This window comes from Aegilops tauschii, chromosome 2 (assembly GCF_002575655.3).
Source record: "Aegilops tauschii subsp. strangulata cultivar AL8/78 chromosome 2, Aet v6.0, whole genome shotgun sequence".
Classification (NCBI taxonomy): domain Eukaryota; kingdom Viridiplantae; phylum Streptophyta; class Magnoliopsida; order Poales; family Poaceae; genus Aegilops; species Aegilops tauschii.
Window position 1 is genome coordinate 575,863,586 of NC_053036.3, and position 72,089 is coordinate 575,935,674.

A 72,089-nucleotide genomic window follows, 5' to 3' on the forward strand; every position below is an offset into this window, starting at 1 on the left:
AAGAAAGTTATCGAGAGAAAGGTGAGGATGGGCAACAAGAAGCTCCAAGCGGGTAGGCAACCGTCTGTTGCCTGAAACAGAGGGTGAAAGGGGTTCAAAGAAACGGGGATAAGTATTGCGTCTGATACCAGAATAGAGCACTAGGAAGGTGGCCCGTGAATTAAATATGAAGCCAAGCGCGAGGACTAAGTTTGGAAACAGGGGGTATAGGAGAGTCAGGTTTTGATCCTATGGAACTGTGGGTTATGGGCCCACCATGTGGTTTTTTTATAGGAGCGGTGACATCTTGCACGGTCATGATAGCAAGGCATGTCAGAGAGTACCCTGTCAGTTATGTCGGCAACACGTTGGTACCAAGGGCGAGGGACGAAGAGAACCATTTTCCTGCTCGTTGAAACGAGGCGGACCAATAGGCAAAGTTCTCGTCCATCGGGGGTTACCGAAAATGTCACCAACAATATTAACAGGGTCTTACTGACAGAGTTGTACACCGAGGTGTTTACATAAGCAGGAGGATATTACTGCTTAGATCATATAGATCACCAGAAAGGTTAAACCAAACAATGGAAAGGAAAATATGATTATCAGATTAAACAGAAGAATGGAAAGGAAAATGTGTTAAAACACATATTTCAAGGGTATATTCTTCCCAAGGGTAAGCAGAGCATGATATCCATGACGGGATATAACGTAGAAAACTCTTTAGGTAAGGGGAAGGAAATTTCATGACATTACCCATACAACGGTGTTTGGATAATTGAGCAGGAAACAATTAGCTTTGGGCTTCAAATGTTCCTGTTGAAAACCAGAGTACCATAGACATGCTTCGAGATAGCATTGACATGGTCAATAGGTAAGATCAGGCCATGGATTCACAAAGGTTCCATCAGGAACAACTTATGGAATAAGTCTTACAATTTCCTCATGGAAGAATGGCTAACCTTGGTAAGGAGGATACTATATCAATAGGTCATCCGGCCATGTGTGCTAGGCATGACATCATCTTACCGGGTTATAAAAAAGACTAATGTTATAACTCTTGGAATTACGTTCCAACCATCATTTCTGACCAAGATTCAGATCAGATTGGTGTCAGGTTACCTCAGACTTAGGACGTCTGAGTAGAAAGGTGCATACAAATTGATGGGATGACATTGTAAGATTCTCGGGAAATGAACCATGAAAGCAAGTTCCAAAACAAGAGTTCATCATTAAACCAATGAGAGGTGAGGAGGTGATTGATTGACTCAGCGACAATCCATTGAGACTTCCAAAAGATGGATTTCCAAAACTATGTGAACAAGGAGATAACATTAGCTAGATCGAATGACTTAATGAAGTATGCTCGAGGAAAACATACTCAGTTAAACATTGGCTGAAATGTGCACCCGAAATATGGGCTAGGTAGCACGATCAATGTTCGAATGATGATTCATTAAGCCATAGACGTAGAATGGAACTATAGACCAATAACTTCAAAGCAATAGGGTTGCTAGAAGTTTAGAATTTACACATCACAGACCATTTGTCGGTATTTCGTTTAGAAACAACACGGGGACCAAGAAAGAATGGTGATGGTGAGAAGTATCACTGGACCAAGAATTCTTAAAAGGTGGAGTAATGCTCACGACATTCTTGACATCAAAGATGGTAATACTCCACGGTAGAACGTAACATAGGTTGGATAGCAGGGAAATCAAGATACAACACAAAATATGAACAAGTTTGTGTTGGGGGGAGGCAAGAATGTTGTCGATGATAACACAATTCATCGAGGGGCAAGGATGGTATTTCTCATCCTGAATTTCGATAGATATCTTGGAAGAGCTCAGAATGTAGATGATGATCACGACACATTTGTCGAGAGATTTCATGAAGATGTAATCGATCAACGATGACATCAAGCTAAAAGGTATGATGAAGCAAAAGGTTATTCGAACCACGGGTACGACACAAACTTGAAATCAAGCTTGTTGTTCAAGGAAGAATGATATGACGAGGAAGATCGACGTAAGCTTAGCTCATCGTCGTAAATTGTGCTCCGAGAAGGACCATGTAGCACAGTAAAAAGTTTGCACGATAAGGATATAGCCGATCAGGCTAGGAATGGCTTGAAGGATTATTAAATTCATAAGCAACGAAAATTACTTAGAGTTATTGAATCGAAGTGTGGAATCGATTCACTCATCGGTGTTCTCGAGTGAAATAACTCAGAACCCAGGGGAATTCTGAAATCGGTGAGAAGCAATACTAGATGAAGACTCATAGGAAGCAACACAATTCTTTGATATTCTCGAGGTACTGGAGGGTATTACTCGAAGGAAGATCGACGTAGAGGTTGCGAAGATGTATTGATCTGGAGAAGACAAGTGTTTTCACTTGCTTGAGAAATGGAATTCAAGGAGAAATTATGGTCGGAACCACGATTGCAAAGGATCAATTCATAGATACGAGATGATATTACATCAACGAAACAGTTAATATTACAAGAAGCTTCTACGGTAGGATCTACATCGTGTCCATGGGCATGAACACAAAGTTCAAGGTCGACTCCCACTTCTTCAATGTATAACCTTCCATTCACTTCTCATTTTCGAAGAAGTTGTAGTGCTGAAATTTTATCTGGCAAAATAGCAGAAGAGTATGACTCGTGCAAACTTTCAAGTTCACACATATCAAGGAAGGCATAGGTTCAACCCATCGGGGTATTGTAGGGCCATATAACACAACCTTCAGGAGTAATAAACACAGGCTCGAAATTAGAGCATGGTTGAAAAAGCAGAGGATACAATTTACCAAAGGCATTATATATCTGTGGAAAGGCTCACAAGGATATTGAATATGAAGGACATTGTCGGATAAAATCCAACAAAGGATCTGGTAGTCCATAAAGGATCTGATGTGAGTATCGGCACAAAACCAGAGCAAGAAACAATGCAAAGACATTGAATTATAGAAACAAGTGACTAACTCAAAGCTCAATTGCAAAAGAATTATGATTTCCAAATCAAGGGATCACAAGCAAACGCTCTGATTAAGGATGGATAAGTTGAATAGCCTTAGGGGTACAATCGACGGCAATTTGATTGGTCGAGAACCAACTCATGTTTAATATGACATCTGAGCCGGAAGGATGAATTCTAGGCTCTGATTGAGGATTGCGAGCATTCGCAACAAACTGAATCAACGGACTCAAAATGATAATGACAAGAGATGCCAATAAGATTACGAGACTTAAGATTAATCATAATGCAAGTAAGCAAGAATTTCAAGAGCAAAAAGGCTCCTGAGGATTTTCGGAAGATCGAATGGTATTTTGAACACTTTTGTGAAATACTTGAATCAACTGGGGATGAGCGGATACTCGGTAAGTGCGAGAATTATCCGTAAGGGTATTCAGGTGACAAAGAACAGCAAGGTAGTAAGCTCAAAGGATTCTCGGAACAACAAAGAGAATTTCGGGGTATCTTGTAATAACAAGATCAACTGGGAAACATTGTATGAATGGCGAGTATACGTGGTTATCCATAGGAGTTTATCGATGAAAGGGAATTGCAAAAGCGATGAACACAAGTTCTCGGGTTATCAACGGAGAGTATCTTCAGGGTCTTCACGTGCAGCAGACGATCATCAGTAATAAGGGGCTCTCTGGGTGAAAGTGATAACGAGATCCTAATGTTAGATTTAGCAAAATTCACTTAACCCGAATAGAAGAGAGATCAGAGTCCCAGAGTATAGATAAGGAGTAAAATATCCTAATACCACCCAATGGCGACGTGGGCCCGTAAGACACACAGCCATGTTAGTAAAAGTTTTTGCAATGTCTAGACTCGACTTCGGCCAAGGAGTTGGAAAGGGGGATTCCTACAGGCAGTTGGCTCTGATACCAACTTGTGACGCCCCCGATTTGACCGTACCCTAATCATGCACGCAAATGTGTACGATCAAGATCAGGGACTCACGGGAAGATATCACAACACAACTCTACAACATAAATAAGTCATACAAGCATCATAATACAAGCCAGGGGCCTCGAGGGCTCGAATACAATTGCTCGATCATAGACGAGTCAGCGGAAGTAACAATATCTGAGTACAGACATAAGTTAAACAAGTTTGCCTTAAGAAGGCTAGCACAAAAGTAGCAACGATCGAAAAGGCAAGGCCTCCTGCCTGGGACCTCCTAACTACTCCTCGAAGCCGAACTCCATGTAGAATCATCCTCGGGATCTCTAGCTCCTGGACTCCAGCATCTGGTTGCGACAATCCGGTATAGAAAAAGGGAAAAGAGGGAGAAAAGCAACCGTGAGTACTCATCCAAAGTACTCGCAAGCAAGGAGCTACACTACATATGCATGGGTATATGTGTAAAGGGCCATATCAGTGGATTGAACTGCAGAATGCTAGAATAAAAGGGGGATAGCTAGTCCTGTCGAAGACTACGCTTCTGGACATCTCCATCTTGCAGCATGTAGAAGAGAGTAGATTGAAGTCCTCCAAGTAGCATCGCATAGCATAATCCTACCCGGCGATCCCCTCCTCGTCGCCCTGTTAGAGAGCGATCACCGGGTTGTATCTGGCACTTGGAAGGGTGTATTTTATTCAGTATCCAGTTCTAGTTGTCATAAGGTCAAGGTACAACTCCGTGTCGTCCTTTTACCGAGGGACACGGCTATTCGAATAGATAAACTTCCCTGCAGGGGTGCACCACATAACCCAACACGCTCGATCCCATTTGGCCGGACACACTTTTCTGGGTCATGCCCGGCCTCGTAAGATCAACACGTCGCAGCCCCACCTAGGCTCAACAGAGAGGTCAGCACGCCGGTCTAAACCTATGCGCGCAGGGGTCTGGGCCCATCGCCCTACGCACACCTGCACGTTGCGTACGCGGCCGGAAGCAGACCTAGCCCCCTTAATACAAGCGCGAGCTTACGGTCCAATGCGGCGCGCGCCACTCAGTTGCTGACGTCAAAAGAGCTTCGGCTGATACCACGACGTCGGGATACCCATAACTACTCCCACGTAGATGGTTAGTGCGTATAGACCAAATGGCCAGACTCAGATCAAATACCAAGATCTCGTTAAGCGTGTTAAGTATCCGCGAACGCCGACCAGGGCCAGGCCCATCTCTCTCCTAGGTGGTCTCAACCTGCCCTGTCGCTCCGCCACAAAGTAACAGTCGGGGGCCGTCAGGAACCCAGGCCCACCTCTACCGGGGTGGAGCCACCTGTCCTTTCAGCCCCCTCATCAGAATCACTTGCGGGTACTCCTCGAGCCGACCCGACTTTAGTCACCACATGTGTCATGTATATAATGTATATAGTATATACCCGTGATCACCTCCCAAAGTGATCACGGCCCAGTAGTATAGCATGGCAGACGGACAAGAGTGTAGGGCCACTGATGGAACACTAGCATCCTATACTAAGCATTAGGATATCAGGTAAGGGTAACAACTGTAGCAACAATGACAGGCTATGCAGCAGAATAGGATTAACCGAAACCAGTAACATGCTACACTACTCTAATGCAAGTAGTAGAGAGAAGGAATAGGCGATATCTGGTGATCGGGGGGGGGGGGCTTGCCTGGTTGCTCTGGCAAGTAGGAGGGGTCGTCGACTCCGTAGTCGAACTGGGCAGCAGCAGTGTCGGTCTCGTAGTCTACCGGAGAGAAGAGGGGGAAGAAACAGTAAATACAATGCAAACATAAACATGACGATGCGTGACATGCAAATGAGCAGTGCTAGGTGTGTCCTAACGCGACAGTAGGTGGTACCAGCAAAGGGGGGGAACATCCGGGAAGTATTCCCGATGTTTCGCGTTTTTGGACAGACGGACCGGAGGGGGAAAGTTGCTAGTTCGATAGATTAGGGAGGTGTGGTGGACGAACGGACTGCGTATTCGGATTCGTCTCGTCGTTCTGAGCAACTTTCATGTAGAAAACATTTTCATCCGAATTACGGTTTATTTTCTATGAATTTTCAAAGTTTTAAAATATTTTCTGGATTTATTTCAATTAAATTAAATAGAAAGAAAAAAAGAAACAAAAGGGCTGGGTGCACCTGGTGCAGTGCACCCATCAGTGCACAGAGGCTGACCAGTGGGCTCCATTGACTGCCCACCCAGCAGTCAACGTTGACCCGTTGACTGGTCAACGGGGCCAGGAGGTCCCACACGTCAGTGTCTTAATAATTCTAATTTGATTTTCTTTAATCTAATCAATGGGAGGCCCCACATGTCATTTGCTGTAGACTAGTTTAGTACTAATCTAATCCTAGGCTAACCTAATACACACACGCACACACACAGACCGCACGCACACATAACGCACGCACACACACGCAGGGATCCGACGGCGCCATCGGCCAGGGCTGTGGCCAAGGCCAGCAGCCGCCAGAGGTGGGCGCTGCCAGGCGGCGGCGCGCGGGGCTGCAGGCGGGGCCAGGGAGCGGAGCTCCAGGCGCTGCGGCGCTGCGGACGGGAGCCGGCGAGCGGCGGGCGCAGCGGCGGCGATGGGCGCCGGCGACTGCAGCAGGGGCGGCGAGTAGTGCGGGGCTCGGCGAAGCGGGCAACAGCAGGCGGCAGGAAGAGGCGGCAGCAGCGGGGCGATGCGGGCGAGTAGTGGGCGCGGTGGTCGCGACCAGAGGCGTGCGCGTACGCGGTGAGCGCGGACTCCAAGAGCGGCGGCCTTGGCGAGTACTAGTGGCTACGGCAACGGATCGAGGCAATAAGCAAGGGGGATGGAGGAGGAGCTCACAACGATGTCGATGGCGAGGTTGGGGAGGCCGGGGCTGGACCGGAGCCGCGGCAAACGACGACGGACGACGAAGATGTACTCGGTGAAGATGGCGGCTATGGCGAGTGTTCTGGCCGTCCCGACTCGATTTGTTGCTCGGGGAAGATGAAGTCAAGGGTGGCGGTCCTCCGGACGTATCCACGGGCACTGGGGAGCATGTTCGCCGCGGCAACAGTGATGATGTGCGCGGTCACCATGCGAGATTCCGAGCTCGAATTTGGGTGGATGAGGAGGGGGGCGATGGGGGAAGGAAAAGGGAATCGAACGAGCGCGTGCTAGGGTTTCAATTGGACAAATTTATAGGCCGAGGGGGGCATGTGGAGGCCATCCATGGCCATGGCGGCTGGATGTTTGCCACGGCTCCCCTCTGCCTCCTGTAGCGGGAGGTGGATGAAAGGCCGTGGCCTGGTGGGTTGGGCTGCACTGTGGCAACTATGGCCCAGTGCAGCAGTATTAGTTTTCCTTCTTTCTTTTTGTTTTCAGTTTTTCATTTTGGCTCCGGTTTGTAAATTGCTTGACCACCAAATGACTTTTTTTTAAATTATGCAACTTGTCACATAATCATCATTGCATTATATAGCACTGCCACAAAAAGTTTAAGGTCTTTTGAAAAGGTTCAAACATTTTTAGAAATCGAAAAGGCCAAGTAATGTGCTGTTGGTCCACTATTTTAATTACTAGGGGCATTTTTGGAGTTTCGAAAGTGTTAGTTTTATTTTTATAACAGCTTTGGTAATTTTTGCAATATTATGAACATTTTAGTTTTACTGCCAAAAGAAATAATTTATTTGACTTGCAATTTCAATTTGAATTTGACTTTGAATTTATTGAGTGACAATTTGACTTAGTAAAGCTTGATGACATGGCACCATTAGGGGGAGATTACTGTAGCATGATTATCGGGGTGTTACACATGGGGACCCGGTTGCCGGGATCACCCCACCATCTTGCATGACACGCTCACGCCACGCTTCCTTTTGCACCGGTATCTCCATGAGCTACCGGAACCGATATGTTGCCGTGGCATCATTTTCGGATTCGTTGCCGTGGTACCCCTTTCTTCCACCACGGTGACAAATGCTTCATAACATGCTTATGTCAACATTTTCATAAATTGCATAAAACCTGTAAATGTCATCCGCATCATGATAACAACATTTAAAATGTTTATATTTGTTGTTTCCATTAAATTGCTAAATATGCATATGGGAATTTTTCGGAATTGTTGTTTGTTATTTCCGGCCTCATTTAAACTTGCCTAAATAGATAGTTTTATTATGCTTCACATCTTGCCATGCTTAACCACAGTTAATTTTATTGGGTACATAAACGGGAGAGAACTAAATAATTGATGTGGTGTTTTGTCAATATGCATATGCAACTCGTTGCATATTGAGCTCCACTTAATTTGTAGTATTGTTTGTTGCATTTTGCCATGCCATGCCTCATTTAAACCGGACATGCATCATACTTGATTGTGCATCATGCCATGTTTATGTGATGGTTGTTTACCATGTTGTTTTCCTTCTTTCCGGTTGCGCTTCTTCTCGATAGTTCCGGTAATTTTGCGATTGTGAGGATCCGTTCGACTACGTCCGTTTGTCTTCTTCATGGACTCGTTCTTCTTCCTTGCGGGATCTCAAGCAAGATGACCATACCCTCGAAATCACTTCTATCTTTGCTTGCTAGTTGTTCGCTCTATTGCTATGTCGCGCTACCTACCACTTGTCGTATCATGCCTCCCATTTTGCCATGTCAAGCCTCTAACCATCCTTTCCTAGCAAACCGCTGCTTGGCTAAGTTACCGCTTTTTCTCAGCCCCTCTTATAGCATTGTTAGTTGCAGGTGAAGATAAAGTTTGCTCCATGTTGGAACATGGACATGTTGGGATATCACAATATCTCTTATTTAATTAATGCATCTATATACTTGGTAAAGTGTGGAAGGCTCGGCCTTATGCCTGGTGTTTTGTTCCACTCTTGCCGCCCTAGTTTCCGTCATACCGGTGTTATATTCCTTGATTTTGCGTCCCTTACGCGGTTGGGTGATTTATGGGACCCCCTTGACAGTTCGCCTTGAATAAAACTCCTCCAGCAAGGCCCAGCATTTGGGGTTGTCTTCTTTTATTTCGGTTCCGTACTCGGGCCTTGATTGTACTTTGAATGATGTATGTTTAATTTATGTATTGTGTGAAGTGGCGATTGTAAGCCAACTCTTTATCCCATTGTTGTTCATTATATGGGATTGTGTGAAGATGACCCTTCTTGCGACAAAACCACCATGCGGTTATGCCTCCAAGTCGTGCCTCGACACATGGGAGATATAGCCGCATCGTGGGCGTTACAACTCGAGTGGGTTGGGATATGGCGGGGGGGGGGGTCGATCGCTCACGGTAAGGGAAATCGTGTGTGTTGGACTTACTCACTAACCACGATGACGGTGTCCTGGACTAGGGGGTCCCGGCCTAGCTGGTCTAGACCATGGCCGGACCGATGGCCCGTTGGTGTAAAGAGACTCCGGAGGCCTCGAACCCGTGGTGTGATCATATCGGACATCGCCGAAGACTTGACGTGTACTCCAAGGATATTCATTAGATTCAGCATGTAACCCCTAGAAGGCAACCAACCATGTGTAACCCTAGATACCCCTGGTGCCTATATAGGCCCGAGGGTTTAGCCTGTAGAGGGACATCTATTATCATCATCAGCCTTAGGGTCCGGTCCATAATTTACGATCTCGAGATAGATCAACTCTGTACTTTGATACACCCATAATATAAGCAAGAGCAGGACGTAGGGTCTTACCTCCTCAAAAGGGCCCGAACCTGGATAGAACACTGTGTCCCTTGTCTCTTGTTACCCATCGATCCGATCTCATAACTCGGGACCCCTGCCCGAGGTCTGTCGGTTTGACACCGACATTGATGCTTTCACTGAGAGCCCGCTATTTGATCGCCAAGGATCGATGACTCGCTTGCAGATTGATACATAGCAGTATCGGCTGCGGGGGCATCTTCGTCCCCGGCCAGCTTTTCGCCTTCGGCAACATCGTGCGACATGCCGATCCGACCAGCCACCTGGGCCCCATCGAGAACATCGCCCCAAACCAAGTCGTCATGTTCGGAAGCCTAGAGTACAGTTTAAATGAACGGCTGTAATGATTAATGGAGAGTACCCGTGGTATCAATCAGCGTAAAAGAGCTCTTTGAAAATACGTTAACACCATTGTTGTTGTTTTTGTTTTTGAATTGTTTGGATTGTTTACCACATGTGTTATGTGAACGTTAACACCATTGTTTTGGAAAAAAGTACATGAAAAATATTAGCTTGTTTTAACAAAAATACATTAAAGTTTTAAACAGAGAAAAGGAAACGAAAAACAGAAGTTTTGCCACTGTGCCCGGCCCATAAAAGCTAGACGTACAGGCTTTTACAGGCTCTTACAGGTTCCTTCCAAACTTTCTAAACAAACACCCCCTGATTTTCATGGGGATGGGCTCGTGCCTCTACTAATAACCAATTAAAAACTGCCACAACACCCTGTAATCCCCTCATCCATGTGAGCGCCCATGTCCACCCCGCTCGGACGCAGCGCCCGTATCCGTCCGTCAAACAAAAAAACAGCCCCGTGATCTTCTACCGTTCCGTTTTGATTCTTGTTCGGTATACCAGCAACTATCGGATTCCTTAGTTCGGGTACAACCGACGTGTGTATATAAAGACGGCAAGGCGTGCACACAATGTCCAAGTCTCACACATACGATACGATGCCAACAACCCTGAGTTCGATCGTAAGGCGTCGCCCTTGATTCTCCACCTTTGTCTCTGCGGGTTCCCTTGATTTGACGTCTAGTAGCTCGGCCTCGTCGGCTAACTACGATGAGTACCTAGTGGAGACGTCCTCGTCGAGATCCCTGGCAAGCACCGTCACCGTGGCGCACAACTTTGAGATCACCGGTTACTCGCTGCTCGACGGCCTTTGTCCCGGCGACTACATTTGCTCGAGAAGGTTCACCGCCGGTGGTTGAATGGTGTATCAGGTTCTACCCTAACGGACAGACAGAGGAGGATGCCTTCTACACCTCAGCCTTCTTGTGTCTATGTAGAGGAGATCCATGGCCGGGCGTGAGAGCCAAGTACACTTTTAGTTTATTGGATAGAGAGGGGAGAAGCGCCTTAAGGCATATCTTTGCGTCGTCGGGTTGTTATTATGGCTATACTAGGTTCTTCTCCAAGAAGCATATCGACGATGACTGCTTCACAATCAGGTGCGTCTTGACCGTCATCACGCAACACACGGAGGACCGAAGCGTCGTCGTCATCCCCCGGTCGGACCTCCACGACCACCTGGTAGACATGTTGGAGGGCGGGGAAGGCACGGACATGACGTTCAACGTGGACGACCAGTTGTTCCACGCTCATAGATGCATGCTGGCTGCACGATCACCGGTGTTCAAGGCGGAGCTCTTCAGCGGAATGGAGGAGAACGCTACTCGACACATCAAGGTCGATGACATGGAGCCTGCCATGTTCCAGGCCCTCCTCCACTTCATCTACACCGATACCTTCCCACATAACAATTGTGTAGACAAGAATGTGCCATTGCAACACTTGTTCGTTGCCGCGGATCGGTATGGGCTGGATAGGCTCGCGGCAATGTGTGAACAAAGGCTATGCGACAGCATCGATCTGCACACAGTTGCTACCACACTTGCCTTAGCGGAGCAGCACCAATGTGTGCAACTCAAGCAAGCATGCCTTGGATTCCTGTCCTCTCATGGTGTGCTCAGTGACATCCAGGAGACCGATGGATTCAAGCATCTCATATCCAGCTGCCCTTCGGTTGTAGGGGACATCATAAACAACATCGCCGCGCTAGTGGTGGTAGGGCTGCCAAAAAAGCTCGAGTCGAAGCCGCTCACAGCGACTCGTCTTCTAGCTACACCGGCGATTGACTCCAAAATAAATTAGTAGAACATGAGTCTTTAATTTGTAGCTCAGGTTGAAAATGAGCCGAGTTTGCACCAATGTTAGCTCTCGCTTGATTTTGGTCGACATAGCATAACTGAAGTAGCGGAACATATAAGAACTATGCTTTGCAATATACTGATTTTTCCATTGCGAATTGCAATATGTTGATGCAACTATCATTCCCATAATTTTAATTATTCTATCAAGCTTATATATGTCTATAACACAACACACACCCTATTCTGTTTACATAAATTATAGCCTTTTAACTTGAGCATGAGTAGGTCAAGCCATTTTCCAAAGTGAACATGCTATTTTTTATTGGCCCAAAATCCACTCACAACCATTACGGTTAAATGCGAGCCAACTCTAAAGCCCGACCTCTTATTCGAGTCAAACAGAACTTACTTGTTTGATAACACCAGCTTAGCCTAGATCGCCCGGACTTGACCGTTTTGCACCCCGAGGCCCTAACTGGTGTTTACACGTGACACCGGAAGCCCGAAGGCAGCACGTACGTACGTACGTAGCTTGCAGGACGATTCTCCTACTCCGACTTGGTATCCTAGTTCTCCTTGAGAAAATAGCTTACAAATATGGCGAGGTTTCTTTTCAAGATTTCAAGTATATACGTATACGTAAACGAGACCCGCTCACCCGTTGCCCTTGTCGTCCGCCGACTCTGCCATGGGAAACATCATCTCTTTCTGGGGAGAGGGGTGGTCGACGTGCCTGACGGAGGCCGCCACCGGTGCACACAATTTCAAGGTGATAAACTACTCGTAGCTCGACGGCATGGGCGCCCTCAACCATGTAAGCTCGAAGACGTTCAGCGTCGGCGGCTATAACTGGTGCATCGATTTCTACCCTGACACATACGCTGGCCACGCTTTTGCCCAACTGTCTCTCAAAGGAAGGGTGGAGCAACCGGGCGTCAAGGTGAAGTTCACGCTTAGTTTTCTGGGGAACGATGGCAAGGCGTACAAAGGCACGGAGCCTGTGGCGGCAACACGAGCTATTCTGTTCAAGGATGGTGCTGGGACTTTTCGTGGTTGGGAAGATCCGCTGACTATTGAGAAGTGCAAGTTGCAGGACGACGACTGCTTCACCATCAGGTGTGATCTGACCGTCCTGAAAAGCAGGGTTGCATAAATGATGTACCAAGCAGCAGACCGAGTCGATTGGAGTGATGGTCTAGTTAGATGCTTTCCAATTTGCTTGTGGAACATGGCTTTATGAACTTTTATAATCTTATGCATTCAATCTGTCTATGTTTCTCCGGATCGCTAGTTTAGGGCATCTTGACCTTTAAACTGCCCGCATCCGTCCGAAAAATGCGGTCCAGATGTGTTATGGCATCCAACGCAATACCCCATCCGTTCGCGGACCGGCCCGGACGTCAACAACCTGTTGGTCCCAACCAAAACCCTCTTCCTCACTCGTGTGCTTTCCCACGTGAAATGGTTGCCACGCATTCCTGCTGCTCGAGAGCACCATCGTCGCTATAGATTATGAGAATTGCACGATATATTGATTGGGGTGCTGGTGCACGCATATATAATAAGGGAAGGCATTTACGTCAACTATACAAGACTAGGAGGTGGGCCACAACTCCAATACACGTGCAGTACAAAATATATACTCAACAAACCCCCCCCCCCCCCCCCCCCAGTCGAAGCGTCACCGGAGACGCAGAGACTGGACCGAAACTCCTCGAAGACGGGAGTAGGCAATCCCTTAGTCATCACATCAGCAAACTGTTGCGTCGTCGGCACGTGGAGAACCCGAACACGGCCAAGGGCAACTTGCTCACGCACGAAGTGAATATCGAGCTCAATATGCTTCGTTCGTCGATGGTGCACCGGGTTGGCGGAGAGGTAGACCGCGCTGATGTTATCGCAGTAGACAAGAGTAGCCTTGTCAACATCACAAAGCAACTCCTGGAGCAGCTGACGTATCCAAGAGCACTCGGCCACGGCGTTGGCCACGGCGCGGTACTCTGCCTCGGCGCTGGAGCGGGAGACCGTGGGCTGCCGCTTCGATGACCAAGAGATCAACGAGGGCCCAAGGTAGAAGCAGTAGCCTGACGTAGAGCGTCGCGTGTCGGGGCAGCCAGCCCAGTCAGCATCCGAGTAGGCCACGAGGTCGGTGGAGGCGGAGGCCGTCAGGGTGAGTCCCAAGGACATGGTGCCGCGTATGTAACGGAGAATACGCTTCACCAGAGTCCAGTGAGAGTCACGCCGTGCGTGCATATGGAGGCACACCTGCTGAACAGCGTACTGCAGGTCGGGGCGAGTCAGCGTCAAGTACTGTAAAGCACCGACAATAGAGCGATAAAACGCTTCATCGGACGCGAGAGACCCCTCCAGAGCAGAGACCTTCGCCTTCGTGTCGACAGGGGTGGGCGCCGGCTTGCAGTTAAGCATACCGGCACGCTCAAGGAGCTCGTGGGCGTACTTCTGCTGATGCAGAAAGAAACCGTCAGCCCGGCGGATCACCTCGATGCCGAGAAAGTAGTGCAGGGGCCCCAAGTCCTTGAGGGCAAACTCATCACGAAGACGAGCAGTCAGCCGCTGAAGGAGATCGGGGCTGGACGCCGTGAGGATGATGTCGTTGACGTAGAGCAGCAGATATGCGGTGTCAGCTCCCTGATGATACACAAAGAGTGAGGCATCGGAGCGAGTGGACCGAAAGCCCAGAGACTGCAGGAAGGCTGCGATACGCTGGTACCAAGCCTGAGGCGCCTGCTTCAACCCGTACAGAGAGCGGGAGAGCAAGCACACGAAGTCGGGGTGCTCGGCGTCGACGAAACCAGTAGGCTGCTCACAGAACACCTGCTCGGCGAGATGACCGTGCAAGAAGGCGTTGGAAACGTCCAACTGATGCACAGGCCAGGCGCGCGAGACGGCCAGCTGAAGGACGGCGCAGATCGTGCCCGGTTTCACAACCGGGGCGAAGGTGTCGGTGAAGTCCACGCCCGCGCGCTGCCGAAAACCACGAACCACCCATCGAGCCTTGTAGCGCTCAAGAGAACCGTCCGGGCGAGTCTTGTGGCGAAACACCCACTTGCCAGAGATGATGTTGGCACGGAGGGGTCGCGGAACAAGTTGCCACGTGCGGTTGCGCTGTAAGGCGTCGAACTCCTCCTGCATCGCAGCTAGCTAGTGGGGATCCCGAAGGGCTGCGCGAGCGGAGGTGGGGACGGGTGATGGCGTCGACGTCGAGGCGGCGCACACATACTCGTTGGCGGAGCAGCGCGTGCTAGGCCGAAGCACACCTGCTCGCACGGGTAGTCACGCCAAGTGGCGAGGCAGTAGGGCCGGCGGGTGCCGCGGCGGCAGGGTCCGCGTCGATGGGGGACGCGACGGCCGAGCCGGCGGCGAAAGAGGCGACGGGCGAGGGTGACGTCGAGCCCGTCGCAAGGTGGGCGGACGGGGTGCCGGGCTCAACCTCGTATGAGGGAGACGGGGACCCGGGGGCCCGCTCGGACTCGACCTCGGGGGAGGGAGTCACGAAGCCAGGTGGTGGCGACAGAGGGCGTCGTGCCGGGGTGGGCGCCGGGGGCTGCCGCCGCGCATCGCTCCACGAAGGGGGCGCGGGGGCCGGCGCCGAAGGGGCCGAAGCCGGAGGAACCTGAAAAAAGGGAACACCGTCTCGACAAAGTACACATGCCTCGAGGTGTACACACGATGAGTGACAGGATCATACCACCGGTAACCTTTGGTGTTAGGAGGGTAGCCAAGGAAGACGCATGGAACAGATCGTGGTGCGAGCTTGTGTGGCATGGTGGATGCGGTGCCAGGATAACAGAGACATCCGAAGATGCGGAGACCATCATAGGACGGTGGTGTGCCGAAGAGAAGGTGGTAAGGGGCGTAGTTCCACCGAGGGTGACACGGACGAATGTAAACTAAGAGAGTGGCGGTAGCAAGGGCATCAGGCCAAAACCGAGCGGGCACGTTAGAGTGAAAGAGTAACGTGTGAACGCAGTCATTAAGAGTGCGGAGAATGCGCTCGGCGCGGCCGTTCTGCTGGGAAGTGTAGGGGCAAGTCAGACGGAAGGTGCTGTCGTGAGAGGCGAGAAGTGTGCGAAAAGCGACGTTGTCAAACTCCTTTCCATTATCAGTTTGGAGTGCGAGTATGGGGCGACCGAACTGGATGGTGACATAGGAATAAAAGACGGTGAGTGTGGCTAAAGCATCGGATTTACGACGAAGGGGAAAAGTCCACACATAATGAGAATAATCCTCTAAAATCACCAAGTAGTATAGATAGCCCGTGTTACTCGCGACGGGAGATGTCCAAACATCACTATGAAGTAGTTGAAACGGAAAAGTGGAAACGGAAGAAGACGCACTAAAGGGAAGACGAACGTGCTTGCCTAAGCGACAAGCCTCACAAGAGTGCTCGTCGAGCTTATCACATGAGAAAGAGAAACTCCTAAGAATTTGACGTAAGACAGTGTGGTTGGGGTGACCCAAGCGAGCGTGCCAAAGGTCAACGCCGGCGGCAAGGGCGATGGGTGTGGATGTGGAGGCGCCGGCGTGCACGGGGTAGAGCTCATCGAGGCTGTCACAGCGGTGAAGGACCATCCGGGTACGGGCGTCTTTCACAGAAAAGCCAACACCGTCAAATTCAACAGTAAGTGGGTTCTCACGAGTAAGACGACGAACGGAAACTAGGTTCGTGACTAAATCAGGTGAAACAAGAACATTAGACATAGTGATGGGTGTGGAGGTGGAGGGAAAGCTAGTGCTACCGATATGAGTAATAGGTAAGGAGGAGCCGTTGCCGACGGTGATACGAGTGGGTGTGTGAACGGGAGTGGAGGAGGTTAGGTTACCGGGATGAGCTGCCATGTGCGCAGTAGCACCTGAGTCCATGTACCAGTCGCCTCCACCGACAGAGCTACTCGACGACGGCGCGGGGTGCTGGGCGGCGAGGAGGGTGGGGTCCCGTGACACAGGTACCGGCGACGGCGGAAGGCCCCCGTAGGGCGGCGCCGGGACGGGCGGGCCATAACCACCGAGAGGCGGCGACGCAAGGAGGGCGCCGTAGCCGGCGCCAGTCGGCTGCAAGGGCGCGCCGATGGACGCATGGTAGCCAGCGGGAAGAGCCGGCTGATAGTGCGGTGCCCCCCCGGCGTCCTGGGCCTGCTGCTGTTGCAGGCGGCGGCGACCTCCGCCACGCCGGTTGCGTCGGCCCCCTCCCTCTTGCGGGTGCTGCGGGGGAGGTGCTGGTGGCGACAACGGGTAACACCCGGTGGGCGCGGGAGGACGCGACTGGATCGGCGCGGCCGGTGGAGCGGTTCCACTGCAGATGGTGAAGTAGCCCGGAGAGTCCATGAAAGACGTTAGAAGTGACGGGAGGAGGAAGTGCACGGCGGCGGCGGCGCGCGCGAGGAGGCGCTGCGCGGCGGCGGCGGTGGGGAGCGGCGGTGGCGGCGGCGCGCGCGGAGAGGCGCTGCGCGGCGGCGGGGGCGGCGCGCGCGGAGAGGCGCTGCACTGCGGCGGCGGCGGCGCGCGGAGAGGCGCTGCACGGCGGCGGCAGCAGTGGGGAGCGGCGGCAGCGAGAAGGGACGCAGCAGCGCAGCTTCACGAGATGGCAACGCGCGCGGCTGGAGTTTGGAGCGATGGATTGGGGCTAGCTACGTGCAAGTGATGGATTGGGGCTTGCTACGTGCAAGAGATGGATTGGGGCTAGCTAGCTATGCGCGCGGCTGGCGGCGTTGCGATGGATCGGCTGCTAGCGATGCGCGGGTGGGAGTTGGAGCGGCGGCCGGCGCGGGAGCGCGGGCGGCGGCGGCGGTCGGCGTGGAAGAGACGCGCGGCGGCGGCAGCGGCAGTGCGGAAGCGAGAACGAAACCTAAAAAACTGATACCATGTAGATTATGAGAATTGCACGATATATTGATTGGGGTGCTGGTGCACGCATATATAATACAAGGGAAGACCTCTATCTCAACTATACAAGACTAGGAGGTGGGCCATAACTCCAATACACGTGCAGTACAAAATACATACTCAACAGTCGCATTCATGCCGGCTCAGAGCGGACACGGCCTCTCATTGGAGCCGACATTGAAGCGTCACACTGGCCAAGAGTGCCGCCTGTGCCACGCCCCGTTGTACGCGCCTTCTCACAGCGAATCGTCTTTTAGCTACACCGGGATTGATTCCAAAATAAATTAGCACAGCATGAGTCTATTTTGTAGCTCAAGTTGAAAATGAGCCGAGTTTGTGCCAATGTTAGCTCTCGCGTGATTTTGGTCGACATAGCATACATTAGTAGAACATATATGACCTATGCTTTGCAATATATTGATGTTTTTGTTGTTGATTGTGTGTGTCTTTTCTCTCTCCGCCGTACTCCATGTTCCTTGATATTTACCACATTATTAATATGCTTTGGTTGTCTTTTCTTAGAAAAGAAATACTAGTTTTGTAGAAGACCAGGTAATGCATTAGGCAAAAGCAATTCGACCCTCTTGTATAGTGAAAATTTCTGGCCATGTTTTCTTTTGAAGACAAAATTGCTGGCCCATCTGGAATGCAGGGAGACTAAGGACACACAATCGATGGCCTGGTCCGTGGCAAGAATTTTCATGGCACGACCCTGTCGGCACGTCCGAGGTCCGACAAAGGCGCCGGCGATGGCTCCTGGTTCTGACGGCACTGTCGTTGCCTTCCAATCCTAGACGCTCCCGTACCCTACCCCTACGTGAACTCTGTCTTTACAGAATTGCACCACAGAATATATCAGGAAACCATCTTTGAAGGATTATATTCCATCTTCTTCCATGCGTACGCGAACTGAACTCTTAACACTTTTGGCATAGGTACCCTGTTCCTGTTCAATACGTAAGCGAGGCGTATGTCACGAACCTCCAGCACCAGCCCGTTGCTCTTGGCTCGATCTCCCACCTTTTGCCATGGGAAACAGTCCAAAATCTAAAAAGTGGCCGCGCATCTTTTAGAGGAAACAAGCGGCCTGGCTCATAGCGCATGCATGCCTAATTTTTTTATCTGCTAATGCATGTGACTACAGCATTAAATGTCTTCACACTGTCCCTTTATTTTGGAAAACGACCAGATCCGTATGTATTTATTTCGGGTTTTCAAAAATTTAAAAAGCTATATCTTTCAAACCGCACATCAGAATTCAAATCTATTTTCACCCTCTGAATCCTCGCAACGAGATCTTTGAAACTAGATCCCTCATGGGTATGTTTTGACGAAAAAAATTCGAAGCCAACTTTGAGGCTATATGGTGCAACTTTAGTACTGCATTGTGCAACTTTAGTACTGCTTGATGCAACTGTTTTTCAAAACCAAATTTAGAGCTACATGATCGAACTTCCAATGAGGTTACAACATAGCAACCATAACAACCGACTTTTGTGATGTGCAACTAGTCTACTGCCCCGGCCAACCACCTAGTTGTAGATGTGCAACTCTCCTCCCTACTTGTGGATGTCTACTGTTGGCATACTCTGCCCACCTCCCCTATTAGGGATATGTGCAACTCAGTATGTTGTTCAAGCCAACTGTATATTAGTCGATGTGCAACTATTTCCTCTCCCTGCTTGTGGATATGCAGTTTCGGTTGGCAAGGGCAACAAACGGAGTTGCACATAGTCTGCTAGGCAGTTGGCCAAAAAAGCATGCGAAGTTGCACATCTCACATGCAGGGATAGTTGAATGGTGAAAATTCCATATTCACGAGGGGGAAAAATATCCTGTGCTCCCAAGGACTTGGTGCTCCGGCTGCACCGTGCGCATCTCGAGCTTTCGATACAGAATGTAGGGATGGGATGAAAATCGAACACCCCACCCTTCAATTTTTGCAAAAATCACCTCAGGTAAGTCCAGAATAGGCGTAGCACTTCTCCAGCCTGTGCTGCCCCAAGCTTATACGAGTAGATTGGGATACGGGGTTCCGGCGGCGGACCTCGCCATGTGCTGCGCCGCGACCTCACCGGCGGGCGGCGGCTACGCTGCGACCTCGCGGTGTTCCTACGTACAGGTGACAACCAGTTCCATCCCCGCGTCGCCATTCTCCACCTCGGTGTCACCCCCTCACCACACACGGCACCTACCTCCGCCATCTGCCGACGCCTAGATCCGTCATCCGCCGACGCCGTAGAAGAAAAATCCGGCCTTCAGGTATCCTTTTCATTGATACAACCTTGTTCTTTTATTGTGTATTTTGGTTCTAATCCATCACCCCCTTTATGCTGATTGTATTAGACGTAGCTCCTAAAATGTGATGACATCTCTCTGTATCAGGACACAGGAAAAATAGTCACTGAAACAACCTGCTTTTTTTTTGCGTAGACTACATATTCGAGCAATTAGTTATAGAGAAATGCCAGCAACTTATGGCTTGAGATGAGTTTGAAGTAATTATAACTGAGTTCAAAGTAAAATGTCAGCAAACTTGCGTATATAAAAAAATTCAGAAACTTAGAACAAGTAGTTTTGGTGTGAGGTGCATAAAGCATCTAGCACCTTTATAAATTAATGGAGGTTAATAATAGTAGGTCCATTCCCATCTAGTCAGATTGTTGGTTATGTTCTAGAATCAATCGTTCTGACACATCCTAGAGAAAATGGCTGGTATGGATAAGCAAGACAGTTTTGCTTAGAGGGAAAGGAAATAAAAAGAAAAGAGAAGCTAGATGCAGTAGAACATCCATTTTTGCAAGTTCTGGTCCAGAGTCCTTTCCTTTTCCCCATGTTCATTATAATCCTATGTATGTGTGAGGATCGAATAGTCCAAAACAGATAAGCTATTGTCTGAACATTATTGTTTGTTTGTTCTGAAATAAGCGGGGGGCTAGCAATCTTAGGACATTTAGTTTCATTTCATTCTCCTCTGCTACTATGACAACCATGCCAATTAGAATGGAGGTGAAGTAGTAACAGGTAGATTTCGTTTGGAAAAAATATGAGGAAAAAAACAAAAAACATTTGGATCAAATATCAGGGAAAAATCTCATCATGTAAAGAATAAGTCTGCACCTAATTAATTAGAAGGAGCAAATTAAGCAGCAGACGAGATGTGATTGGTGGGCGTACTATCGTTGGGTGCATGGAAGTGGACGAAGAACTCTTGCATCCCATTGTTGATCATATCCACCTTGTAATCACTCATCATCCTGACAAACAACAAAAAAAACATAGCCTAAAGGATTTTTCTTTCAGAACTAGTTTTGGTCTTTGGTCCTCCTTATTCAGGTGTAAATAAGTAATTACTTATAGAAGTAGTTTTGGTTGACTGAATTAAATGTATTAGCTCTTTTGTCTTCTTCATTCAGGTGTAAAAGAAAATATATAGAAGTAGTTTTGGTTGACTGAATTAAATGCATTAACTCTTTTGTCTTCCTCGTTCAGGTGTAAGAAAATGGAACTACATTCCTACAGATTTAGTATTTTTGTGCTATGTGTCATGGCATGCCTTAATGCATTGCTAAATATATGTTGCTGCACTCAGGAAAAAGGTAAATAAACCATAATTTAAATAGTATATCGTTTGTCATGTTTTCATACTTTGATTTTCTTCTTGTTTGCAGAGCAAGTAGCGTCTACAAAGGTTCAACATCAGCAGATTGTTCTACTTACCAAGGCGGACATGACAACTCAAACGGTATTTATATACCATCGATTAAAACGTGTCGAGTATGTGTGCAAATCTTTCACTTGAACTTGCTTGATATTTTGCAGCACAGCCCAACCCATTGGAGAGGACACCCTTTACTTTCCGAGTTTCCGTTAAATAATGGATGAAAAAATGCCTTTGTTCATGTGATATATGGACCTAGTTCAAGTACGCCTCTTGAATATGTTGGTCCAATATATGTATACCCGCTAATTTATTATGCCTTGGTTGTAAATATTGAGCTGCAACTCTAGTTATGCGCTTCATGTTAGATTTGTGTGTTTTGTCACGCGGTGGTTCATGATATTACTGTCGTACTATGAGCTTTGAAATGGCAAGATGGTTGTAGTTGTGTTTCCTTCTAAATTGAGAAAGGTGGTTAATACAACTGATGTTGTCGTTTGTGCATCTTTGGGGCAGAATTTATGAGTCCAAAAATCTTGGTTCATGAACTTACTAACTCTTTCTTTTCTTCGAATTAGTTTTACCTTCTGAAATCAACTTGCTGAATGTTATGTCCTTCATATTGGGAAATCCGTCATATATACACGTGCTGGATGAATGCATCAGTGTGGAAAACCAAGCTACAGACGCGCACATGATGGACAGGTTCTTTCTGTTCCAAAACTAGGGCTGCACACCCTTTGAAACTAGAGTACGGGAAAGTTAATTATTTTATAACTATATGGGGGGCTTTATGCAAAAACCATAGGATGAGGCGTCCACATTGCATCTTGTACCTACATTTCTCATCCAACGGCTGTGTTGCTCATGGTGCAGCCGGAGTACTCCATCACTGGGAGTACGGGATACGCTCTCATGCACGAGGATAGTGAAAAGCTGCATATAGACAGGGTGCTAAAGTTGTAAATCTCAAAAACAGGGGTGGTTTGGACCGGTTGCTAGAAGAAAAAACTACACATCCATGGGGGTACGATCAAAAGTTGCTCTCACTGTTAGACATTTGGTTGTGGCAGTATCCGAAGTTGCACATCCACTACTAGGAAGTTAGCGGATACAGCAAAAAGTGAAAGCACATCCACGGACAAGGGAAAAGTTGCACATCAATTACTAGGCAGTTGGCCTGCGCAACAGATGAAATTGCACATCTCACGGGAAGGGGTGGCTTGAGGGGGTGGAGGTGACATCGGTGAAAACTGCACGTCCACGGGATATGCGAAAAGTTGCACATCCACGGTCAGCTAGTTGCACATCAACTACTAGGCAGTTGCACAAAACGAGGCACTAAATAGCACAAAAAAAATTCGTCGAAACATAGCCATGCGGGATCTAGTTTCAAAGATCTCGTCGCGAGGATTCAGAGGGTGAAAACGGATCTTAATTTTGATGCGCGGTTTGAAAGTTATGGCTTTTTGAAATTTGTAAACCGTGAATTAAATGATATAAAGCCATGTGCGTCCATACACTAAAAGTAGGAACAGCCGGACGCATGTCCATTGGATATTTTCTGTTTAACTAGCTGGGACCATAGGAATCTTTCCTAATCGGGATAAAGAGACAAACACTTTCCATTTAATAGCCGGCCGCTGTGAAGCGCTAGCGGGCCAACGGCTGCCCGCTAGACGCGTCCGGGAAACAGTGTCGGCTCTTCTCCGATTAAGCAGTGCGTGCCGGAGACGTGGTCTACGAGTTTTACGGAGGGCGACACCGCGGCGCATAGTTTCCAGGTCATGGGCTTCTCTCTGCTCGGCGGCATGGGCATCGGCAACTTGGTCTCGTCGAGCACGTTCAGAGTCGGTGACTGCGACTGGGACATCACCTTCTACCCGGATGGGTGGAAGGTGGACGGAGGTGCCCACGCCTCTGCCTTCTTGCGTCTGTGCAAAGGAGAACCAGGGTTGCAGACCAACTACACCCTGAGTTTATTGGGCAACGACGGCCAAGTGTTTGAGCAAGTGCGCATAGAGCATGTCTTCAAATCCGCAGGTACCTTTTGGGGCTATGAGCGCTTCGTCAAGAAGTCCAAGCTGCAACGGTTGGTATCCCGCAACAACGACTGTGTGACGATCAGGTGTGTTTTGACTGTCATAAGGAAGCATCGCACCCAAGAGGTTCGCGCCCTCACCAGCCCAACCCCACCGTCAAATCTGCACGAAGATTTTGGAAGGATGTTGAAGGACCAGGAAGGCGCGGACATAACGTTCATCGTGGGTGACAAATCATTCCATGCTCATAGACATGTCCTGGCGGCACGATCGCCTGCCTTCAGGGCAGAGCTCTTGGACCCGATGACAAAGGAGGACCCTACAAAACCCGTCAAGGTTCATGACATGATGTCCGACATCTTCGAGGCACTTCTTCATTTCATGTACACTGATACACTCCCACATGGTAGCCATCTTGAGAAAACCGGGATATTGTGGCGTTTGTTGGCTGTCGGAGATCGATATGGACTGGACAGGCTGGTGACGATTTGCGAAGGGAAGCTATGCCAAAACATAAACGAGCAAACAGTCGCTACCACCCTAACTCTTGCAGAGCAGCACGATCGTGTGCGACTAAAAAGTGCTTGCATCACATTTGTGTCGTCGCAAGATGTGCTCAACATCGTCAAGGAAACCGGTGGATTCAAGCACCTCATGAGAAGTTGTCCATGGGTCCTGGTGGATATCTTAAAACAGAAGTTGTCTTCACCAGGGGTATGAGTAATTTATGCTAGAATTTTCTCTGAATAAATTTCTTTCAAAGCTAAGTTGAACATAACAAAAATTGCCGCATTCAGTGTCTGTTTTTATTTTCTGAGCCTCTCCCAAGATGGTTTGCACTATGAATTCTAAAAACATCCATATCCAATTTTCATCTGGACAACATGGTTTGGACTTTGGACTTTGGACTTTGGGCTGAATTAGCATAGCATATACTCCCTCTGTCCCATAATGTAAGACGTTTTTTAACACTAATGTAGTGTCAAAACATGTCTTACATTATGAGACGGAGGGAGTATGTCTGTTCTGTTTTCATGCGCTGATACTGGTACCCAAGGGCGTATGATCAGAGTAGATGCCTAGATAGTTTTCTCAACCTGACCTCATTGTGCTTTACACAGTGTTCAACTTCTTTTTACAGTTTATTACTACAACTTTACATATCTTGTTTCCTGTCTTTGGGTTTGTAATCAGGTCACACGGAGCCAGCCGGGTAGGATCCCCAGATCACGCAACATGAAGCTGTGGTCCTCGCGAGTTCGCCGTGCAGTTTTGCCCTCCGTCTGCGTCCTGGCGCTGACCCCCTTTGTTGGCCTCTATTTTTACATGCACAACGGCCGCTGTTTTACAAAGGATGGGAACGAGGCAAGCCGTGCTTGGCTCCTCGGGCTCCGCTCAGACAGTCTTGTACGAAATTTGTATACGCTCAGCTCCGATGTATGATGAGTATGACTGGGCTGGAAGGGTGCCTCGACACTCGAATTAATATCATTAGGTGCCTTGTGGAATTCATATTGTAGATCTTTAGTATTGTAGATGATGATATTTTTAGTATAAATTTGATCGAACTTTGCAAAGTTTGACTTAGCAAATCTTACATATAAGGTAAAAAGAAACAGGTGGAATATCTTTGTAATAAATCAAATGGTTCTATACCTGAGAATGCAAAGACGGACAGGGTATGGCGACCGCGTTTTCACGTGTCACTTTAGTTTATTGCCAGTTCAATGCAATTTCCAAACTCTGGAGGAAAACGTACAGCCGTAGGAATACGACGGTCAGCATGTTTTTTTGTTGTAGCTTTTTTTGTTGTTGATTGTTTGTGTCTTTTCTCTCTCCGTCGTACTCTGTGTTCCTCTATATTATCAGATTTAAGATGCTTTGGGTGTCTTTTCTTAGGAAAAATATTTTCGTAGAACGCCAGGTACATGCATTAAGCAAGGGCAATTCGACCCTTGTATACAAAAAAAGAAGAGAGAGAGAACTTTTTTTGCCATGTTTTCCTTCTGAAAACAAAATTGCTGCCCCATCTAATCCAGGGCCAAGCAAACGCAATCGAGGGCCTGACCCGTGACAAGAATTTCATGGGCAAGGCCCGTTCGGCACGTCCGAGGAAGGCGCCGCCATATGGCTCCCGGTTCCTGACGGCACTGCCGCCTGCCGGTGCCTTCCAACACCAGCCGCTCTCGTACCGTACGTGAACTCTGTCCTTACAGAATTGCACCAGGGTAAATATCAGGAAACCCTCTTCTTTGCAGGATTATATTCCATCTATGTGTCCGTGCGTACGCGACGTGAACTCTGAACACTTTTGGCATAATATATTCCCTGCTCCGACTAAATAATTAAGCGAGGCGTATGTCACGAGAACCTGCAGCACCAGCCCGTCGCCCTTCGCCCGATCTCCTACCTATTCCCATGGGAAACACCGTCGGTTCTGCGTCTTCTCCGGTCAAGCAGGATGTGCCCGAGACGTGGTCGACGAGCCTTACGGAAGGTGATACCGCGGCGCACAGTTTCGAGGTCACGGGCTTCTCGCTGCTCGACCGCATTGGCGCCGGCAACTTCATCTCGTCGAGCACGTTCTGCGTTGGCGGCTGCGAGTGGGACATCACCTTCTACCCCGACGGTTTGAAGGAGGACGGAGGCGCCCACGCCTCCGCTTATCTGCGTCTATGCAATGGAGAACTAGGGTTGCAGACCAACTACACTCTGAGTCTATTGGGGAAGGATGGCAAAGTGTTTGTGCAAGGGAGCATAGAACATACCTTCCAGTCCGCAGGTATTTTTTGGGGCTTCGAGCACTTTGTCCAGAAGTCCAAGCTGCGACGGCTGCTATCCGACAACGAGGACTGTGTAACGACAGGTGTGTTTTGACTGTCATGAGGAAGCATGACACTTTGGCCATCCCGGCCCCGCCGTCGAATCTGCAAGAGGATTTTGCAAGGATGTTGAAGGACGAGGAAGGCGCGGATGTAACGTTCATCATGGGTGACAAATCGTTCCGTGCTCATAGACACGTGCTGGCGGCACGATCACCGGCCTTCAGGGCAGAGCTTTTGGACCCAACGAAGGAGGACCCTACAAAACCAGTCAAGGTTGATGACATGGACCCCGTCATCTTCGAGGCGCTTCTTTATTTCATGTACACGGATACGCTCCCACATGGTTGTGATCTTGAGAAAAACGCGACGCTGCAACATGTGTTGGTTGTCGGAGATCGATATGGTCTGGACAGGCTGGTGACGACGTGTGAAGGGAAGCTATGCCAAAACATAAATGAGCAAACGGTGGCAACCGCCCTAACTTTTGCAGAGCAGTATGACCGCGTGCTACTCAAAAACGCTTGCATCGCATTTGTGTCGTCGCAGGATGTGCTCGACGCCGTGAAGGAAACCGATGGATTCAAGCACCTCATGACAAGCTATCCAGGGGTGATGATGGATATTTTGAAACAGCATCTGCCGTCGTCAATAGGGGTACGTGTAATTTATGGTAGAATTGTCTTTAAATAAATTTATGTTAGAACTTACTGGAACATAATCACAGTCGGCCAATGTTTCTCTTTATTTTGACCAATATTCCCTCATGATGGTTTGCACTATGAATTCTACAAACATCCGTATCCATCATCTTTCGCCTAGTTTTTCAATCTGCACCACATGGTTCGGACTTTGAGATGAATCAACATACCATTTGTGCTCTGTTATTACTACTTTCTCTGTTTTGTATTTGCATTTTAGAGATGTATATAACTGTTTTTATGTGCTGATATTGGCACCCAAGGGCGTGTGATCAGACCAGGCATATGCAGTGCCAGTGGGGACAATTTAATCTCATCCGAGAAATTTGAAGATGCAATTTGATCTCAACTGTCAAGATAAATTGGGATATGCAAACACTACAGCAAGACTAAAAGCAAATACTTTTGACAGCTTGTACTCTTCTATATATGCTACTACATGCTTGAAAATAAAATATTATTCTATGTGTGCATATATATTATAAGTTGAAATATGATTCCAATGCTCCTTATCACGTCCTATAGTTTTAGAAGGAAAATATATGTGCATCATAGAGACACGTCAAGTCGAATATCTTATACTTAATTATATTCTTGTACTTATTCCGTGTACTATAGAATTATTCAAATATAAATATTTTATGGCTATATTTTCAGAATTAATACGCCTATCTAAAATTCTTTGTAATAGATTGATAATATATTTATTTACTTACAAAAACACACATACTATAATATGTGTAGTAATGCCATTCTTTTGCTCTGAATTACTCAAGTGTTTCTACAACATATATTTCTTAAGTATTTTATACCAACAATCTTTGTTTGTACTGCTATATATTTTACATGCCAACATTGAAAATTGTTATACGCAACCAAATATGGAAGATAGAGAGCTAGAGCATTAATTGATATTGCTATATCTTCCCTTATTTGATGCTAGATTTTATTTGCGATATATAGTTTGTTTCCTGGATTGCAATATAGGATGTTCATATTAGCCCTACACCATCATAGACATCGTTTTACCCCCAAGAGGTAAGAGTAATATTAGACGTTAGATGACCCATATCTATTTTGGACCATGTTAAAATAGCTCAATCTGGCCTTATTGTGCTTTGAAGTTTACAACATTCTTTTTACAATTTACAATATCACATATCTTGATACTTGTCAGGTTCGCAAGCAGGTCGTACGGATGCAGCGAGGCAGGACTCCTATATCACGCAACATGAAGCGACGTGCCTCGCGAGTACGCCATGCGGTTTTGCCCTCGGTTTGCGTCCTGGCGCTGGCCTTGGTTGGCTTCTGTATTCCACATCCACAGCGGCTCCTAACAAGCCAACCCATGCTTGGCTTCTTGTAGTGGCAAATATCTAGGGTCAAAACGAAGGGTGGTCTGAAAGAACCAACATACAACAATGTGTCCAAGTATTGGAGAGCTCACCAACGTCTTCAGAAGACAAAGTCCAGTTGCTCTGGTCATCTGATATACGAGGCTTTGTATCTAGTTTTACTACTACCATATATACTCTTACATAAAGGAATGAAGGGAGTAATGCTTTCTTTGTATAAAGCTCACCAGATTGGAATTTTTGTTCAGCGTCATATTCTAGACCAAATTCCATTATATTTAACTTGTGCTATCAACGTTTCATGGACTATTACTTACGAAATAGTTATCGTATGTTTCTTACGTCATTTGGTTGTCAAACGAGAGAAATTGGTGGACTTAGGTTAGTCCTCGAGTTGTGATATTACGAAAAAGGTCCAAATTTCATGATTGCATCGATTTAGTCTTTTCAAAGCAACATTTTTCTAGTTAGTTTGTTGTGTTGTTAGACACTTGTTTGCACTTGCAATTGCACCATGTGTTTGTGTGAGAAAACCTTCATAATTTTTTTTAGAAATACAGTACAAATGCAGGCGCTCACATACACACACGCAGACTCATCCACATGGACACGCACATGCACACCCTATACCTATGAGGGCCTCCAAGAGACCGAGCCGCCAAATTTGGCATGCACTTGGGCACATCTTCATCTAGAAGGATTGGGCGAGCTTTACTGCATCGTTGATGTTGTTGGATTTTCATAAACTAGATGACCCGTTGCGCCAATGGCGCAAAGACCAAGAGCAAACCAGGCTTTTAAACCATGCGAGTTGGAATATTTAGAGACCGATATTCTTTAAACATAAGGAAATAGTTCATACATAGTGTTATATATTACATTGATGGTAGGTTCATAGGCTAAAAGAAAGTCATGAGATCAGTTCATGCTAAGCAAAGCCATATGTAGAGATACATCATAAGATTGCTTTGGTCACCCAGCTTATGGTAACTAAGATATGCCGTCATTAAAATCCAGTTTTCTTCCTTCCATTGGTAGATGGATTTGTGCCAGTTTATTTGGTGTCAGGTAAGGATCTATGTAATGTATTTAAAATGCATTAGAAAAATATGAAGCATAGTAACCACTTGCATCTCCGAAATGAACTGCACTCGTGTACTTGTTTTCTTCATTAACCAGGTCTGATCACCATACTCTGCTGACACATTCAAATTGTTGTTGGCACAAACTGGAGCTCATGCAAGTACAAATGACAAGCAACTTGGAGAACATCCGATGTTACCTGATTATACTCGAAATTAACAAAGCATCCAATGTCACCACATGATAATGTCCTAAAGATTCAAAAAACATACACAAAAATTTCTATAAAATTAGATCTCGAGGGATGACAAATTATTTAAAACTTAACAATAATCAGATAACTATGGTTTTGATCAGTTAAGAGTTGTCAAACCAGCCAATGTCAGCATAGTACAGCAAGCAAGCATATCACTGGTCAGAAAAAAACAATAAAGCAGGGATGGGCCGTAAACAGCCTCAAGCATGACAACCTCACCTCCATGGAGATGGACTTGAACGGCAGGTGATCAGAAACAATAAATAGGTAGAGGCCGTTGCCAACTGTATATGGGCTCTGCGGCAGCATGGGATGGTAATTCATCCAAACTTCGGACACATTCTTCATCAATGTAAAGTGCAATTACCGAAGGAAATAACTGAAGCGAACTACAATGAGCACGATTTTTTGATGCAGAGAATAATTAGACCAGCAAGAAAATTCCTCATGATTTTGCTTAACATATGATACAACACTCTCCTCACCTTGGAGAAAATGATAGTCAATCATTCTGGAATGGGTGGTGCCACAGGGATAACACATCTTTTAGCAATTGGAATGGCTCACATCAATATAACAAGTAATTCAGTCATGAATCCTCAGAAGCAGTACTGGCATGCTTGCTGAAAGTATTTTCATCACCGCCATATCAAACCAGAAAACACAAAGAACATAAACAAACAAAGCAATATCAAAATGAATACATCAATATCTGAACTACTGACAGCAAAAATCCAGAATACAAAGACAAATAAGTCCCTTAGATGTTCTTTGACCATGCGATTATTTCTGCACGAGTCATTACAGGTCGGTAACTGTAAAATTGGCTCATCACGGTTGTCAAAACTCAGAACACCAAGAGAGTATCTATTGGGATTTTGTGTGACATGTACATGTATGTAAGAGCCGCCGGTGCCCTGGGAGAGAGAACTCAAAGGGCACAAGAGAGGGGCGAACCCAGGATACAATAGAATGATGTTGCTTCAAGGGAACGAGTCTGTTGGGAACCGGTCAAACTCGAGAGGCTGATCATCCGAATGACCAGATGACGAAGCATAAACAAATCGCAAGTTGAGACCAGATGACAAACACAAAATATAGAGCAAATGTTACCCAATTATTCGAATGGACAACATGCCTAGATTCAACAGTCCCTTGCTTGGAACCCTCTGATAAGGATTACATGGGAACACAGTAAGGGGTTGGGCTATACAGCATGGCCGTGGCTCAAAGACCATGTGCGAAGAGGAAAAAAGAGGAGGAAGAAGAGAGTACCTTCAATGTTTGTAGCTGAAGCCGAACCACGCCGTCGCTGGTGACGGTGGAGACGAGAGTTGGCTGAACCTACAGCCCTGCACCAACCGACCGGCCGCCAAATGCCTCTTTTTGTTGGCAACTTTTCTGGGCAGCCTCTCTGTTTTTTGTGAGTCTTCTCAAGACCTGAATAAAACCACCACGAATTTAATTACTTGTAGGAAGAACAATATTTGTTATCCCATGCAAGAATAAATAAAGTTAACCTAGGAAATGGACCCTTGGAGCTAATTGAACTATGGAGACTGATAATTTCCATTGCCCAGCATATTCAAGAAAGAAGACCACATAGAAGCATGCTGTTAAATACTAACCCCGTTTGGAATTAGTTGTCGCTGAAATGGATGTATCTACACGTATTTCAGTGCTAGATATATCCGTTTGAGCGACAAGCAATTCCGGACGGCAGGAGTATGTGATAAGAGTATTTGATGGAAGAAACACCACAGTAGCAAATAACTGAACCTTCACACTCTATTTTAACTGAATATATATATGTGGAAAAAAACTGAACCTTTAGACTCTGTTCCTAAGTGTGAAAAATTGCTCTATAGGAGGAAGAACAGATCATATTAGTGGTAATCATCAGGCAACTAGACCAGAATGTTAAAAGACAAAGCCAATGTGTTCAACTACAAACATAAAAAAAGCAGAAAGAAAAAAAACCTATTTCAAAGAAGTTGTGCATTTGAGATAGCATATACAGAACCCAAACAACTTTCTCAACTAGAATAATACCGTTACAGAACTGAGCATTCTGTGCATTTGCCAGAGCCTTCATATTTTTTGTATCTCCAAACACTCTCACGGGAGCCCACATAGATAGTTGGTGGAAGATCGGATGTGTGTGTGTGTGTGTGTGTGTGTGTGTGTGTGTGTGTGTGTGTGTGTGTGTGTGTGTGCGTGTGTGTGTGTGTGTGTTCAAATTGCTACATTCAGGAAAGGAGGGAGTAGAATCCACCACATTAGCCTAAGCTAACTGAGCTTCTACAGAGCAGAACAACATTCAGGTCTCCATTCTTTATGCATAGGTAATCATTAGGCTGGCCAAGCACGAAAGGTTCTGTATTTGATAAATGAATACTATTATATATCTTTGCCTTGATTCTCATATTTGCCGATCTTGCTCACGCCCAAACATAAGTTTCAGATCCAAACAAATATTTCCATAATGATTTATACAGCAGGCACCAAACCATGGAAGGTGGGCAACCTCGAATCAAAATAAGATAGTAATATGTACTCCTCAAACAAGCATATCATGAACTTAATGGGGGCAGTCATCCAATCTGCCAAAGCCCTCATAACTTTTTCTTCTACACATCCATTCCCGGAGCCCATTTAGCCTGTTGTCTGTACATGTGTGCTTGCGTGTGAGCAAGCATGGATGCATGCATGTTGGGGGATTTGTAATTTACTCCTGAGAGAACCCAATCCAAAAAAGGAAGAAAGAAAGAAAGGCATCAAGCACAGCGGCAAAGAGGGCTTTGACAGAGAAATAGATTCAGATCTCCGTTCTTAGGCTAATCATTAGGCTGGCAGTTCGGTCAACCACATACCTCAACAACAAATGCCTCAGGACTGAGCATTTTTCATTGCGGAATGCTTAAACTGTATTCAAATAGGTACCCAAATAAAAACAACAAAAGAACAGAGACGAAAAGAAGCGAAAACGAAATTAGCATCAGAGATTCCCCTAGACAGATGCATCATTCACGCCACCCGACTTGAAGCCGGGAGCGCTGCAGATTCCCTGTCTTGCTTGTCATCACGTGCTAGTAACTAAGATGAGGGAAATGCAGAACAGCTATTTTACCATATTCAGTATCATTGTTATATCTTTCTCTAATAGTTCACTAGCCTCCTCTTTGCTTTTGTGTGAGGGGCTTGGGGAATGCTTTTGGTTTGGCAAATGGTCAACCTAGATAATGTTAACCAGTAACACACATTAACAACCATAGAAAGAAGGCATCAAAATGACACGAATCACAGTTGAACACCAAAAAAAAGCCAAAACAGAAACAGAAACACCTAGCTATGCTCGTACTGGTCTTGTTGCAACACAAGTTCAACAAAAACCAGTCGATTCAAATCCAATGGAAAAATAATTAGCAACCACCAGTCAGATTCAAATTCATTTAGGCCAAGACCAAGAGAGAAGATATTGTAAAATGAATCAAACATGGCTCGACGGCTGGCGGACGGAGCAGCGGAAGCATCACACCACCGCCAGAGCAAGGAGGGGCAGGGAGGAGGACCCAGGGAAACAAGGAACTTACCAGAAATGCATCTAACAAACATGGCATGTTGTTAACCATTTCTGTAGGTAGGAAAAAAAATCTTAAACAGAAACAGTAGAATCAACTCACGCTGTCCAGATTAGCACGACACTTGCACTGGTCTAGCACAACAGGATGATACCATGATGGCCAGCCCCAAACGCTACAAATTTCCATGGCGTGATGGCCAGCATACAACTTACCACAGCTCGATGGCTGTGGGCAGAGCAGAAGAGAAAGGAGTTGAGAGAGGCCGAGTGGCTTACCTACGCCATAGTCGAAGAAGAAGCAAACACCGCAGGCACAGGGGAAGCCGCTCCTGCGCCGACGGAAGCGGAAACAATCTGGTCCCAGCAACGGGTCAGACAAACATCTCCAGAGCATAGGTGCAATGGTGTCGGAAACCCTAATCTTCTTCGGCATAGGAGGGTACAAGCATCAACATCTATGTTGGTTAACGACACTGAGGTAGATTCAACCCAGTCTATCTGCAAGCAGTAAAGTCAGAGAAGAATATGCAATGAAATTGCAAACTAAACAAAGCATCCACCAACAAACCCACATTAAAAAGGGTTTAACCATGAATCCACAAGAGCAACTCTACATCAAGCAGTGATGGAGTACAAGTGGCTAAACATATTCAGTAATTATTTGGGTGTTTTGCTAGACTACTGCGAAACCTACACTACTACAGAATCAAAATCAGTAGCATAATATTGACTGCACAAGTATTGTGCCAGTGATCAAACTGCAAGTTCTGCAACCAATTTTTTTTTAAGAACTCACAGTAACATGGCACTGTTCAACTAACTGAGCAAACACCACAAGGAGAGATTGCTTGCGACAACCATCATCACGCAAACAAGTCTGGCATATGACTACCACACATACCAACCAAGATGAGTAATTGAGCAGGACAAACATAGCAAAGGACACTAGAGTAGAGGCCAATGTGAACCGACCAATAGATTGTTGGCCTGAATCAAAACGAAACCCTTGACCATGAATCAGATCCATTCAGGGGTAGAGCATGAAAATTGCATGCTCCCTTATAGATGCTATCCTTAAATCTGTCCAGGTTAATGGAATCATTTTGCTTTATTCAAGCTGTAAGCTAACTAACTACAACATGTGTCCACTAATGTAAGACATTTTGGACGGAGGGTGTAACGTTTGATGTTCCGTTGATAAATCGCAAACACCACAAGGAGGGATTGTTGGCTACGACCATCATCACGAAAGCAAGTCTGGCATAGGACTACCCCACGTACCAACCAAGATGAGTAATTGAGCAAGACAAACAGAGCAAAGGACATTAGAGTACATAGAGGCAATGTGAACCGACCAATAGATTGTTGGCCTGAATCAAAATGAAACCCTTGACCATGAATCATATTCATTCAGCGATAGAGCATGAAAATTGCATGCTCCCTTATAGATGCTATATCCTGAAATCTGTCCAGATTAGTGGAATAGTTTTGATTTATTCAAGCTGTAAGCTAACCAACTACTGCATCTGTCTCCTCTAATGTAAGACGTCTTACGTTAGCAGACAGAGGGTGTAACGCTTTATGTTCCATTGATAAATCTCATTCTGATGAGCAGTAGAGCAGGACAAACAAGGCAAAAAAAAAGCAGGCAATGTGGATCAAAACATGGATTGTTACCTTCCTTGAAGCCGTCCGTCCACGAGGAAGGTGGGATCGCATGAGAAGTTGAAGGTGGCGTGTCACTCCACATGCCCCTGCAGCGATGCATTTTTTCAGATAACACAATTCGTCGTCAGGCAAGCAAGAAGAGATTTTGATGATGTTGGAGAAACCGTACGTGTCCTGGATGCACTGGCCAAGCTCCTTGCGCAACTGCGGGGCGAATGTGTCGGGGAGGCAGGCGTTGAGCGCCGAGGTGACCCAGTTGCGGCTAGATTGGGTTCGACGCTGCACATGCTTGGTCTGCGTGAGGAAGAACACCCAACGCATCAGGAAGGAAGGGAGGGAGAGCAAGCAGAACAGGAAGAGATGGGCGAGAGAGGACCTTGAGCAGCACGAAGGTCGAAGCGGCCATCCGTCTCGTCGGTCGGAACCGCGTCGTTGGGCGAGCGGGTCCGGTCCCGGCGCAGCGCACACGGGCGGCGAGCAGGTGGCCTTCCTCTCCCGGCGCGGGCGTGCGGGCGCGCGGGCGAGCACATCAGTCGAGGAAGGCCCACGTCCAAGAGAAGAAGTCCTAGACAAGGAAGGGCGCTGGCGAGCGTGGCCAATCGGGAATGCCGCCATGGCGTGTTCGATCTGCAGCTTGGGATAGGAAGAGAAGGTGAGGTGAGGAGGAGAGAGTAGGGGCGGCGGTGGGAGACGAGAACGCCGGTTGTGGGGGAGAGGGTGGAGGCCGGCGGTGGGTGGCGGCGGCGCTTGAAGGTGGAGGAGGTGGAGGAGGTGGGGAGAGAGAGGGAGAAGGTGCTGCGGCTGCGGCGTTGGTTTGGGGAAATTTGGGTGCTTGTTGGATGTATTGGGGAGTTGGGTCAGCCACCTCCGGAAAAAATCCAAAATGAACCTTAAAGTTGTAGACGAAAGCTAAATCAAACCCTGAACTTCGAATCCTGAAAATTGGCACTCTGAACTTAAAATCTCAGTCTATTTTGGACCTTAGACCTGTTTGGCACACTGGGAATACTACAATCCCGGCCGGGAGAATTTGGGCCGGCCCACTATAACACAACAAGAATTTGTGAGGTTTAAAAAATGTTCGCACATTTCTAAATTATTCAGAAGTTAAAATGTTTCTTTTTTCTATTTTTGCACAAATTCAATTCGTTTGCTGTTTTTAAAAACTGTTTGAAATTTTGAAACTCTATTAGCATTTTTTAAAAATGTTTCGTATTTTCAAAACTGTATCACATTTTTTAAATATTGTTTTTGGAATTTCATAAATAATGTATTTAAAAAATATTTCGGATTGTTGGCAGTGGACTCGACTGGACCAGCCCACCATACATGAAGCGAGTTTTTCCCTTAACTCTCGACGTAGAAATTATTTCTTTCCTTTTCTTAACGGGCGACGTAATAACTCTTGAAAAAGAGAACACCTTTATAAACATTTTTTGAAACCTGAACAAAATTTTAAAGTGCAAACACTTTTTGAAACATAACTTTTTTCTGCAACCTGAACAAAATTTTAAAGTGCGGACACTTTTTGATACATAAACATTTTCTGAAACCTGAAAATATTTTGTGACATCTAAAAAATATCACAAGTTTTAAAAAATGTACGGGCCAATCCAAATGTTTATACAATGTGTAATAATATTTGTGTGATTCAAAAAAAATGTTTTATACATTCAAAAAATGTAACATTTCAAGAATGTTCACGAGTTTCAAAAAATGTGTTTTTAACATTTTCAAAAGAATGTGTCTACAATGTAAAAAAATGTTTGCGTGATGTAAAAGAACTGTGTCATAACCTGAACATAATATATGTGGCATGTCCTTGCAAAAAGCGTATGGAAATATAAAAATGTTGAACCATGTAAAAGAGTGTTTGTGTAGTTTTATAAAAAAAATATTGTCATTAAGAAAATGTAAAACATGTATTTGGAAAAATATTACCATGTATTCAATTTTTTTTGAAAACATTTAATTTATAAATGTAGATAATGTATTTGATAATATCAAAAATTTATCCAAAAATATTTAATGTGTGCATTAAAAATGTACATTGGGTACTGAGAAAAATTAGACATGTGTAAAAATGAAAAATGAAAAGAAAACGAAAAAAGAAGAAACTAAGAAAAACCAGATTAGTGCGCGCGCGAGCAACTGCGCTACTATGTCGGCCCAATTCAGCAAATCCCGGCTATGTCCTGTCAAGGTTTAAAATAGACCGAGATTAGAGAGTTTGGTGTGCTGATTTTAGGGATTGAGAGTTTAGGGTTTGATTTAGCTTTCGCCTATAAATTGAACGTTTGTTTTGGACTTTTTCCGCCACCTCCCCCCACGATCCCACGGATCGACAAACCTGTAGAGACCATCCTAATCGCCCATCAAAATCAGACGACTTGCAGTTTTCACGATCCACCCTTCCCCTTCACGACGCATGAATGGGTCGCTCATTGGTCGGCCTCATGATCCCACGGATTGCTGCATGCTCATCGGTGGATCTATTCTTTTAACGGATGGATAGTTCTTCAGACGTGATTCTAACCATCCATCCAGATTGGACGACTTGCACATGATGCCTCAGGTCCCTAATATATGTACATGTAATAAAATGAGCCAAAGTTTTTTCCACCCGCATCAATTCACCGATGGTCTAATTCTTAGTGATGCATGTAAATGAATTACCGGTAGTTTCTTGATTAGTTTCTCTTAAGTCTGACATCGCCACGTGTCCACACATTCGTCGTCGCGTGCCTTGTGCACTCAGCCTCCAGGGACCCACCCTTCATGCTTCCACCGATTGTTGTACTATGCCTCGAGCACCAACCGCCACGTCGAGTTCGACACGCTCGCCTCAATGATGGGGCACAAGTGACGGGGAAGAATACATGTTTCATTTTCTATCTATTTTTTGTTCGTTTTAATTACCTCGAGTTGGAAACGCTCAAAGGCCAACCGTTAATTATCTAAAGCTTAACTCAAATTAAGTCGAATTTTGATTTGTTTTGAATAGCTTGTGTTTCCATCGCCGGAGAATGTCGAGAGAGTTTTGTTCATGCAGGTAAAGGCCATGAGGCTGAGTGGACAACGGTGCAATTAAAGGGGCACTCGACAAGAAACACAAGCAAGCACGATGGACGGTGTGAAAAGGTGACATGGAACATGTAGGCGATCAAAGTGGTTAATTTGGGAATGCAAGGCGGAGTAGACCTGCATGCATAGCGATGCCATACACTAATCACTTCTTCTTCGGTACAACCCCTGGACACATCGACGGCCCAGATTAGAAGATACCTCTTCGGTACGATAAGTGAGGAGGGGTAGGATGGGAATTTCAGGGGGGCGCGGCGTAACACGGCGTACCGCGGCGCGCGGACGTACAGTCCGCTATACGCCGTACGTGGCGGTGTACGCCCGCGTGAGGGGCGGCCCACGCGTACTTAGTCCACCACCGCCGTCCCCCACATTAATCCGGCACGGATTGCGGTGGCCATTTACGCCGCGTAGCGCCCCGTCGAATCGCCGCAGTGTGAAGTCTAATCGCCGGCGTCGGCCCGCGCGCGGCGTCGATTCCCATGCTGACGCCTGCGCTCGCCGCCTGTCCACGCCACCGCTTTGACCGCCTGCGCACGCTGCCCCCTCGCCTGCCGGCATTAATCGCCGATACCCACCCCGCCCCCTCCCCGCCCCTATAAAAGCCGGCCCATCCCGCCGTCGGTGTCACCCCATTCTCGCCTCCCCCACTCGCCGGCACCCACCACCGCCTCTCGCGCCCTCTCTCTCTGCCGCTTGCGATGGCCCGCCCGAATCTGACCCTGGAGGAGGCGGAGGAGCTCGCCCACTTCTCCATCCCCGCCGCGCCCGACGTCCGCCTGCCGTCGAGGTGGCGTCTCAACGTCGACGGCGTGCCTGTCGCGCCGGTGCCCGACGTCGGCACGCCGAACTTCGCCCGCGCCGTTGGTCTATACCGGGCGCGGCTCTCGCCGGAGGAGCGGGCGGACCCGCAGTACTCCCCCGACCACCCCGGCTGGGCGGCCCGGCTCGCCGACGACCACGACCGCCGCCTCCAAGCCTACGCAGGCCCCCGCCCGCCCGTCAAGCACAAACGCGCGGCGCGGCACCACCTCTGGGACGGGCGCTCCTTCGAGGACGTCGTCGCCCCACACCGCGCCCAGGCGGTCGCCGGCGTCGTGCCCGCCCCGACGAGCTACGGCTACTTGCTCTTCCGCCGCGGCGAGGCGCGGTCCACCCATGAAACCATGGGCGCGCGGATGAACCTCGGCACGCGCGCGGCCCCGCGCGGGTCCCTCGCCGGTCACCGCGGCTCTGTCCGCCTCGGCAGCGGCGATCGTCTCACGCATGCGCGGGACAGCGCCGGGTCCAGCCGCGCCCCTCCACCCGAGCCGGCGCAGGAACCAGAGCCGGTGTTGCTGGCCGAGTACAGGTGGCTGGCGGCGGAGGCCGGCGACCCGGAGGACATGCCGGGCTACCTGACGGCGATCCGGGAGTCGGAGAACGCCCCGATGCTGCCGCCCCTCGTCCAGGCGTACATGCAGGTCGCCCCGGTCGCCGTCCTCCCAGAGGACCCGCCGGACTTTCCCGGCTACCACGCCGCGGTGGCTGACTCGATGGCTGCGCCGGCCGCGCCGGTGGTGCCCCTGGACGACGACAGCAGCAGCAACGACAGCGACGACGGCGACGGCCTCTACGACGAGGCAGACTTAGGCGGCGTCGAGGACGTGTAGTTTAGTTTAGGTTAATTTTGAAATAACGTTTAGTAATGTTTAATTATTTTCGTAATGTTTTTTAGTTTAGTTAAGTTAAATTTCTATTATTATGTAAAATATTTATGAAAACTATAATGAAATATCGAGTGTGTTTGAATGCATGGTTTTAAAATATTGTTTACAAATTGAGTGTTTGAATTCATACTATTATTTTAAATTGTTATGTTGTATAAAATTATTGTAAAAAATTAAAAAAGGAAAAAGTTAAACTTGAAGTGCAAGTATGAAAATTAGGAAAGAAAATAAAAAGAAAAAAATAGACAAATAAATAATATTGGCAAAAAAGAATGAAAATAAATAACAGAAATGAGTTAAACTTTGAATGCAAAAAAACTATGAAAATTAGGAAAGGAAATCAAAAACAAAACAAAGGTGGAAAATAAAAAATACTACAAAAAAAGAATGAAAATAAAAAATTTACTATTAAACTTCGAACACATACCATTATTTGAAATTGTTCTATTGTAAAAAAATTAAAATTACAACAGAACTAAACTTGAATTGAAAAAATTAGAAAAGTAAATAAAAATGAAACAATAAAAATATTACATAATATTAGCAAAAACAAAACAAAATTTTGTTTTTTTAAAGACCGCCGGCCCGGAGCCGAGCGAGGCGTACTAAAGGCCCACGGGCCCAAACAGACGGGGTAGGGCGGGGGCGTGCTATTGTTTTTGTTTTTTGGGAGTACGGCGGGGTAGGGCGGGGCGTGCTATTTAAGCCGGTGCGGGCGCGCTTCGGCGGGCGAGGTGGGACTAAATTTAGACCTCGCCTCCCACGGCGCTGTGAGGATCGCCGAGGTGGGCCGATTCCGGTGGGCCGAGTGGGCCGCGTGGAAGGCGCGCGCGCGAGCGGTCCAGGGCGCAGGGGCGGTGTCCGGTACGGTGGAGGCGCATTTTTTAGTCCCACCTCGCCCGCCGAAGGACGCCCCGACCGGCTTAAATAGGCGGATTCATGCACCCTGGCAGATAAGATAGTTAGTAATAATGGGATTTGACTTTAAACTGCCCGGACAGTGTTACACTGTCCGGGCAGCTGCGGGAGTGCTGCTAGTGCATTGTAAACTCAAATCATATCATTACTATCTATCTTACTTTTGATATTTTTGATAGTTTAGCACTTTATGCAAGTTTGTTTTATTAATACCTAAATTTTTGTAATATTTGTCACACCTGATTGAGATGACATTTTTAGTACCTGAACAGTTTTTGGAATGGCCTGAAATTTTGCATGTGAGTTAGTATGCCCACTCCCACACGGAATCCAAAAATTGATCGTATTTCGATACCAAAAGCACATTGTGTCACGTCCGGTCAACGTTTTAAGTGTTTCGACCGAAAAATTATAGAAAATTCATGAAGTGGCAAGAAGCCACGAAACATGTCATACATCCTAGTCATGATGGTACAACACTATGGAAAAAATTTGGGTTCATTTGGAGGATGTCGAAAAAAAACTCGTTTTCGGACAGGGCCTTTGCTCCTTACCCGAACGGTCTACGGAGAACGAGGTCAATTTTTTGACATCTTCAGAATGGCCTGAAATTTTGCATATGAGTTAGTATGCCCACTCACACACGGAATCCAAAAATTGATCGTATTTCGATACTAAGAGCACGCTGCGTCACGTCCGGTCAGTGTTTTAGGTGTTTCGACCGAAAAAATTATAGAAAATTCATAAACTGGCAAAAAGCCACGAAACTTGTCATGCATCCTAGTCATGATGGTACAACACTATGGAAAAAATTTGAGTTCATTTGAAGAATGTCGAAAAAAACTCGTTTTCGGTCAGGGCCTTTGCTCCTACCCGAACGGTCTACGAAGAACAAGGTCAATTTTTGACATTTTCGGAATGGCCTGAAATTTTGCATGTGAGTTAGTATGCCCACTCCCACACGGAATCCAAAAATTGATCGTATTTCGATACCAAGAGCACGCTGCGTCACGTCCGGTCAGCGTTTTAGGTGTTTCGACCGAAAAAATTATAGAAAATTCATAAAGTGCAAAAAGCCACGAAACTTGTCATGCATCCTAGTCATGATGGTACAACACTATGGAAAAATTTTGGGTTCATTTGAAGGATGTCGAAAAAAAACTCATTTTCGGACAGGGCCTTTGCTCCTACCCAAACAGTCTATGGAGAACGAGGTCAATTTTTTGACATCTCCAGAATGGCCTGAAATTTTGCATGTGAGTTACTATGCCCACTCCCACACGGAATCCAAAAATTGATCGTATTTCGATACCAAGAGCACGTTGTGTCACGTCCGGTCAGCGTTTTAGGTGTTTCTACCGAAAAATTATAGAAAATTCATAAAGTGGCAAAAAGCCACGAAACTTGTCATGCATCCTAGTCATGATGGTACAATACTATGGAAAAAATTTGGGTTCATTTGAAGGATGTCGAAAAAAACTCGTTTTCGGACAGGGCGTTTGCTCCTACACGAACGATCTACGGAGAACGAGGTCAATTTTTTGACATCTTCAGAATGGCCTGAAATTTTGCATGTGAGTTAGTATGCCCACTCCCACACGGAATCTAAAAATTGATCGTATTTCGATACCAAGAGCACATTGCGTCACATCCGGTCAGCGTTTTAGGTGTTTCGACCGAAAAAATTATAGAAAATTCATAAAGTGGTAAAAAGCCACGAAACTTGTCATGCATCCTAGTCATGATGGTACAACACTATGGAAAAATTTGGGTTCATTTGAAGGATGTCGAAAAAAACTCGTTTTCGGACAGGGCCTTTGCTCCTACCCGAACGGTCTATGGAGAACGAGGTCAATTTTTTGAAATCTTCAGAATGGCCTGAAATTTTGCATGTGAGTTAGTATGCCCACTCAACATGTTCTTCAGCTTGCCTTCTGCGTCAATAGTGTGCTCAAAGAAAAAGTCTGGACCCTTGCCTTTCTCGTCATCATGATACCAATCGCAGTGTCCGCATCGCCCTTTGCTAGGAACTTCATTTTCTCCCTATAACACATGTTATAAAGCTTCCTCCTCCCGAAACCAGCCCGTGCATATGATCCATACCTACTAATAAAGTTGTCATAAATCCAATGTTTTTTTAGCCCAGCACCTACCATTGCTAAGATCTCGAGCTTCTGGTATTCCTTTATCTGATTATGAGATCGAAGATATATAACTTCATCCGGTCTAGCAAGAGTGTGACTATGATCATCGCTGAAACTGCTGACATACCAAATGGAGCGCTCTCTGTCAAGCTTCACAGTTAGATGGGCCTCGCAATAGCACCGAGTCTCCGCTCTCAGCCTGCGCTTCTTCCCTTCCATGGTACAAAACTTGGCCTGTCGTTTCCCAACCCTTGATCATAGAAACCTCCTCAAGCGCCTACGTGCGTCGATACCCTTTGCATATTTCAAGTTGTCCTTTCTAATGCTGAAGCCACGCTTTTTCGCATAATCGTTATAGAAATCATATGCCTCCTCGTCTGTCCTGAACGTCGTGGACATCACCGTCCAATGCATGTCCAGTGATTCTTGCTGGTATTCATCGTACCCAGTGTCAAAATTGCACTCATCACCATCGGCATCATCATTGTTTTCGCATGCGCCACCAACCTCTCCCTGGAAAAAAATACAAACAACCTTATATGTCAGTAAGTAGTTGTATAAGGACTATCATATGTATTCACTTTCCACTACTTACTTTGCTCGAGCTGTCATTATAAGATGCATCGATATCGTTTCGTCATTGGCATCATCGAAAAAATTCCACTCATAGTACCCTTCCACTTCCATCTGCGCAAATTGTAAATATGATATGTAAGATTTGATGCGTTTTTCATGTCACTTTAAAATAAACTACAATACATAAATCTAAACCTACATGGCTTCCGCTTTCAGCATATGAATCATCTACATCCATATCCTCATTGTCATCATCCCCTCCTATCTGTGCAAAGTCAAACATGTTATTGTCATCGTGGATGCTTGTATTTAATATGGTTGACAACATGCAGACCACTTACATTGCCACTGTAAGACTCATCCAAACTCATATAATTTTCGCCGTCATGTTCGTCTTCATCCAATGACAATGATCCGTCCTCGCTACCGCCATCATCACCGTCATATCCTATTTCAGCCTCAATCTATACATGTTCATATATAATCAAAGATCCATTCAAACATCACGTAACATCTTCGCAATTAAAATCCGTTTTAAATCACTATGCCAGCGCCTCGCATACCTCGTTGCCTTCGTCAGACATGAGAATAGTGTTGGGATTCGCCGGAGACTCGACGGCGAACAGCTACGAGCTGGCGGCGGCGGAGGCGTCTGCCCGACCGAGACGGTTGCCGCCGTCTAGTCACACACAAAGCGAGGGCGAACAGCACGCTGGGCTGATGACGGGCGGTTGTCGGCGTCCGGTAACGCACAACGCGTAGGTTTTTTTTTTCCGTCGGCCAGGTACTGCCGGAGATGGCGGTGGCGGCGGCGGCGCCGCCTGAGGCGACGTGAAGATAGGGTTCGCCCGATCGTTTTTTTAATCACTCGGGCGTACGCAGCGGGGCGGGCGTGCATGCGGGCGGGCGTACACCGGGCGTGGGCGCGGACGGGCGGGCGTATGCGACAGCACTATACGGCGACTCAAGCGCATACGGCAGGCGGGTATTTTCATACGGCGTGTGAAATGACCGCCCTACCCTTTATACGTTTGTGGGGGGTGGGGGGTGGGGGGACCTCTGGGTGCGCTAGAGATGATCAGGTAGAGTGCAGCCGCGGCTTCGACAACGCTGCATGAGATGAGAGCACCCGGCAGCTTCTCCGCTTCCTGGCACGCGTTCGAGATCATGGCGCCGAGCTCGGTGACGCTGGCCATGGAATCCACCATTGTATTTGTACGTCGTTTGCACTGGGGTTTTAAGCTGGAAATGTTTTGGAGGATTTATAGGGGCTAGCACACACGACAAACGGACAAAGTGAGGAGTCCAAGAGAGGGATAATCAAATGTGGAATCCAAAGTGGAAGTATGCATTTCTTTAGTCATTCCCGAAACCGTAACCGTAATCGGAGCCGGAGTACCGAACCCAAACACATTGGTTTCCCGACGTGATTGACAGTTCTCTCAGTCGTCATCATCTTCGTAAGCATAATCACTCCTTTGGCGTACGAAGAACAGAGCAACAACAACAACACCAACAAACTGCAGCTAAGTTCTTTAGATTTTTCTTTTGGATTCACTATTTTTCGGTCGCTTGATTTCTCGGTCGATGCAAGTCTACCATTACTAGTAAGAGATTTGGCAACCAAATTATGAATAAATACCACACTATAGCATATAAGCTTTGAGTCATATATGCATGATGTAGATGTTTTGTTTCATTCCTGTAGTTCACCTCATTCAAAATCAATTAGTTTTTATAAAAAAATAATCTATTTTAAGATTCATGGAATTGTGTGTTGTAAAGCATAAAGTAAAAAACAAATAATGGCAATTCATCTAGAAAATAATTGGGCAATTATGACACGGAAGATTCTATAACAAAGGACAAGTGCTTGTGTTTTGACGTTTGTGCATTATGCTTAAGTTCAACTATGGAGCCTTCTAGATTGTACATGTGGCAAAATCTGATAGAATGTAGATGATATCCAACGGCATAACGTCAAATCTAGAGTTGCACCTTTTTTTCTTCATTCTTTTAGATTTATTCAATTCTGCCCCATCTTTTGGTCGTTTAAACCTGGATTACCTCATTTAAGCGCTCGTCTATTTTACCCCATTTAACCAAACACGTGTGAAGTTCCCCCATTTTTTATGGTTGTTTCCAAAACCAGAACCGGATCCTGAAACACATTTGTTTCTTGACGTTATTGTGCAAAACTCAGCTCTTTCCATCCTCGGAAATTCATTCTTCAGTTGTTATCATCCTTCATAAGCGCCCATTGGTGGAAGAAAAATATATCAACAACAATAAACTGCAGTCAAGTTCCTTGGATTTTCTTTTTTGCTTCAATATTTTTCGGTTGGTTGATTTGTCAGTTGGCCAAGTTGTACATCGTCAAGCCTACACTTATAAAAGGGCTTTGGTGCTACCTCGTCTTGGAATGTGTATTGTTGCAAAACTTTTTCAATATGTGCAACAAGCTAACTAATAGTTAGATATAAAGATTATACTCCCTCTGTTCCTAAGTATAAAGCCCTTTTAGAGATTCCAATACGGCTACATATGAGCAAAATGAGTGAATCTAAAAAGGCTTATATTTAGGAATGGAGGGAGTAGTAAATTGTAATTTAGACCAGTAAAGTGGCTGTTGCTACAATTTGGACAGGTTATTATCACTTGTTCCACATTGCGACTGGCTGTTCCAAAAACAATTTCACATTTTGGACATGATTTTGAACCGTTTGCAAGAAAGCTATCCGGTTTAGAAGAAAAATCCTAATCGGCCCATCCCCACAGTTCATGTGAAGTGGTTGTGCAGCGACTATATGAGCGGACACCCCACATGTTGCACGCAGGAGGTCATGGAGGTTGTCAATTCACACTACTTGGGGGCTTCGGCCTTCTTAGGAAGAGCCATAATAGACTGCACAACACGGTTTGGGAGCCGAGCCATTACGCACGGGCTTAGGTCAATACTTATAAATTTTCCAATTGACAATAGGAAGCGGGTAATATGGTGATAAAATGTGGATGCAGGAGGCCATCGAAGTTGTCAATTCACACAACTGATAATGTTGGATTTCCTCTTACACCTATGCATCGACTTCACCTCCCTCACCTCAGCACTACTCTCTCACCTATCAACAGAACAATCCCTCGTCATGTAGCTGCTCATCGTCTCGCCTCTCTTCTTTGGAGGTGGGTTTCTAGACCAGAGGATGTTCAGGTCAGAGAGCATCTTCGAGGACATAATTGGCAACGCCAAAACGGGGTCGAAAATCCCAACCCTATTGCCAGAATAGAGGACTACAATATCCGGCGAAGCGTATCTACACCCATGTAGGGTGTTGCATGTGTGTGTATTAAACTATTAATCGAATCGAACTAATTTAGTAAACCCATCAACCAATTGATCCTAGGACGGAATGAATCGAATTTCTAATTTACGGTGAGCTACCCTTTCCTCGTTAAGTTAAAATTCACCTCAATATGGTGTCCTTATCTCACAACCAACCAAGTACATGATAATGCCTAAGTTAGGATGAAGGATCAAAGATGTCTACCAGAGGGAGGGGCAGTGTTGAATAGACGACTAGAATTTGAACCTTTTCTTAGTTGATATTAGGGATAGCGGAATTAAGTTTCTCCATGTTGCTAAGTGGAACAAAAATATGATAAAATAGATAGCAACACAGTTATCCCGAAGTTCATACCCTTGGGCAAGGAGGTGTGTGGTTGGTTAAACTCCATGGACAGGTGGAAGCCAACCTATGCCCTCAATGACAACAAATCTCTCGCCTTGTTCTTTGAGTCTCCACCAACAAATGACGTTGCTCCCTTCACTAAAGAGGATGCCTCGCTTGAAGCTTAGATTAATCTCTAATTATTTCCCCTTTTCTTTCTTATTTAGTTATTTTTATTTTCTCATTTGTGTAATTTTATTATGTATTCTTATATTTTATTTTTTTGCCTCTTCAATTTTAAAAAGTCACATCATATTTTAAAGTTTTATGTTTTAGTGTTCTATTTTTATTGTTATGGGACATGCTACTTTTTCTATTAATTGAATTACTTATTATTTATTTCCATTTTTACTATTATTTCATCATAAATGTGTCGACATTAATTTTCACACGTAGGGACATATTGATATGAAATATTTAAGTAACCTTTTAAGATATGCAAAGCTTATATCCATACCACTATATAGTGTGAGAATAAGTTTGAATATGGATCGTTGGATGAACTCAATCTGACGGTCAAGAGGTGGCAAATCCAAGCATCGCTGACCATTCGATTTCCTATCAATTACATCAGATTCTGCCATGTGTACTATCTAGAAGTTTCCAATAATTAAAAACATAGTACATCCTTGTACTTATTACATATACTATCTTAACACACTTCTCATTTATTCTAGAATCTTCCATGCATGCTCTTGATCCATTAGAGTTCTCGTTGTATCCATTTATGATTTAGTCTAGAATCTTCCAAGCATGCTCTTGCTCCAATAGAGTTTCTCTCGCTTGAATAAAAGTGTATCTATTTATGAGAATACTTGTGAATTTTTAGTCAAGATGAAAGACTTCGGATCAACAATTTCTTACAGTCCATATATCTTTTCAGAGAGTTTTCACCAAATGCTGCAATGTTGGAAATATGCCCTAGAGGCAATAATAAATTGGTTATTATTATATTTCCTTGTTCATGATAAATCGTTTATTATCCATGCTAGAATTGTATTAATAGGAAACTCAGATACATGTGTGGATACATAGACAACACCATGTCCCTAGTAAGCCTCTACTTGACTAGCTTGTTGATCAATAGATGGTTATGGTTTCCTGACCATGGACATTGGATGTTGTTGATAACGGGATCACATCATTAGGAGAATAATGTGATGGACAAGACCCAATCCTAAGCCTAGCACAAGATCGTGTAGTTCGTTTGCTCAGAGTTTTTCTAATGTCAAGTATCAGTTCCTTAGACCATGAGATTGTGCAACTCCCGGATACCGTAGGAATGCTTTGGGTGTACCAAACGTCACAACGTAACTGGGTGACTATAAAGGTGCACTACATGTATCTCCGAAAGTGTCTGTTGGGTTGGCACGAATCGAGACTGGGATTTGTCTCTCCGTGTAAACGGAGAGGTATCTCCGGGCCCACTCGGTAGGACATCATCATAATGTGCACAGTGTGACCAAGGAGTTGATCACGGGATGATGTGAGTTACGGAACGAGTAAAGTGACTTGCCGGTAACGAGATTGAACAAGGTATCGGGATACCGACGATCGAATCTCGGGCAAGTAACATACCGATAGACAAAGGGAATTGTATACGAGATTGATTGAATCCCCGACATCGTGGTTCATCCGATGAGATCATCGTAGAACATGTGGGAGCCAACATGGGTATCCAGATCCCGCTGTTGGTTATTGACCGGAGAACGTCTCGGTCATGTCTGCATGGTTCCCGAACCCGTAGGGTCTACACGCTTAAGGTTCGATGACGCTAGGGTTATAGGGAAAGCATGTACGTGGTTACCGAATGTTGTTCGGAGTCCCGGATGAGATCCTGGATGTCACGAGGAGTTCCGGAATGGTCCGGAGGTAAAGATTTATATATGGGAAGTCCTGTTTTGGTCACCGGAAAAGTTTCGGGTGATATCGGTAATGTACCGGGACCACCGGGAGGGTCCCGGGGGTCCACCAAGTGGGGCCACCAGCCCCAGAGGGATGCATGGGCCAAGTGTGGGAGGGGACCAGCCCCAGGTGGGCTGGTGCGCCCCCCCACAAGAGGTCCAGGGCGCAGGAAAGGGGGAAGGGGGGAAACCCTAGTCTCAGATGGGCCTAAGGCCCATATAGTGGGGCGCCCCCTCTCTCCCCCCCTTTGGCCGCCCCCAAGCCCCATCTAGGGCTGGCCGCACCCCTTGGGGGGGAAACCCTAGATGGGGGCACATCCCTCCCCCTCCCCTATATATAGTTGAGGTTTGGGCTGCCCAAGACACAGGAGAACGTCTCTCTTTCGGCGCAGCCCTACCCCTCTCCCTCCTCCTCCTCTCCCGCGGTGCTTGGCGAAGCCCTGCGGGATTGCCACGCTCCTCCATCACCACCACGCCGTCGTGCTGCTGCTGGATGGAGTCTTCCCCAACCTCTCCCTCTCTCCTTGCTGGATCAAGGCGTGGGAGACGTCACCGGGCTGCACGTGTGTTGAACACGGAGGCGCCGTGGTTCGGCGCTTAGATCGGAATCAACCGCGATCTGAATCGCTACGAGTACGACTCCCTCATCCGCGTTCTTGCAACGCTTCCGCATCGCGATCTACAATGGTATGTAGTGTTGGGGAACGTAGCAGAAATTCAAAATTTTCTACGCATCACCAAGATCAATCTATGGAGTTTACTAGCAACGAAGGGAAGGGGAGTGCATCTACATACCCTTGTAGATCGCGATGCGGAAGCGTTGCAAGAATGCGGATGAGGGAGTCGTACTCGTAGCGATTCAGATCGTGGTTGATTCCGATCTAAGCACCGAAAGTACGGTGCCTCCGCGTTCAACACACGTGCAGCCCGGTGACGTCTCCCACGCCTTGATCCAGCAAGGAGAGAGGGAGAGGTTGGGGAAGACTCCATCCAGCAGCAGCACGACGGCGTGGTGGTGGTGGAGGAGCGTGGCAATCCCGCAGGGCTTCGCCAAGCACCGCGGGAGAGGAGGAGGAGGGAGAGGGGTAGGGCTGCGCCAAAAGGAGACCTTTTCGTGTGTCTTGGGCAGCCCAAACCTCAACTATATATAGGGGGGGAGGGGGCTGCGCCCCCTTTAGGGTTTCCACCCCCAAGAGGAGGCGGCCAGCCCTAGATCCCATCAAGGGGGGGCGGCCAAGGGGAGGAGAGGGGGGGCGCCCCACTAGATGGGCCCTAAGGCCCATCTGGACCTAGGGTTTGCCCCCTCCCACTCTCCCATGCGCCTTGGGCCTTGGTGGGGGGGTGCACCAGCCCACCTGGGGCTGGTCCCCTCCCACACTTGGCCCACGCAGCCCTCTGGGGCTGGTGGCCCCACTTGGTGGACCCCCGGGATCCTCCCGGTGGTCCCGGTACATTACCGATTTCACCCGAAACTTTTCCGGTGACCAAAACAGGACTTCCCATATATAAATCTTTACCTCCGGACCATTCCGGAACTCCTCGTGACGTCCGGGATCTCATCCGGGACTCCGAACAACATTCGGTAACCACGTACATACTTTCCCTATAACCCTAGCGTCATCGAACCTTAAGTGTGTAGACCCTACGGGTTCGGGAACCATGCAGACATGACCGAGACGTTCTCCGGTCAATAACCAACAGCGGGATCTGGATACCCATGTTGGCTCCCACATGTTCCACGATGATCTCATCGGATGAACCACGATGTCGGGGATTCAATCAATCCCGTATGCAATTCCCTTTGTCCATCGGTATGTTACTTGCCCGAGATTCGATCGTCGGTATCCCTATACCTTGTTCAATCTCGTTACCGGCAAGTCTCTTTACTCGTTCCGTAACTCACATCATCCCGTGATCAACTCCTTGGTCACACTGTGCACATTATGATGATGTCCTACCGAGTGGGCCCAGAGATACCTCTCCGTTTACACGGAGTGACAAATCCCAGTCTCGATTCGTGCCAACCCAACAGACACTTTCGGAGATACCCGTAGTGCACCTTTATAGCCACCCAGTTACGTTGTGACGTTTGGTACACCCAAAGCATTCCTACGGTATCCGGGAGTTGCACAATCTCATGGTCTAAGGAAGTGATACTTGACATTAGAAAAGCTCTGAGCAAACGAACTACACGATCTTGTGCTAGGCTTAGGATTGGGTCTTGTCCATCACATCATTCTCCTAATGATGTGATCCCGTTATCAACGACATCCAATGTCCATGGTCAGGAAACCATAACCATCTATTGATCAACGAGCTAGTCTCCTAGAGGCTTACTAGGGACATGGTGTTGTCTATGTATCCACACATGTATCTGAGTTTCCTATCAATACAATTCTAGCATGGATAATAAACGATTATCATGAACAAGGAAATATAATAATAACCTATTTATTATTGCCTCTAGGGCATATTTCCAACAGTCTCCCACTTGCACCAGAGTCAATAATCTAGTTCACATCACCATGTGATTAACACTGACAGGTCACATCACCATGTGACCAACACCCAAGAGTTTACTAGAGTCAACAATCTAGCTCACATCTCTATGTGATTAACACTCAATGAGTTCTGGTTTGATCATGTTATGCTTGTGAGAGAGGTTATTAGTCAACGGGTCTGAACCTTTCAGATTCGTGTGTGCTTTACGAATATCTATGTCATCTTTGTGGATGCTACCACGCGCTACTTGGAGCCATTTCAAGTAATTGCTCTACTATACGAATCCGGTTTACTACTCAGAGTCATCCGGATTAGTGTCAAAGTTCGCATCGACGTAACCCTTTACGACGAACTCCTTTTCACCTCCATAATCGAGAAAATTCCTTAGTCCACTAGGTACTAAGGATAAGTTCGACCGCTGTCATGAGATCCTTTCCCGGATCACCATTGTACCCTCTTGACCAACTCATGGCAAGGCACACTACATGTGCAGTACACAGCATAGCATACTATAGAGCCTACGTCTAAAGCATAGGGGACGACCTTCGTCCTTTCTCTATCTTCTGCTGTGGTCAGGTCTTGAGTCTCACTCAATACTCACACCTTGTAACACAGCCAAGAACTCCTTCTTTGCTGATCTATTTTGAACTCTTTCAAAATCATGTCAAGGTGTGCTGTCTTTTGAAAGTATCATTAGGCGTCTTGATCTATCTCTATGGATCTTGATGCCCAATATGTAAGTAGCTTTATCCAGGTCTTCCTTTGAAAAACTCCTTTCAAACAACCCTTTATGCTTTCCAGAAATTTTACATCATTTCGGATCAACAATATGTCATTCACATATACTTATCAGAAATGTTGTAGCGCTCCCACTCACTTTATTGTAAATACAAGTTTCTAACAAACTTTGTATAAACCCAAAAACTTTGATCACTCCATCAAATCGTATATTCTGACTCCGAGATGCTTGCTCTAGTCCATGGAAGGATCGCTGGAGCTAGCATACCTTTTAGCATCCTTAGGATCGACAAAACCTTTCTGATTGTATCACATACAACCTTTCCTTACGAAAACTGGTAAGGAAACTTGTTTTGACATCCATCTGCCAGATTTCATAAATGTAGCTAATGCTAACATGATTCCGACGGACTTAAGCATCGCTACGGGTGAGAAAATCTCATCATAGTCAACTCCTTGAACTTGTGGAAATACTCTTTGCCACAAGTCGAGCTTCATAGACGGTAACATTACCGTCCATGTTCGTCTTCTTCTCAAAGATCCATTTATCTCGGATTTCATGGCTTTTAACCATTTGTCAGAATATGGGCCCACCATCGCTTCTCCACAGCTCATAGGTTCATTGTTGTCCAACAACATGACTTCCAAGACAGGATCACGTACTACTCTGAAGTATTACGCATCCTCGTCGTCCTACGAGGTTTGGTAGTGACTTGATCCGAAGTTTCATGATCACCATCATAAGCTTCCACTTCAATTGGTGTAGGTGCCACAGGAACAACTTCCTGTGCCCTGCTACACACTAGTTGAAGCGACGGTTCAATAACCTTATCAAGTCTCCACCATCCTCCCACTCAATTCTTTCGAGAGAAACTTTTCCTCAAGAAAGGACTCATTTCTAGAAGCAATTACTTTTGCTTCCAGATCTGAAATAGGAGGTATACCCAACTGTTTTGGGTATTCTATGAAGATGCATTTATCCGCTTTGGGTTTGAGCTTATCAGCCTGAAACTTTTTCACATAAGCATCGCAGCCCCAAACTTTTAAGAAACGACAACTTAGGTTTCTATAAACGGTGTCGTCTCAACGGAATTGCGTGGTGCCCCTTTTAAAGTGAATGTGGTTGTCTCTAATGCCTAACCCATAAACGATAGTGGTAATTTGATAAGAAACATCATGGTGTGCACCATATCCAATAGGGTGCAGTTGTGATGTTCGGACACACCATCACACTATGGTGTTCCAGGCGGTATTAATTGTGAAACACTTTGCACAATGTCTCAATTGTGTGCTAAACTCGTATCTCAGATACTCATCTCTATGATCATATCACAGACATTTTATCCTCTTGTTACGACGATCTTCAACTTCACTCTGAAATTACTTGAACCTTTCAATAATTCAGACTAGTGTTTCATCAAGTAAATACACTCAGCATCTACTCAAATCATCTGTGAAGTAAGAACATAACGATATCCACTGCGTGCCTCAGCATTCATTGGACTGCGTACATCAAAATGTATTACTTCCAATAAGTTGCTCTCTTGTAACATCTTACTGAAAACGAGGACTTTCAGTCATCTTGCCCATGTGGTATGATTTGCATGTCTCAAGTATTTCATAATCAAGTGAGTCTAAACGATCCATCTGTATGGAGTTTCTTCATGCATATATATACCAATAGACATGGTTCGCATGTCTCAATCTTTTCAAAAATGAGTGAGTCCAAAGATCCATCCACATGGAGCTTCTTCATGCGTTCTATACCAATATGACTCAAGTGGCAGTGCCACAAGTATGTGGTACTATCATTACTATCTTATATCTTTTTGGCATGAACATGTGTATCACTACGATCGAGATTCATTTTAGGTGCAAGACCATTGAAGGTATTATTCAAATAAACAGAGTAACCATTATTCTCCTTAAATGAATAACCGTTTTGCGATAAACATAATCCAATCATGTTCAACGCAAACACCAAATCTCGATAGTAGAGGGAGCATGCGATGCTTGATCACATCAACCTTGGAAACACTTCCAACGCACATCGTCATCTCACTTTTAGCTAGTCTCCGTTTATTCCGCAGCTTTTATTTCGAGTTACTAACACTTAGCAACCGAACCGGTATCTAATACCCTGGTGCTGCTAGGAGTACTAGTAAAGTACACATTCATACAATGTATATCCAATATACTTCTGTCGACCTTGCCTGCCTTCTCATCTACCAAGTATCTAGGGTAGTATTGCTTCAGTGACCGTTCCTATCATTACAGAAGCACTTAGTCTCGGGTTTGGGTTCAACCTTGGGATTCTTCACTAGAGCAGCAAACGACTTGCTGTTTCATAAAGTATCCCTTTTGCCCTTGCCCTTCTTAAACTAGTGGTTTTACTAACCATCAACAATTGATGCTCCTTCTTGATTTCTACTCTCGCGGTGTCAAACATCGCGAATAGCTCAAGGATCATCATAACTATCCTTGATATGTTATAGTTCATCACGAAGCTCTACTAGCTTGGTGGCAATGACTATGGAGAACTATCACTATCTCATCTGGGAGATTAACTCCCACTCGATTCAAGCGATTGTGGCACTCAGACAATCTGAGCACACGCTCAACGATTGAGCTTTTCTCCCTTAGTTTGCAGGCTTAAGAAACTTGTCAGAGGTCTCATACCTCTTGACGTGGGCACTAGTCTGAAATCCCAATTTCAGTCTTCGGAACATCTCACATGTTCTGCGACGTTTCAAAAATGTCTTGGGTGCCACAATTCTAAACCGCACCGAACTATCACGTAGTTATCAAAACGTGTATGTCAGATGTTTTGTAACATCTACAGACGACGCTGAGGTTCAGCACACCGAGCGGTGCATTAAGGACATAAGCCTTCTGTGCAGTAATGAGGACAATCCTCAGTTTACGGACCCAGTCCGCATAATTGCTACTACCAACTTTCAACTAAATTTTCTCTAGGAACATATCTTAACCAGTAGAACTAAAGCGCAAGCTATGACATAATTTGCAAATACCTATTTGACTATGTTCATGATAATGAAGTTCATCTGATTATGAACTCCTACTCAGATAGACATCCCTCTAGTCATCTAAGTGAAACATGATCCGAGTTTAACTAGGCCGTGTCCGATCATCACGTGAGACGGACTAGTCAAGATCGGTGAACATCTCCATGTTGATCGTATCTTCTATACGACTCATGCTCGACCTTTCGGTCCTCCGTGTTCCGAGGCCATGTCTGTACATGCTAGGCTCATCAAGTCAACCTAAGTGTATTGCGTGTGTTCCGAGGCCATGTCTGTACATGCTAGGCTCGTCAACACCCGTTGTATTCGAACGTAAGAATCTATCACACCCGATCATCACGTGGTGCTTCGAAACGACGAACCTTCGCAACGGTGCACAGTTAGGGTGAACACTTTTTTGAAATTATTATAAGGGATCATCCTACTTGCTACCGTCGTTCTAAGCAAATAAGATGCAAAACATGATAAACATCATATGCAATCAAATAGTGACATGATATGGCCAATATCATCATGCTCCTTTGATCTCCATCTTCGGGGCACCATGATCATCTTCGTCACCGGCATGACACCATGATCTCCATCATCATGATCTCCATCATCATGATCTCCATCATTGTGTCTTCATGAAGTCGTCACGCCAACGATTACTTCTACTTCTATGGCTAACGCGCTTAGCAATAAAGTAAAGTAATTTACATGGCGTTATTCAATGACACGCAGGTCATACAAAAAATAAAGACAACTCCTATGGCTCCTGCCGGTTGTCATACTCATCGACATGCAAGTCGTGATCCCTATTACAAGAATATGATCAATCTCATACATCACATATATCATTCATCATATCTTCTGGCCATATCACATCACATAGCACTTGCTGCAAAAACAACTTAGACGTCCTCTAATTGTTGTTGCAAGTTTTTACGTGGTTTGTATAGGTTTCTAGCAAGAACGTTTCTTACCTACGTAAGACCACAACGTGATATGCCAATTTCTATTTACCCTTCATAAGGACCCTTTTCATCGAATCCGTTCCGACTAAAGTGGGAGAGACAGACACCCGCTAGCCACCTTATGCAACTAGTGCATGTCAGTCGGTGGAACCTGTCTCACGTAAGCGTACGTGTAAGGTCGGTCCGGGCCGCTTCATCCCACAATGCCACCGAAACAAGATAAGACTAGTAGCGGCAAGAAGAATTGACAACATCGACGCCCACAACTACTTTGTGTTCTACTCGTGCATAGAAACTACGCATAGACCTAGCTCATGATGCCACTGTTGGGGAACGTAGCAGAAATTCAAAATTTTCTACGCATCACCAAGATCAATCTATGGAGTTTACTAGCAACGAAGGGAAGGGGAGTGCATCTACATACCCTTGTAGATCGCGATGCGGAAGCGTTGCAAGAACGCGGATGAGGGAGTCGTACTCGTAGCGATTCAGATCGCGGTTGATTCCGATCTAAGCACCGAAAGTACGGTGCCTCCGCGTTCAACACACGTGCAGCCCGGTGACGTCTCCCACGCCTTGATCCAGCAAGGAGAGAGGGAGAGGTTGGGGAAGACTCCATCCAGCAGCAGCACGACGGCGTGGTGGTGGTGGAGGAGCGTGGCAATCCCGCAGGGCTTCGCCAAGCACCGCGGGAGAGGAGGAGGAGGGAGAGGGGTAGGGCTGCGCCGAAAGGAGACCTTTTCGTGTGTCTTGGGCAGCCCAAACCTCAACTATATATAGGGGGGGAGGGGGCTGCGCCCCCTTTAGGGTTTCCACCCCCAAGAGGAGGCGGCCAGCCCTAGATCCCATCAAGGGGGGGCGGCCAAGGGGAGGAGAGGGGGGGCGCCCCACTAGATGGGCCCTAAGGCCCATCTGGACCTAGGGTTTGCCCCCTCCCACTCTCCCATGCGCCTTGGGCCTTGGTGGGGGGGTGCACCAGCCCACCTGGGGCTGGTCCCCTCCCACACTTGGCCCACGCAGCCCTCTGGGGCTGGTGGCCCCACTTGGTGGACCCCCGGGACCCTCCCGCTGGTCTCGGTACATTACCGATTTCACCCGAAACTTTTCCGGTGACCAAAACAGGACTTCCCATATATAAATCTTTACCTCCGGACCATTCCGGAACTCCTCGTGACGTCCGGGATCTCATCCGGGACTCCGAACAACATTCGGTAACCACGTACATACTTTCCCTATAACCCTAGCGTCATCGAACCTTAAGTGTGTAGACCCTACGGGTTCGGGAACCATGCAGACATGACCGAGACGTTCTCCGGTCAATAACCAACAGCGGGATCTGGATACCCATGTTGGCTCCCACATGTTCCACGATGATCTCATCGGATGAACCACGATGTCGGGGATTCAATCAATCCCGTATGCAATTCCCTTTGTCCATCGGTATGTTACTTGCCCGAGATTCGATCGTCGGTATCCCTATACCTTGTTCAATCTCGTTACCGGCAAGTCTCTTTACTCGTTCCGTAACTCACATCATCCCGTGATCAACTCCTTGGTCACACTGTGCACATTATGATGATGTCCTACCGAGTGGGCCCAGAGATACCTCTCCGTTTACACGGAGTGACAAATCCCAGTCTCGATTCGTGCCAACCCAACAGACACTTTCGGAGATACCCGTAGTGCACCTTTATAGCCACCCAGTTACGTTGTGACGTTTGGTACACCCAAAGCATTCCTACGGTATCCGGGAGTTGCACAATCTCATGGTCTAAGGAAGTGATACTTGACATTAGAAAAGCTCTGAGCAAACGAACTACACGATCTTGTGCTAGGCTTAGGATTGGGTCTTGTCCATCACATCATTCTCCTAATGATGTGATCCCGTTATCAACGACATCCAATGTCCATGGTCAGGAAACCATAACCATCTATTGATCAACGAGCTAGTCTCCTAGAGGCTTACTAGGGACATGGTGTTGTCTATGTATCCACACATGTATCTGAGTTTCCTATCAATACAATTCTAGCATGGATAATAAACGATTATCATGAACAAGGAAATATAATAATAACCTATTTATTATTGCCTCTAGGGCATATTTCCAACATGTAGATGCACTCCCCTTCCCCTCGTTGCTAGATTACTCCATAGATTGATCTTGGTGATGCGTAGAAAATTTTGAATTTCTGCTACGTTCCCCAACAGTGGCATCATGAGCTAGGTCTATGCGTAGTTTCTATGCACGAGTAGAACACAAAGTAGTTGTGGGCGTAGATGTTGCCAATTCTTCTTGCCGCTACTAGTCTTATCTTGTTTCGGCGGCATTGTGGGATGAAGCGGCCCGGACCGACCTTACACGTACGCTTACGTGAGACAGGTTCCACCGACTGACATGCACTAGTTGCATAAGGTGGCTAGTGGGTGTCTGTCTCTCCCACTTTAGTCGGAACGGATTCGATGAAAAGGGTCCTTATGAAGGGTAAATAGAAATTGGCATATCACGTTGTGGTTTTACGTAGGTAAGAAACGTTCTTGCTAGAAACCTATCCAAGCCACGTAAAAACTTGCAACAACAATTAGAGGACGTCTAACTTGTTTTTGCAGCATGTGCTATGTGATGTGATATGGCCAGAAGATGTCATGAATGATATATGTGATGTATGAGATTGATCATATTCTTGTAATAGGAATCACGACTTGCATGTCGATGAGTATGACAACCGGCAGGAGCCATAGGAGTTGTCTTTATTTTTTGTATGACCTGCGTGTCATTGAATAACGCCATGTAAATTACTTTACTTTATTGCTAAGCGCGTTAGCCATAGAAGTAGAAGTAATCGTTGGCGTGACAACTTCTTGAAGACACAATGATGGAGATCATGGTGTCTTGCCGGTGACAAAGATGATCATGGTGCCCCGAAGATGGAGATCAAAGGAGCAAAATGATATTGGCCATATCATGTCACTATTTGATTGCATGTGATGTTTATTATGTTATGCATCTTATTTGCTTAGAACGACGGTAGTAAGTAAGATGATCCCTCACTAAAATTTCAAGAGACGTGTTCCCCCTAACTGTGCACCGTTGCGAAGGTTCATTGTTTCGAAGCACCACGTGATGATCGGGTGTGATAGATTCTAATGTTCGAATACAACGGGTGTTGACGAGCCTAGCATGTACAGACATGGCCTCGGAACACATGCGAAGCACTTAGGTTGACTTGACGAGCCTAGCATGTACAGACATGGCCTCGGAACACAAGAGACCGAAAGGTCGAACATGAGTCGTATAGTAGATACGATCAACATGGAGATGTTCACCGATGATGACTAGTCCGTCTCACGTGATGATCGGACACGGCCTAGTTTGACTCGGATCATGTATCACTTAGATGACTAGAGGGATGTCTATCTGAGTGGGAGTTCATTAATCAGATGAACTTAATTATCATGAACATAGTCAAAAGGTCTTTGCAAATTATGTCATACGCTTTAGTTCTACTGTTTAAGATATGTTCCTAGAGAAAATTTAGTTGAAAGTTAATAGTAGCAATTATGCGGACTGGGTCCGTAAACTGAGGAGTGTCCTCATTGCTGCACAGAAGGCTTATGTCCTTAATGCACCGCTCGGTGTGCTGAACCTCAGCGTCGTCTGTAGATGTTACGAAACATCTGACATACACGTTTTGATGACTACGTGATAGTTCAGTGCGTATTGCTAACGGTTTAGAATTGAGGCACCAAAGACGTTTTTGAAACGTCGCAGAACATATGAGATGTTCCGAAGACTGAAATTGGGATTTCAGACTAGTGCCCACGTCAAGAGGTATGAGACCTCGGACAAATTTCTTAAGCCTGCAAACTAAGGGAGAAAAACTCAATCGTTGAGCATGTGCTCAGATTGTCTGAGTACCACAATCGCTTGAATCGAGTGGGAGTTAATCTCCCAGATGAGATAGTGATGGTTTTCCATAGTCACTGCCGCCAAGCTTGTAGAGCTTCGTGATGAACTATAACATATCAGGGATAGTTATGATGATCCTTGAGCCATTCGCGATGTTTGACACCGCGAAAGTAGAAATCAAGAAGGAGCATCAATTGTTGATGGTTAGTAAAACCACTAGTTTCTAGAAGGGCAAGGGCAAAAGGGATACTTCATGAAACAGCAAATCGTTTGCTGCTCTAGTGAAGAATCCCAAGGTTGAACCCAAACCCGAGACTAAGTGCTTCTGTAATGAGGGGAACGGTCACTGAAGCAGAACTACCCTAGATACTCGGTAGATGAGAAGGCAGGCAAGGTCGATAGAAGTATATTGGATATACATTATATGAATGTGTACTTTACTAGTACTCCTAGCAGCACCAGGGTATTAGATACCGTTTCAGTTGCTAAGTGTTAGTAACTCAAAATAAAAGCTGCGGAATAAACGGAGACTAGCTAAAGGTGAGATGACGATATGTGTTGGAAGTGTTTCCAAGGTTGATGTGATCAAGCATCGCATGCTCCCTCTACCATCGAGATTGGTGTTAAACCTAAATAATTGTTATTTGGTGTTTGCGTTGAGCATAAACATGATTGGATTATGTTTATCGCAATACGGTTATTCATTTAAGGAGAATAATGGTTACTCTGTTTATTTGAATAATACCTTCAATGGTCTTGCACCTAAAATGAATCTCGATCGTAGTGATACACATGTTCGTGCCAAAAGATATAAAATAGTAATGATAGTTCCACATACTTTTGGCACTGCCATTTGAGTCATATTGGTATAGAACGCATGAAGAAGCCACATCTAGATGGATCTTTGGACTCACTCGTTTTTGAAAAGATTGAGACATGCGAACCATGTCTATTGGTATATATGCATGAAGAAACTCCATGCAGATGGATCGTTTCGACTCACTTGATTTTGAATCACTTGAGACATGCAAATCATACCACATGGGCAAGATGACTGAAAGTCCTCGTTTTCAGTAAGATGGAACAAGAGAGCAACTTATTGGAAGTAATACATTTTGATGTATGCAGTCCAATGAGTGCTGAGGCATGCAGTGGATATCGTTATGTTCTTACTTCACAGATGATTTGAGTAGATGCTGAGTGTATTTACTTGATAAAACACAAGTCTGAATTATTGAAAGGTTCAAGTAATTTCAGAGTGAAGTTGAAGATCGTCGTGACAAGAGGATGAAATGTCTGTGATATGATCATAGAGATGAGTATCTGAGTTACGAGTTTGGCACACAATTAAGACACTGTGGAAAGTGTTTCACAATTAATACCGCCTGGAACACCATAGTGTGATGGTGTGTCCGAACATCATAACTGCACCCTATTGGATATGGTGCATACCATGATGTCTCTTATCGAATTACCACTATCGTTTATGGGTTAGGCATTAGAGATAACCGCATTCACTTTAAAAGGGGCACCACGCAATTCCGTTGAGACGACACCGTTTAGAGAAACCTAAGTTGTCGTTTTCTTAAAAGTTTGGGGCTGCGATGCTTATGTGGAAATGTTTCCGGCTGATAAGCTCGAACCCAAAGCGGATATATGCATCTTCATAGAATACCCAAATCAGTTGGGTGTACCTCCTATTTCAGATCTGGAAGCAAAAGTAATTGCTCCTAGAACCGAGTCCTTTCTCGAGGAAAAGTTTCTGTCAAAAGAATTGAGTGGGAGGATGGTGGAGACTTGATAAGGTTATTGAACCGTCACTTCAACTAGTGTGTAGCAGGGCACAGGAAGTTGTTCCTGTGGCACCTACACCAATTGAAGTGGAAGCTTATGATAGTGATCATGAAACTTCGGATCAAGTCACTACCAAACCTCGTAGGACGACGAGGATGCGTGCTACTTCAGAGTGGTACGTGATCCTGTCTGAGATATCATGTTGTTGGATAATACTGAACCTACGAGCTATGGAGAAGTGATGGTGGGCCCATATTCCGACAAATGGTTAGAAGCCATGAAATCCGAGATAAATGGATCTTTGAGAAGAAGACGGACGTGGACGGTAATGTTACCGTCTATGAAGCTCGACTTGTGGCAAAGAGTATTTCCACAAGTTCAAGGAGTTGACTACGATGAGATTTTCTCATCCGTAGCGATGCTTAAGTCCGTCGGAATCATGTTAGCATTAGCTGCATTTATGAAATCTGGCAGATGGATGTCAAAACAAGTTTCCTTACCAGTTTTCGTAAGGAAAGGTTGTATGTGATACGATCAGAAAGGTTTTGTCGATCCTAAGGATGCTAAAAGGTATGCTAGCTCCAGCGATCCTTCCATGGATTAGAGCAAGCATCTCGGAGTCAGAATATACGCTTTGATGGAGTGATCAAAGTTTTTGGGTTTATACAAAGTTTGTTAGAAACTTGTATTTACAATAAAGTGAGTGGGAGCGCTACAACATTTCTGATAAGTATATGTGAATGACATATTGTTGATCCGAAATGATGTAAAATTTCTGGAAAGCATAAAGGGTTGTTTGAAAGGAGTTTTTCAAAGGAAGACCTGGATAAAGCTGCTTACATATTGGGCATCAAGATCTATAGAGATAGATCAAGACGCCTGATGATACTTTCAAAGAACGCACACCTTGACATGATTTTGAAAGATTTCAAAATAGATCAGCAAAGAAGGAGTTCTTGGCTGTGTTACAAGGTGTGAGTATTGAGTAAGACTCAAGACCTGACCACAGCAAAAGAGAGAGAAAGGACGAAGGTCGTCCCCTATGCTTTAGACGTAGGCTCTACAGTATGCTATGCTGTGTACCGCACATGAAGTGTGCCTTGCCATGAGTTGGTCAAGGGGTACAATAGTGATCCGGGAATGGATCACATGACAGCGGTCGAACTTATCCTCAGTATCTAGTAGACTAAGGATTTTCTCGATTATGGAGGGGAAAAGGAGTTCGTCGTAAAGGGTTACGTCGATGCGAACTTTGACACTAATCCGGATGACTCTGAGTAGTAAACCGGATTCGTATAGTAGAGCAATTACTTGTAATGGCTCCAAGTAGCGCGTGGTAGCATCCACAAAGATGACATAGATATTCGTAAAGCACACATGGATCTGAAAGGTTCAGACCCGTTGACTAATAACCTCTCTCACAAGCATAACATGATCAAAACGGAACTCATTGAGTGTTAATCACATAGTGATGTGAACTAGATTGTTGACTCTAGTAAACTCTTTAGATGTTGGTCACATGGTGATGTGACCTGTGAGTGTTAATAACATGGTGATGTGGACTAGATTATTGACTCTAGTGCAAGTGGGAGACTGTTGGAAATATGCCCTAGAGGCAATAATAAATTGGTTATTATTATATTTCCTTGTTCATGATAAATCGTTTATTATCCATGCTAGAATTGTATTGATAGGAAACTCAGATACATGTGTGGATACATAGACAACACCATGTCCCTAGTAAGCCTCTACTTGACTAGCTCGTTGATCAATAGATGGTTACGGTTTCCTGACCATGGACATTGGATGTCGTCGATAACGGGATCACATCATTAGGAGAATGATGTGATGGACAAGACCCAATCCTAAGCCTAGCACAAGATCGTGTAGTTCGTTTGCTCAGAGTTTTTCTAATGTCAAGTATCAGTTCCTTAGACCATGAGATTGTGCAACTCCCAGATACCGTAGGAATGCTTTGGGTGTACCAAACGTCACAACGTAACTGGGTGACTACAAAGGTGCACTACAGGTATCTCCGAAAGTGTCTGTTGGGTTGGCACGAATCGAGACTGGGATTTGTCTCTCCGTGTAAACGGAGAGGTATCTCTGGGCCCACTCGGTAGGACATCATCATAATGTGCACAGTGTGACCAAGGAGTTGATCACGGGATGATGTGAGTTACGGAACGAGTAAAGTGACTTGCCGGTAACGAGATTGAACAAGGTATCGGGATACCGACGATCGAATCTCGGGCAAGTAACATACCGATAGACAAAGGGAATTGTATACGGGATTGATTGAATCCCCGACATCGTGGTTCATCCGACGAGATCATCGTGGAACATGTGGGAGCCAACATGGGTATCCAGATCCCGCTGTTGGTTATTGACCGGAGAACGTCTCGGTCATGTCTGCATGGTTCCCGAACCCGTAGGGTCTACACGCTTAAGGTTCGATGACGCTAGGGTTATAGGGAAAGCATGTACATGGTTACCGAATGTTGTTTGGAGTCCCGGATGAGATCCCGGACGTCACGAGGAGTTCCGAAATGGTCCGGAGGTAAAGATTTATATATGGGAAGTCCTGTTTTGGTCACCGGAAAAGTTTCGGGTGATATCGGTAATGTACCGGGACCACCGGGAGGGTCCCGGGGGGCCACCAAGTGGGGCCACCCGCCCCAGAGGGCTGCATGGGCCAAGTGTGGGAGGGGACCAGCCCCAGGTGGGCTGGTGCGCCCCCCCACAAGAGGTCCAGGGCGCAGGAAAGGGGGAAGGGGGGAAACCCTAGATGGGGGCGCAGCCCTCCCCCTCCCCTATATATAGTTGAGGTTTGGGCTGCCCAAGACACAGGAGAACGTCTCTCTTTCGGCGCAGCCCTACCCCTCTCCCACCTCCTCCTCTCCCGCTGTAACGCCCACGATGCGGCTATATCTCCCACGTGTCGAGGCACGACTTAGAGGCATAACCGCATAGTGGTTTTGTCGCAAGAAGGGTCATCTTCACACAATCCCATGTAATGAACAAGAATGGGATAAATAGTTGGCTTACAATCGCCACTTCATACAATACATAAATATTATCATACATCATCCAAAATACAATCATATAGACCGACTACGGTCAAAATCCAGATGAAAATAAGACAACCCCAAATGCTAGATCCCCGATCGTCCCAACTAGGCTCCACTACTGATCATCAGGAAAAGACACATAGTAACAACCACGTTCCTCGTCGAACTCCCACTTGAGATCGACGCGATCATCTGCACTGGCATCGTCGGCACCTGCAACTGTTTTGGTAGAATCTGTGAGTCATGGGGACTCAGCAATCTCACACCCGCGAGATCAAGACTATTTAAGCTTGTAGGAAAGGGAGGTGCAAGGAGGTGGAGCTGCAGCGGCAAAAGCATATATGGTGGCTAACTTGCGCAAATGAGAGTGAGAAGAGAAGCAACGGAACGGACGTCATCTAGCAATGACCAAGAACTGATCCTGAATACCTACTTACGTCAAACATAACACAGGCCGTGTTCACTTCCCGGACTCCGCCGAGAAGAGACCATCACGGCTACACACGCAGTTGATGTATTTTAATTGGGTCAAGTGACAAGTTATCTACAACCGGACATTAACAAATTCCCATCTGCCTCATAACCGCGGGCACGGCTTTCGAAAGATAATACCCTGCAGGTGTGTCCCAACTTAGCCCATCATAAGCTCTCACGGTCAACGAAGGATAAACCTTCTCCCGGAAAGACCCGATCAGTCTCGGAATCCCGGTTTACAAGACATCTCGACAATGGTAAAACAAGACCAGCAAAGCCGCCCGAATGTGCCGACAAATCCCGATAGGAGCTGCACATATCTCGTTCTCAGGGCACACCGGATGGGCAAGACGTCGGGTTGGCATAGACCCTGGTTGCCCAGGGGGCGCCGGACATCGCCCAGTTTGGGCCAGCATTCGAAGGAACACTGGTCCGTGGGTTAAAATAAGATGACCCTCGGGCTCGCGAAAACCCGGGGGAAAAAGGCTTAGGCGGCAAATGGTAAAACCAAAATTGGGCCTTGCTGGAGGAGTTTTATTCAAGGCGAACTGTCAAGGGGGTCCCATAAATCACCCGACCGTGTAAGGAACGCAAACTCAAGGAACATAATCCCAGTATATAACAGTAACTAGGGCGGCAAGAGTGGAACAAAACACCAGGCATAAGGCCGAGCCTTCCACCCTTTACCAAATATATATAGATGCATTAATTAAATAAGAGATATTGTGATATCCCAACATATCCATGTTCCGACATGGAACAAACTTCAACTTCACCTGCAACTAGCAACGCTATAAGAGGGGCTGAGCAAAAGCGGTAACATAGCCAAACAACGGTTTGCTAGGAAAGGATGGTTAGGGCTGACATGGCTAAAATGGGAGACATGATATAGCAAGTGATAGGTAGCGGAGCATGGCAATAGAGCGAACAACTAGCATAGCAAAGATAGAAGTGATTTCGAGGGGTGGTCACCTTGCCTGCAAGATTCTCAGAGTTGTCGAAAGCTTGATCCTCGTAAGCGTACTCGACAGGTTCCTCGTTCACGAACTCGTCTCCTGGCTCTACCCAAGACAAGAACACAAACAAACGGAACCACAATCAACAACGAGAAATGCGCAAGCAACATGATGCAAAACATGTATGATATGCAAGATATGATATGCGGTGCATATGCGTGCTCCGGAAGGAAAATGATGAACAAGGCAGTAACTTGGCAAACCAAGCATGCCACTGGAAAGATGAGATGATTTCGGTCGAAATCGATATAAAGATCACCGGAATCGGATGCACGGTTTGCAAATGGCAAGCAAAACAAGAATGACAAGAATCTGCGATTAACAGCATGATAGCACTTAAAATGCAACAAGCAACAATGCTACAGCACCCCAACATAGCAACAAAGCACATGGCAGTAATCTACAGGAGATGCTTGACAAAAGATGAACACTGAGCTACTGCTAGTTCATAACATATCAAGCTCAAACAAGCATGGCAAAAGTGCAAAACATTACAGGTTCACAGACTTAGTGAAAAACTGGACATGGCAGAAATCAGCATCAGGTAGCAATGTTCAGAGCACGAAATCAACATGCTACGGAAAGTTAACATAGCAAAACAAGGCATGTTAGTGTTCTAATAACAGCACATGACAAAAGCCCCTTAATGACCATAACCCAAAAAGGACCAGAAGATATGATGGCAAGCATGTAAACATAGCAAGTTTCGTTAACAGGTCTCAGACTTAGCGGAAAACAGAGCATGGCAGAAATATTAATATGTAGGCCTCTTTATGAGCTTGATGCACTCACTAAAGAGAAATGCATGACAAACCAAGAATACCTACAGCAAGATGGCATGTTTATGAAGCTAACCATTGCAAGAACAATTGCATAGCATGTATGGATCAACTACAATAAGCTTGGAAAAATTGCATATCATGTTAAGAATCTGCCAGAAATATTTTATAGCAAAAGTAGAGCAAGATTGATTTATGCTATGGCACTTCATAATTGCAAAACATTGCAGGAATGGATCAATTACAACTATAGCTACAAAACATGCTTACTGAAAATCTCCAAAATATGCATGGATCTCTCTGTAGCATCAAGTTTACATGGCAACAAAATTACAGCAGACAAGGACTTAGAGAAATCACTAAGTCCCTGAAATCAGAAATATTACGGGGCCTACTTTGCATGCTTATGCTAGTCACCACAGAGATCACAAAAATACATGGACTATACCACTAAAACGATGGCATGGCATAATTCAAAATACATGTAGTGCTCATGCTCAAAAGATGCACAGATTAAATGATACAAAAATGACAAATCTCCAAGTTCTGATAAGAACCAGAGATTAACAGGAACTAGCCCCCTTCCAACGAAGATTTGGGCATCACGATGACCTCTAATGAACATGGTGCAATTTAACAAAATGAAGAGCATCACGAGGCGAACAATTTGACATATTACACGCGCGAATCGGAGCTACATGAAAGAAGTTATCGCATCACGAACATAGGCACATGCTGATGAAATCTGGAGACTTGGAGAAAAAAAACGAGGTCGAGGGAAAGTCAACGTACGCCAGTTGGATCTGGATCGAGCGAAGGCTACAGGAGCTCGGGCTCGGGCTCGGGGCTCCGGTGGCCGGAGCGACCGGAGGAGGAGGAGATGGCCGGCGGGGCCGGCGGTGGCGCGGCGCCGGCGGGGAGGGGCCGGCCGGCGGTGGGGCGGCACAGCTCCAGCCGGAGGCGGCGAACTCCGGCGACGCGCACGGAAGGCGAGGTGGCGGCGGGCACGCGCGGTGGCTGTGCGGGCCGGCGGGCCCGCGGCGGGCTCGCGGGCCGCGGCGGTGGAGGATCCGGCGGCGACACGTGGCGCGCTGCGATTCGTCCGCCGGCGCGGGCGGACGTGTCCTGCGGGGGCGGACGTTGTCCGGCGGCGCGAGGTGGAGGACGCTAGGGTTCGTCTGCGATTCCGTTTTTCGGAATGCACACATATAAATAGGTAGAGGGAGCTAGGAGACTCCAAATAAGGTGCGGTTTTCGCCCACACGATCGTGATCGAACGACCTAGAGCATGGAAGAGAGTTTGGTGGGTTTTGGGCTGGTTTTAGAGGGGGTTTTTGCTGGACACTCAAATGGACTTGCGGATGCCCTGTTAACCGTTGGAGTACCAAACGACCTCCGAATGGAACGAAACTTGACCGGTAGACTCCGGGTGGTATATTAAGGCCACTTGACAAGCCTCGGTCCATTCCGAGAAAGTTTGACACACGCACACGAAAGAAAACTAGAGGGGTGCACCGGAGGAGATAGGAGCGCCGGATCGGAAAACGGACAACGGGGAAAATGCTCGGATGCAGGAGACGAACACGTATGCAAATGCAATGCGCATGATGACATGATAAGAAAATGCATGACATGACAAAATACAAAACGAAAGACAAAACCCGACAACGGAGGGAAAAACATAACACATAGCCGGAAATGGCAAGAGTCGGAGTTACAAATATGGCAAGTTACATGCGGGGTGTTACAACACTCCACCACTACGAGAGGATCTCGTCCCGAGATCTAGGACTGAAAGAACTCTGGATATTCGGAACGGAGATGGTCCTCGCGTTCCCAGGTGGCTTCCCGGTCGGAATGGTGCGACCACTTCACTTTCAGGAATTTGATGGACTTGTTGCGAGTCTTGCGGTCAGTTTCTTCAAGAATAGCAACGGGGTGCTCATGATAAGACAAATCTTCTTGAAGGTCAATCTCTTCGAAGTTGATAGTGCGCTCAGGCGTCTTGAAGCACTTGCGGAGCTGTGACACGTGGAACACATCGTGCACGTTCGCGAAGTTGGAAGGAAGCTCAAGTTGATAGGCGAGGTCGCCTCTTTTGCCAATGATCTTGAAAGGACCCACGTATCTAGGGGCAAGCTTCCCTTTGATACCGAAGCAACGAGTGCCTTTCATTGGAGAGACGCGGAGGTAGACATGGTCTCCGATCTCGAAAGCCAAATCACGATGCTTACTATCATAGTAACTCTTCTGGCGCGATTGCGCGGCTTTGAGATTATCACGGATGACTTTACACATTTCTTCAGCTTCAGTGATTAAGTCATTGCCAAGAAGTTGGCGTTCACCAGTCTCTGACCAATTGAGAGGAGTACGGCACTTTCTGCCATAGAGAATCTCGAATGGGGCCTTGCCCGAACTCGCTTGGAAGCTGTTGTTGTAGGAGAATTCAGCATAAGGAAGACAATCTTCCCATTTCATGCCAAAGGAAAAGACACAAGCCCTGAGCATATCTTCAAGAATTTGATTGACTCGCTCGACTTGGCCACTAGTTTGAGGATGGAAAGCTGTGCTGAAGCGAATATTTGTGCCCATGGCCTTCTGGAAGGAGTCCCAGAACTTAGAGGTGAAGATGCTTCCACGATCTGAAGAAATCAATTGTGGAATGCCGTGCAAGGAGACAATTCTGGAGGTGTAAAGCTCTGCCAGCTGAGCTGCTGTGATGGATTCTTTGATTGGAAGGAAATGAGCCACTTTAGAGAGCTTGTCGATGACAACGAAGATAGCATCATTCCCGCGCTTGGACTTGGGAAATCCAGTCACGAAGTCCATTTCGATGTGATCAAACTTCCATTCTGGGATAGCAAGAGGTTGGAGGAGACCAGCTGGTCGTTGGTGTTCTGCTTTCACTCTTCGGCAGACATCACATTCATTCACGAATTGAGCAATTTCTCGCTTCATTCGAGTCCACCAATACGACTGCTTGAGGTCATGATACATCTTCGTACTTCCAGGATGAATGGAAAGGAGGAAATTGTGCGCCTCGTTCATTATGACTTTCCTTAGATCATCTTTAGGAACCACAATCCGGTCCTCGAAGAACAAAGTGTCTCTGTCATCAATGCGATAGCACTTGTATTTGGAAAGACCCTTGTCGATACCACGTTTCACCTTCTTCACCATGGCATCAAGGAGTTGTGCCTCACGAATTTGATCTTCCAAAGTAGGAGATACTATGAGGTTGGCAAGAAAGCCTTGCGGAACAACTTGGAGATTCAGCTTGCGGAAAGCTTCACAAAGATCCGCTTGGAAAGGCTTGAGGATTAAGCTGTTGCAATAAGCCTTCCTGCTTAAAGCATCTGCAATGACATTAGCCTTGCCTGGAGTGTATTCGATACTCGGATTGTACTCTTGAATCATTTCGACCCATCGAGTCTGCCTGAGGTTGAGGTTGGGCTGAGTGAAGATATACTTGAGACTCTTGTGATCAGTGAAAATGTCCACTTGTCTTCCCAACAAGAGATGTCTCCATGTTATTAATGCATGGACAACTGCCGCCAACTCAAGATCGTGAGTGGGGTAGTTCTTCTCGTTGGGCTTCAACTGCCGAGAGGTATAGGCCACAACTTTCTTCTCTTGCATTAACACAGCACCGAGACCTTGGAGAGAAGCATCACACAAAACTTCATACGGCTTGGATTCATCAGGAGGAGTCAAAACAGGAGCTGTGACTAGTTTCTCTTTGAGAGTGTTGAAAGCAACGTCACACTCAGGAGACCAGACATATTTCACATGCTTCTGTAGGAGGTTGGAAAGAGGCTTTGCAATCTTGGAAAAATTCTCAACGAATCTTCGGCAATAGCTTGCAAGACCTAGAAAACTTCGAAGCTGCTTGACATTTTGAGGAGGTTCCCAATCCACAACTGCGGACACCTTCTCGGGGTTAACAGCGATGCCCTTGGCAGAGATGATGTGACCAGGAAAAAGGACTTCATCGAGCCAAAACTCACATTTAGAGAACTTCACATAGAATTGATACTCTCTGAGCTTGTCGAGCACCAATCGCAAATGTTTGGCATGATCCTGCTTATTCTTGGAGAAGACCAAGATATCATCGAGATACACCAGAACGAATTCATTGGTATAGGGGTTGAAGATGAAATTCATCATCCGAGAGAACACCGGAGGAGCATTGACAAGGCCGAAAGACACGACAGTATATTCATAAGAACCAAAGCTCGTTCTGAATGCTGTCTTGGGAATATCTTCTTCACGAATGCGAATCTGATGATAACCCATACGAAGGTCAAGCTTCGAGAATACTTTAGCACCTTTGACTTGCTCAAATAGCTCATTGATGTTGGGAAGTGGATACTTGTTCTTGATTGTCTTCTTGTTCAATGGACGGTAGTCGACACAAAGTCGGTCCGTGCCATCCTTCTTCTTGACAAAAGAACACCACAACCCCATGGAGAAGAACTCGGTCTGATCAAACCCAGACGTTCTTGTTCATCGAGCTGCTTCTTCAATTCCTTCAGCTCGTTTGGTCCAAGCTTGTATGGACGCTTGCAAACGGGTTCAGTGCCAGGCTCTAGTTCGATAACGAACTCAACTGGCCGATGAGGAGGCATACCCGGAAGCTCTTTTGGAAAGACATCCTGATACTCGCAAACGACTGGAATTTGAGAGATGGCATCCAATTCGCCCTTCTCATTGAGAGAGAAAAACCGAATGGTTTCATCACGAGCAGCAAAAATAATCACATCCTCAGACGAGTGTGTCAATTGAATTTCCCTGGCAGCACAATCAAGTTGAGCCTTGTGCTTAGAAAGCCAGTCCATCCCGAGAATAAGATCAATATCCGAGTCACCAAGGACCATTGGAGAAGACTGAAATTTATAATTGCCC

General features: G+C 46.3%; 4 protein-coding genes, 1 long non-coding RNA gene, 1 other non-coding gene and 3 pseudogenes across 12 annotated transcripts; 5 read left to right on the forward strand and 4 right to left on the reverse strand.

The window, feature by feature from the left end:
- The first annotated feature begins 10,537 nt into the window (after positions 1-10,537).
- On the forward strand, positions 10,538-11,752 carry LOC141041289 (BTB/POZ and MATH domain-containing protein 3-like; annotated as a pseudogene).
- Positions 11,753-12,563: 811 nt separating this feature from the next.
- On the forward strand, positions 12,564-12,920 carry LOC141041290 (BTB/POZ and MATH domain-containing protein 4-like). Its single transcript, XM_073507422.1, has one exon. It carries the CDS (start codon positions 12,564-12,566, stop codon positions 12,918-12,920), a length of 357 nt encoding a protein of 118 aa, XP_073363523.1.
- A 10,199-nt stretch (positions 12,921-23,119) lies between these two features.
- LOC109745413 (BTB/POZ and MATH domain-containing protein 2-like) lies at positions 23,120-24,094 on the forward strand. Its single transcript, XM_020304530.1, has one exon. The coding sequence runs from the start codon at positions 23,120-23,122 to the stop codon at positions 24,092-24,094; it is 975 nt and encodes a 324-aa protein (XP_020160119.1).
- Positions 24,095-25,792: 1,698 nt separating this feature from the next.
- On the forward strand, positions 25,793-26,251 carry LOC109745412 (BTB/POZ and MATH domain-containing protein 4-like). Its single transcript, XM_020304529.1, has one exon. The coding sequence runs from the start codon at positions 25,793-25,795 to the stop codon at positions 26,249-26,251; it is 459 nt and encodes a 152-aa protein (XP_020160118.1).
- Positions 26,252-26,256: 5 nt separating this feature from the next.
- LOC109745411 (BTB/POZ and MATH domain-containing protein 2-like) lies at positions 26,257-26,889 on the forward strand. The gene has a single exon (XM_020304527.1). It carries the CDS (start codon positions 26,257-26,259, stop codon positions 26,887-26,889), a length of 633 nt encoding a protein of 210 aa, XP_020160116.1.
- A 2,174-nt stretch (positions 26,890-29,063) lies between these two features.
- On the reverse strand, positions 29,064-35,660 carry LOC109745434 (uncharacterized). 7 transcript variants are annotated; one of them, XR_012203347.1, is made up of 7 exons: positions 35,219-35,659; positions 35,012-35,136; positions 34,852-34,928; positions 33,451-33,672; positions 30,867-31,031; positions 29,535-30,214; positions 29,064-29,450 (listed from the first exon to the last, which is right to left on the reverse strand). It is a non-coding gene; the product is annotated as an uncharacterized lncRNA (long non-coding RNA). The 7 variants fall into 7 exon arrangements; XR_012203348.1 differs by lacking the exon at positions 29,535-30,214 and having other exon boundaries at positions 29,064-29,534; XR_005769125.3 differs by having other exon boundaries at positions 29,064-30,214.
- On the reverse strand, positions 30,148-30,241 carry LOC120975076 (small nucleolar RNA Z223). Its single transcript, XR_005770918.1, has one exon. It is a non-coding gene; the product is annotated as a small nucleolar RNA Z223 (small nucleolar RNA).
- Positions 30,338-30,433, reverse strand: LOC120975062 (small nucleolar RNA SNORD25; annotated as a pseudogene).
- LOC120975153 (small nucleolar RNA R44/J54/Z268 family) lies at positions 32,584-32,684 on the reverse strand (annotated as a pseudogene).
- Positions 35,661-72,089: the final 36,429 nt, after the last annotated feature.

What these genes read in the sequence shown, in the direction of transcription:
- LOC109745413 (XM_020304530.1), top strand. Translation starts at nt 23,120, where the DNA reads ATGGGCTTCTCTCTGCTCGGCGGCATGGGCATCGGCAACTTGGTCTCG.
- LOC109745412 (XM_020304529.1), top strand. Translation starts at nt 25,793, where the DNA reads ATGGGAAACACCGTCGGTTCTGCGTCTTCTCCGGTCAAGCAGGATGTG.
- LOC109745411 (XM_020304527.1), top strand. Translation starts at nt 26,257, where the DNA reads ATGAGGAAGCATGACACTTTGGCCATCCCGGCCCCGCCGTCGAATCTG.
- LOC141041290 (XM_073507422.1), top strand. Translation starts at nt 12,564, where the DNA reads ATGGGCGCCCTCAACCATGTAAGCTCGAAGACGTTCAGCGTCGGCGGC.